General features: G+C 49.2%; 2 protein-coding genes across 3 annotated transcripts in view; both read left to right on the top strand.

The window, feature by feature from the left end:
* PITPNB (phosphatidylinositol transfer protein beta) overlaps positions 1-2,077 on the top strand; it is a gene marked incomplete at both ends in the record, with an annotated part of 17,892 nt that extends 15,815 nt beyond the window's left edge. Inside the window, one exon of one of the 2 annotated variants that reach the window (XM_079543991.1) lies at positions 2,027-2,077. In XM_079543991.1, the coding sequence (XP_079400117.1) occupies positions 2,027-2,077 (51 nt within the window). Of the gene's footprint in view, positions 1-1,133; positions 1,182-2,026 lie in introns of those variants that run through there. The other variant, XM_079543992.1, reaches the window with a different exon arrangement.
* Positions 2,078-10,720: 8,643 nt separating this feature from the next.
* On the top strand, positions 10,721-42,004 carry MN1 (MN1 proto-oncogene, transcriptional regulator; the record flags this gene model as incomplete). The annotated part of the gene is made up of 2 exons (XM_079543627.1): positions 10,721-14,159; positions 41,820-42,004. 2 exons carry the CDS (start codon positions 10,721-10,723, stop codon positions 42,002-42,004), a joined length of 3,624 nt encoding a protein of 1,207 aa, XP_079399753.1.
* Positions 42,005-70,701: the final 28,697 nt, after the last annotated feature.

Here is a 70,701-nt window from a genome sequence, read left to right as displayed (position 1 = left end):
CACTCACTGTTGCAAACATTGCACTCTCATTGGCAGTGGGGTATTTCTGATTATGGAAAGGTGTTTCATGGATCACACAGATTTCTTATCCTTGTTTTTAAATGTCAAACTTACTTATGTTTTCTTGTTTTGCAAAGCAGTGCAGCTAGCATGTTTCAGGTAGCTCACCACATGTGACCTCATCTTCAAGAACTTCAGTGCATTGCTTTTTGCAAAAGGCACATTTTCACACTGCTAACACAGCTCTTCTGTGAGTATGGTGAAATGTGAGAGGAGTGGGCACCTACTGCTGAAATATTTTGGTTTTTTTCCTGTTTAAATAGAGGTTTGTTTAAATAGATGACCTGGACTACTGGGAAGTGCCTACAGTATTGACTAGAGTGTCCTTGTGCTTCCATCCCTGCAGAGAAATAGCTTTGACACTGCTGTGTTAAGTAGTGTGACAAGCACAGGGAACAAGCATGGTGACGTTGGCAGCATTGCATTTCCCCAGGATGCACTGCTTTCTTTTGCTGCTCCCTTTCTCTCCAACACCCTTTCTTCATTCTAGTTTAAGTTATTCTTTCCCCTCAGATTCTGTGGACTTTTCAGTTCTTTTGTTGGTCCCCTTCTTCATCTTAAGCCACTATTTATTGTCAGGCTCCCTGTTTTTGTTACTTTTTTGTTGCTCTGTGACTCCTCACCTGTGTTCTTCCAGAGTTTCTCAATGCCAGCCCATCTTTCTCATTTTTTTTTCTATCACATAGTGGTTTATACATCTGACTCCTGGAGGTGAGGAGCACCTGTGGCTCACTACATACACATCAGCTAATCACTACATAGTAGGAGAGCATCTGCCAAAGCACTGTGGTACACCTTGTGTCCTTGAGCATTTCAAGCAGGGTGGTTCTGAGGCATCATAGGCTGATAAAAATCTAAGGAGCATCATTTACAGCTGCTGTGTGGTTCCCAGGCATCCCTCACCCCAACAAACCTGCTCTGTGTACCCGGCCTCCCAAAGCCTTCAGCTGAGGCTGGTTTTGGTCGTGGCCAGGGTGAGTAGCCTTGGCCATGTCGATTGTGACTTCTCTCTTACTAACCAACAGCATGATAGGTTCTTTACATGGTAGCTCACAGTTTTATTTTACGTTTAGATGCGTAAGAAGGGTTCCGTTCGAGGCACATTGGCTGCTGACGTCTAGAGGAGTTCTCTGTAGGTTCTGAGGCAAATCAAGCTGTGTAAGTCAACTGCTGGATGGAAAAGGAGACTGATATATATGATATGGGAATTGCTGGCAGAACGATAGCACCTAATGCTTCTGGGCCTTGAGCTCCTTCCTGATTGAATACCTTGATGTGATCAACAGCTGGAGGAGACATTTTGTGTCCAGAGGATATGAGAGACCTTCTCTGCACGCAACTACTGTAAAAACAACCACGGGTGCTTGGTCTGTTGGCAGAATGCCTTTACACCCTGGCCATAGAACCTGCTTCCTTCTGCATTGCTAGTGCAGAAACCCAAAGTGCATGACCTGTTGTCATCACTGTGCTGGCTCTGAGCTCTGAGGCCTGCAAATCATTTCCTGGGCACAACCTGCAGGAGTCACTGTCCTGTGATATGTGGACTTAATCCACGTTATTGAGGGAAGCTGTGGACTGTCACCTTTTAAAGCACGTTAACCTCTTAAAATCCAGTTCCACACAGCCATTTTTAAATGTTAAACTGCATAAAAGTAGTTACGCTGCAGAAAGCAGCATTTCCCGAGATTGGCAAAGCTCTGAGTATTTGTGTCTGTTAATGCTGGTATTTCCCACTGTGACTGCTGAAGTGCCACAGGTGGGATCCCAGCAGCAGCAGCTGTAAAGTCTGCTGTGCTGTGTGAGGGCCCTGGGACACCTTGCATTGCTTTGCTCTGAATTGCTCGGTCTCGGTGATGCTGTGACTGCCCTGCCCTGTTTTAATTGGAGGTTAATTAAGCTACCTATTTGGCACTTGATGTTTCAAGGAGCTTTTAATGCTTACCTTGTGTGTTTTCTTTCTCCACAGTTACGTAATCAAGGCCAAGTCAGAGGAACAAGTGCTGCCAACGATGAATGATGATGGATTTAACCGTCACATGCAGTGTCGCATTACCAATGTGTGTGTGGATGCATGATTATTTGTATATAATTATATATACGCACATGCATACTGAAGGGGGTTGTTACAGTGTCTCCAGGGTACTACTATACCTGTCCTCAGCAAAGATGCAAAGGAAACTGCTTTCATTATGTATACCTGAAGCAAATAAAAATCAACTGAGTAGAGTCATTTAAAGGTCGAATTAACGGCAGAATTCTCTTAACTGATATGTTTCATGAATGTCAATACTGGACCAATTTATGCCCTATTTTTTTTTTCCCCCCTGTTCTGAGTCACTCTGCTACACCTCGGCCCCGTCCCGTTGTAAAGAAACGGATTCCAACAAGTTAACTTCAATTTTGTGTCTTCCCTATGTGGATAATTTTTGAAATAGGAACAATGAATGTATTTATAGCTATTTATTTCTGGGTGGTCGTTATCCTCTAGGCAAATCAGAACGAAGTTGCTCACAGTGGAAATTGGAAGACTTTTACTGTTAAATAAGTTTGACCCAACCTTTACCCACCAGTCACAAAGCAAAAAAAAAAGTGTTTTATTGGACTTTTGTACATTGAAATGCGAATGTTTTTTCTTCATTAAAATTGGCAAGATTAAGGAAAAACGGCTTGTGATTTATAAACTGCTTGCAATTTGAAATTTTCCAGAAGCAGCTTTCTAGAGCAAGAAGATGCATCGAGCTCCTCTTCGCCACGCTGTGCCAGCAAAGGCAGAGACCTTCTCTAACGTAATGCTGATAATGAAAGTGCTGTTTTCCAGAGGTTCACTTTGGAAGTTATGCAAATTGTCTTGAGTTCACACACATCACACAGTGGAATATAACGGTGATTTTTTAGCTCTTTTCATGTTGAAAATACACTTTAAAAAGAAATGTATACTTTCAGGTATGATGAAAGTTTAAATTGTAGCATCTAACATGTTTCTCTGATGTTTGTCAGTAGATGCTTGAGAAGCAGTGTAATAAAGACAGCTGTAGATAACTCTCAAATAGGAAAACATCTTCAGCGTTTTTTAAGATATGGAGGTAGAGCATCTCATAGACATGTATTACCAAAATGCTCGCTAGATCAGAAGCCAACTACTTTAGAAACACTAGTTAGGTAAAGTTCTGTTGCTGCCTGATTTCCTCCCAGTGCCCCCAGTAACCTCGGTAGGACAAACCTTGCTTAAGCCTCCATCTTTATAATATCACTTCCATTCTATTTTGAACCATTTTTTTACTTACTCTGCTTACTGAAGGAGCAACCTGATTTCTCCTCTGTGTCAATGACAAAATCTGCCTGAACTTGAAGCCAGGTGAGCGCACCCGCTGCTGCCAGGGTTGGGCAGCTCTCCTGGGTGCTTTCATCCTCTGTGCTGCAGTGGGGGGGGTTCCCTGTTTTCCCTTTCTCGATGAACAGTTTGATGGATATTTGTGACAGCAGGAGGTTGGTTTTGTAAATAGACATGTGGACATATGTGCACACACTTCCATTTAACAGCTCTGCTGCAAGGAGGGCTGTTGCAAGCTTGGAAACTGAAAGGCTCCATCTCAGTGGTAGAATACAAGTCTTGCTGGCATTTATGGGACTCATAACACAGAGGGAAAGGGGCCCTACAAGTTCACAAATACGGAACTAGTTGTGAAAATCTGAGAGAATCTTGTAGTGAATGTAAAACATTTAGTTGACTTTGGCAGACTTTGGTGTGACCTCCAGCGAAACTCAATGACGTTTCAATAAATTTGATGATAAAATGCTCCGTCTCTTGTCTTAGGTATCAGCAGTTGTGGTTTGATCATGAACTGGTGCTTAGCTGCATTGGGCTGTGTAGGAAGGTGGGAGTCCTCTATGGATGCAGTACAGTGTTGTGACTCAAATGTGTGCTTCAATGTTAGCAGCAGTGGGGGAGAGGGGTTGGGTCAGAAGTTTGGTTTGGGATTCGGAGCGAAGTGACTCCTGGCTGGAACCTTGTGGCCATTTGGAATATGGAGCAGGTGCTTTTCTTTGTATGTTATGAGTGTCTGTTTCAATGTGCCAGGCTGAGCATTTTGCAGACACTTCCATGCGATATGCTTGGAACTGAGCAGTGCTGTGGTTGTGGCTGTCTTCTTCTGTTACAGGTGCTGTCCACCCTGTATCCTATCCCTGCAAGGAACGAATGGTCCCACTATGCAGACAGAATGGCCTTCAGTGTAAAAACTTCTTACATCCAATCTCCTTCTCCCCTCTTTGCGTTTGAGGCCGTTTCCCCTTGTCCCATCACAGCAGACACACGCAGTGTGGCCGAGCCCTGCTCACCAGGCAGGCTGTGTGCCAACGGGGAAGCAGCTCTGACTGTGTGTGGATGGGTTTCTGCTGCTGTAAATCGAAACTTGTACAGCTCCTTTTTGTAAATGCAAAACTGAATTCTCTCTCTTTTCTTTTTTCTCAGCTTGTTGAAGTTCCAGATGGCAAACCAACATGAAGCAGTGGAAGTGTAACATGGTTCTGTTATAATGGGTATGTAAACATGATATTTATTCACTGCAGTAGACTGCTGTGAACCATATTCTGCAGTAACCTTTCAAACCCGTCGCTTGGCTGCACGTAGGAGCGCGGTCTGAATGGACTCGCAAGGAGTGCCTGTGTTTCATTGAGAAGAACAGGGAAGCACAGGAGCTTTTTGCTCATACAACATCATGAAAGTGAGATGTATAAAGATAACGTGCTGCTCCGTGAAGGTACTGCCATTTTTCTTGTGATTTAGCCCCGTGTTTTTAACTGATTGGCATTTGTGAAGGCTGTGAGTTCGTGCTGTGACTTTTCCTCTTTGCATGTGTTTGTGTTGGGAGGAGGAGCAGGTGGCGCTTGGACTGCTCTGATTTTAAGACTGTGCCATAAACTTTTAGCACAATAGAAATATAAATAGCATTCAGTCAATTAAAGTGTATTCCTATCTCTTGAGCACTTAAATTGCAGCCAGGAAATGCCAGTTGCAGAAGTTACTCATTGCTAGAAAACACAGTCAAACCCTTTAAGCCATGGATTTTAAAAACAAATATCTCCTGGGGACTTCAGCAGTTCCAAATGGTCAGAGCTGACACAATGAAGCATAGCCCTTATCATAGAACGGCCTGGGTTGAAAAAGACCACAGTGATCATCCAGTTTCAACCCCCTGCTATGTGCAGGGTTGCCAACCAGCAGTCCAGGCTGCCCAGAGCCACATCCAGCCTGGCCTTGAATGCTTGCAGGGCTGGGGCATCCACAGCCTGGGGCAACCTGTTCCAGTGCCTCACCTCCCTCTGTGTGAGAAACTTCCTCCTAATATCTAACCTAAACCTCCTGTCTCAGTTTAAAACCATTCCCCCTTGTCCTATCACTACCCACCCTCGCTAACAGCCATTCCCCCTCCTGTTTATACGCTCCCTTCAAGTACTGGAAGGCCGCAATGAGGTCCTGGCAATTCTGCTGGGTGAGGAAAAGCAGCAGCGCCTTTCCGCAGTCCTTAAATTCAAACCAAGCCTTATCTGTAACGACTTTAATACGCAGTGTTTGTGTTGGGCAATTAGCTACAGCACGTATTTACTCTCGCTTTCCATTAATCGGTAGATAATGGCATCTCCCAAAGTTAATATTAGCTCGAGCCAATGATGATCGATTGTGAAAGTTCAAGGCGTCCTGTTGATTATTCAAGTATTCCTATGCTGGCATCGGCGATGTCCCGGGCTGATCTTTGCCCTGGGATTGTCCCCTGACCTTCAGTGTCCCCAGGGATGGGGCGCCACCGCCCATGGGAGGCAATGCCACGACTGGGAGGTGCAGCCCTCACCGTCTGCAGCGCAACGGGGAGAACCAAACTCTGCCAATAAGTGAAGTCCCTGCAAAAGCCCGGAAGCAAAATGGCTATAATTAAAACCTGACAGCAACGAGTTCATAAAGAAGTAAACGAAGAGGCGGGCTCTCAGTAAATGATGATCTAAAAAGCGTTCTGGGTTCTGAGACCTCATTTGGAATGTATTCATTAAATAATATTTGAATCATTTAACAGTTTGAACTCTGCTGCGCTGTTAATATCTGCGGGGGATTTTTTTTTTCCCGGTAACAAAGAGGTCTTTGTTCCGTCTGTGCTCGGGCTGTGCCTTGGATATGAGTGGGAAACCCGATAGCCTGACATTGCTCGAAGTCTGGGAGCACAATGTGAGTCGTCTGCAGCCGGGATTAAATCGGCCCTTTTGTCCATGTGATCCCGGAGCGGCGCTGCTGTGGGATGGCAGGAGATGTTTAACCCCTTGTGCTGGTGGTGGGCAGCACGCTGTGTGCCACCTGTACCCAGAGGGGCTGTGGGACAGAAAGGGACAAATGCTGTAGCAGGGTTTGTAGTGATGGGATAATGGGAAATGGTTCCAAACTCAAAGAGGGGGGATTTGGGTTGGATGAAAAGATGAAGTTTTGACACTGAGGGCAGTGAGGCACTGCACAGGGTGCCCAGAGAGCTGGTGCTGCCCCATCCCTGCACACAGCCACGCTCAGGGCACGGCGCTGTGAGCACTGCTGGAGCTGTGGGTGTCCCTGTGCACTGCAGGCACTGGGAGCAGACGGCCTTCGGGGTCCTTTCCGACTCCAACCATTCTATGAAGTGGCAGAGAAGAACTTGCAGACACAGCGTAAAACAGCACCTGATGTCTGTATGTAAAGGAAAAGCACCAAGGTGAGCCCTCTGTGAACCGAACGCTCAGGGAAAATTAAGTCATCAAGACTTTACGAAATCGCCTCTGGTTTTCTGCTTTCACAATAGGTCGGTTTATAAGATGATGAAAAATGAATTAACTGCAGTGGTTTTCTGGCATCGCCCACGGTGAGCCCGACTTTCCAGATGCTCAGAGCTCATTCCTGCTTCACCACGCTGCCATAAATCCCACCTGCTTCGGGTTTAAGAAAACAGCAGAACCAAGTGAATCATACAAACTCCACCGTAAAATACCGAGGAGAGTTAAATACTGATTATCCGTATAGAGAGGTGCTATTTTTTATTCATGTCTCACCGACTTACTTTAGGAAATATAAAACCCTTACAGTTCCTGCAGCCTAACTAATCCTTTGGGGTGTTTATGTCAGCTAATTTGTTGGGGTTTGTGTTGTTTTTCTTCAACACAATCAGATGTGTGGAATCACAGACCCAGGTTGGAGTCGGAAGGGACCCCCGAAGGCTGTTCTGGTCCCACTGGGGGGACACCCACAGCTCCATCAGTGCTCACAGCCCCGTTCTGCTGAACACGTGTCATCCGTTTCACTTTTATCCCTCCGTTGTGCCTTTCAGTAGTTACACTGATACACCTGAAGGCTGATCTTAACCTTACAGAGCTGAGGTGTGAGCGGCACAGGAAAGCAAGCCGTGCCTCTGCTTGATGGAACAGCTTAAAAGACCTCTTGCTAACGGCGAGCTGAAGTTTTCCAGCATATGGGCTTGTTTTGTACAGTTATGTGTGGTTTTTCCTTAGATTCTCGGTGGTAATGAGCCCACACAGTTGATTGCTGCAGGGAGGAAAAAAAAAAGAAAAAATCGTCCTGAATAGGTTTGCTGAATAATTATGAACTGAGCTGAACTCTTACATTTGCTTACTAATTGTACGCTCCGTGATGTTTTATGTATGATGCATTCATTTTGTTAAAAAGGGATTTTTTTTCTTTTTTTCTTTTTTTTTTTTTTGCTGAGCAGCGACTTTTCTCAGTGCAAGTCGGCCTGGCACCGTGGAAAGAGCTGAATTCAGGGCTGATGAATTGATGGCGTTTGAATTGTTCTTCTTTTTTTTTTTTTTTCCTTTTCTAAATCAACCCCACTATTTGGTTTGCAGAGCTTGCAATATGAAACCCCAAATCACACCATTGTCTTGAAAGTCGAAATCAATGAATCCTCTCCACTTCGGATTTGGCAGCAGCGACGGCTATTGTTAATTTAGAAAATAATCCCCTGCAGCTACCGCTATTTAAATAACGCCTTTCCCTCCTTCCCCCCACGATGGCCAAAACCCAAAGACCGAAAGTAAAAATACTGTTTGTAGGATAGACTTCTCCCTGTATGGAGAGGTTTCCCCATCCGGGCGCTCCATACCTGAGCTCCGGTGGCAGCGACAGCCCCAGGGCTCTGTTGGTGTGCACAGTGCAGGGCTCTGCTGCTGGGCACAGATGGGAGCTCAGGGTCCTGGAACACTTGGGGTGTTCAGCCAATGGACCGAGGGAGTCTCCATCCCACACGTGTGTGTTCTCCTTTGCAGTTCTTCTGACAGCGCTTCTTCCACCTGAGGAGCAAATGGACGCGGCATCTACCTGCACAGTAATGGGGTGAGCTGTCTTCATAGCTGAAAATCTCTTTGCCAAAAGATTTGGTCTCTTACATGGAAGCTGGTGTGCGTGAATTGTTGCAGGATAAGCCCTTGAGACAACAGCCCTGGAGTTGGAGCAGAGCTGTGATGGCACATCGGCCTGAGGTCACACGGCAGTGGTGGGAGCTCCAGGCAGTGGGAACGCAGCACTGGCAGCAGTGAGTTTCCTCCTTCCACAGCCACGCTGTGCAGCTCTCATCACAGCCGCGGTGCAGAGCCCAGGCTGTCTCCCCAGAGAAGAGGCTGTGTATAAACGTGATGACAAAGCTGTGATAAAAAGGGTCGGCCGCAAATGGAATCCAATGTGATTACAGCAGTAATTAGTGTACAGTGCTGCTCCTGACAGGTACATCGTCCAGCAGGCACATGGCAACCTCAGTGGGAAATACCTTTGTGCAACCCTGGCATGAATACACTCACAGTGCCTTGTGCACTGGTGTTGCTGTCATTTACAGCGCTCTCTATGTTCTGCTGCGTTTCAGGTTCGGACCCACAGAATGGTTTGAGTTGGAAGGACCCCCGAAGGCCAGCCATCTGGTCCCATTCCTTGCAGTGCACAGAGACACCCACAGCTCCATCAGTGCTCGGACCCCCCTCCAGCTCAATCCAGACTTTTCTTCAATTAAAAAGAAAACAAAAACAAATCCCCATTTAAATAGAAACGCCTCTGTGGCCAGAGAAAGATTGGATCAAGAGGACGTCAGTGACCATTTACACAACACACTGTTAACATTACGAATTAGAACAGTGCGCTCCATCTACCCTAAAGGCAGAGCCGGAACTGTTCCCCCTCTACCCGGGAGCCCCGCACCGCGTCCCAGCCGCCCGTGCTGCTGCTGCGGCCCCGCGCCGCGCCCCGACGGCTCCGTTCGGCTCTCCCGGAGTGCTGCGCCGCGCGGCCGCCAGGGGGCGCTGCGCCCGTTCGCAAGACGCGCTCCGACGGCGCGCACGCAGGCGCAGAGGGACGCGGAGGGGTGCGCGGCGGCCGCGGGAGGAGCGCACGCAGAGCCCCGGGGCTGGGGGGAGTGATGGTGGTGGTGGTGGGAAGAGGGGGTCGGGCCCTGCGGGAGCCGCAAAACTGCGGGATCCGAACCGCTCCGCCTGCGGGGCTCCGCCGCTCCGCTTTGTCGGCGCCCTCCCCGCTGCGGTCGGAACTTCGCTTCTCCCCTTTGTGCCGCCGCCGGCCCCGAGCACCCCCGTCCCTCCGTTAAGTAATAATTTCCACGTCCGATTCCATTTCTTCTCCCGTTCTGAAATCTCCAAGCCATCAGCGAGGAGGATAGTTCACATGAAAACTAATTACACAAAATCAATATTTAATCACAGCGCGGCATCCTGATCCTGCAGAAAAAATCCCTTTAAAACTCTGCTGCCATACACAAATACTTCTCGGCCGCTTATTTATAGATCTCTCCCTCTCTCTTTTTTTTTTTTTTCTTTTGGTGCGAGTAATTTCATTTTCTTCCTATTTTTTCTTCACTACGAAACGTGCGAGCTGCGAGCCCCACAGGTGCCGCTTCCCTCCCCATCCTCCCCGGGGTCCAAGCGGTGTTCTCACCCCGAGGGCGCCGCGCTCGGACCGCTCCGTTCCCGCTGCCCGGACCCGGGGCGGGCCGCCTCTCCCCGTCTCAGCCCTTATCGGGAGGGCTCCGACCGCGCGCCGCCGGGAGCGGCACCTCCCGGGCTCGGAGCGCCCGAATCCCGCCGCTCCGCTCCGCACCCCGACGGCCGGGCCGGGCCGGGCGGGCGGGCATCGCTCCGCGCAGCTCCCCCCGCCAACACCGCGGGGCAGCGGCCGGAGGGAGCGGAGCGAAGCGGGAGGGGCGAGGAGCCGGCGCGGCGGAGCCACCTTAACGGCGAGCCCCGCCCCGGGCCGCGCGGCGCTCATTGGCGCAGCCCCGATGGCTGAAATTCATCGCTGAAATGCAAAACTTGTTGCTGCTCCGCCAGCGCCGGCTGAGAGCGGGGGAGAGCGCGCGAGGGGAGCGCCGCGGAGCCCTCCGAGCGCCCGCACGCAGCGCCCGCCCCGGCCCCGCCGCCGCCCCCGGAGCCCCGCGCGTCCGGCGGACGGCGATGCGGCGCGCGGCTCCCGGGCGCCGGAGGAGCCTATGAGCGGCGGCGCGGCGCCCCGTCGGCTCCCGGGCAGCGCAGCGCCGGGCGGCAGCGAGCTGAGAGGCGCGGGGTGAGCGCGGGCGGGCGCGGCGCGATGTGAGCGGGGCGGCGGGGCAGCGGGCGGCCATGCGCTTCTGAGCCGCGCAGGATGTTCGGGCTGGAGCAGTTCGAGCCGCAGATGAGCAGCCGGAGCGGCGGGCAGGGGGAGCGCGGCTTCGGGCAGCCCGGACTGAGCATGAGCGCGCACTTCAAGGCGCCGGCCTTCCCCGGCGGCGGTCCGGCGGCCGCGGTGGACCCGGCCCTGGGCGCGCTGGGCGAGCCGCCCCTCCTCGGCATGAACATGAGCCTGCCCGGCGACGGCTACGGCTTTCCGGGCCGCGGCCCCGCCGAGCTGCACGGCGCCGGCATGCAGCCGCCCGTGCACGGCTTCTTCGGCGGGCAGCAGCCGCACGGCGGCCACGGCGGCGCGCACCACCCGCACCAGCACCAGCACCAACACCAGCACCAGCCGCACTTCGGCGGCAACTTCGGGCCCGACCCCGGCGCTTCTTGCGTGCACGGCGGCCGCCTCCTGGGCTACAACGGCGCGCTGGGCGGGCAGACGGCGTTCGCCGACGGCTACGAGCACATGGCCGAGAGCCAGGGCGCCGAGGGCTTCGGACAGCAGCGCGCCGGGAACCTGCCCGATTTCCAGCAGCACAGCGCCGGCGCCTCCGGACACGCCGTGCCGGCGCCCTGCCTGCCCCTCGACCAGTCCCCCAACCGCGCCGCCTCCTTCCACGGGCTGCCGGCGGCCGGCTCGTCCGAGCCCCACGGCCTGGAGCAGCGGCGGCTCCCCGCGCAGGACTCGCTGGAATACAATTACCCCGGCGACGGCCCCGCCGCGCACTTCGAGCTGCCCGTCTTCTCGCCGTCGGAGCCCGAGGGGCAGCTGCCGCACTACGGCGGCGGGCGGCAGGTGCCGGCGGGCGGCGGCTTCGCGGGGACGGCGCTGCCCCGGGCGCCGGGTATGGCTGTGGCCAAGGCGCAGCCCCCGCCGCCGCCGCCGCCGCCGCAGCAGCAGCAGCACGGCGTTTTCTTCGAGCGCTTCGGGGGAGCGCGGAAGATGCCCGCCAGCCTGGAGCCGGGGGCCAGCACCAGGCACCCGCTGATGCAGCAGCAGCAGCCGCAGCAGCCGCCGGGCTTGCTGGCCAGACAGAACTCCTGCCCGCCGGCCATCCCTAGGCAACAGCAAACAGAAGCCAACGCTCCCAACCCCAACTTGCAGGACAATGGGCCGATAATGCAGAACCAGCACGCACAGTTTGAATACCCTATTCACAGACTGGAGAACAGGAATATGCATCCCTACGCCGACCCCGTGTTTAATATGCAGCACCCTCCTCCGCAACAGCCACCAAATCAAAGACTGCAGCACTTCGATGCCCCCTACGTGAGCGTCGCCAAGCGGCCGCGCTTCGACTTCCCCGGCAACCCCGGCGTCGAGCGCTGCGCCTCCTGGGCCGGCGGCATGCACGGCCCGGCCATGGAGAGCCACCTCTCCCCGACGTCCTACCCGGGGCTGCCGGGCGATTTCACCCCGCCGGCTCCCGACGCCTTCGTAGGGCCGCTGCCGCACGGCGGCCCCGAGCACCCGGCGCTGGCGCAGCGCCAGAACGCGGCCCTGGTGATGAAGCAGATGGCCTCGCGCAGCCAGCAGCGCCTGCGGCCGCCCAGCCTGCAGCAGCTGGGGCACCACGGCGAGGTGGGTCCCGCCGGCTCCCTGCCGCCGCCCGGCTTCGAGCGCGAGGCCGCCGCCGCCCGCGGCTTCGACGCGCCGGCGCCGCACCTGGCGCCCGACGGCACGTGGTTCGCGGGGCCGCCGCCGCCGCCGCCCGGGGAGCTGCTGCCTCGGCGCATGGCGGGGCCGGGGCTGCCGGCCGAGGCGGCCCCCCACGAGCTGGGCCTGCAGCCGGGCGGCGCGGCCGTGCTCTTCCGGCCGGGCGCCGGCGCGCTGGGGCTGCAGGAGCCGCTGCGGATGGCGGGCGAAGGCCCGGCGCAGGCCCTGCCCTCGCCCGGCGTCCACCCGCCCTTCGCGCCCGCCGTGGGCGGCCTCTCGCAGCTGCAGTCCCCCGGCGGCGGCGTGGCCCTTCCCAGCGCTCCGGCCGAGCGTCGCGGCCCCGCCGACTTCGCGGCCCAGCCCGGCTTCCCCTTCGGGGCGGCGGCGCGGCAGCCCCCGGCGCACGGCAGCGCGCCCGCCCTCAGCGCCTCGCCCGGCGCCTACCCGCCGCCCCCGCCCGAGTTCCCCCCGCCGCCGCCGCCGCCGCGGCCCGCGGCCAGCAAGCTGGGCGCGCTGTCGCTGGGCTCCTTCAGCAAGCCGGCCGGCAAGGACAACGTGTTCGGCCAGAGCTGCCTGGCCGCCCTCTCCACCGCCTGCCAGAACATGATCGCCAGTCTGGGCGCCCCCAACCTCAACGTCACCTTCAACAAGAAGAGCCCGGCCGAGGCCAAGCGCAAGCTGAGCCAGGCCGAGCCCGACCCGCCGCCGCCCGCCGCCCCGGACTACTTCCCGGCGGGGCCGACGGCGGGCGGGGGCGCGGGCAAGGCCGCCCCGCTGCTGCCCGCCGAGAGCAGCCTCTCGCCCGGCTTCGCGCTGGAGCCGGCGGCCGGCGGCGAGGGGAAGGCGGGCGGCGGGCGGGGGCGGGGCCGCCGGAAACGGGACAGCGGGCACGTCAGCCCCGGCACCTTCTTCGAGAAGTTCTCGGCCGCGGAGGGCGGCGGGGCGGGCGTCAGCCCGGGGCAACCGGCGCCTCCGGCCGCGGGGGGGCCGCCGGGGGCCGCGGGCGCGGAGCGCGGCGGGGGCACGCCCCACGATAAGCCCCTGACCTCGCCCTCCTGGGGCAAGGGCGGCGAGCTGCTGCTGGGGGAGCAGCCCGACCTCATGTCCTCGCTGGACAGCGGCATCCAGAGCGTGACCAAGTCGGACGGCGGCTCCCCGCACGTGGACTTCGCCGACGAGGTCAGCACCAGCTACGGCAACGAAGACGAGGTGTCCTCCAGCTCCGACAACGCCGGCCCCAAACCCACGCGCAGCCCGCTGCTGGGCGGCTCGCCCAAGCTGCCCCGCGGGGAGCACGCGCTGCTCAACGGACAGAAGCCCCTGGCCCTCGGCCTCCTCAATACATCTACCTCGACCCCCGACAGCTATGGGCTCAGCAGCACGGCGGGCGCGCACCCCGGCACGCCGGGCATGGAGCAGGTGCGGACCCCCACCAGCACCTCGGCCCAGGACGAGATCCACCCTCTGGAGATCCTGCAGGCGCAGATCCAGCTCCAGCGGCAGCAGTTCAGCATCTCGGAAGACCAACCCTTGGGGTTGAAGAGCAAAAAGGGGGAGTGTGCGGGGCAGAATGGGGACAGTGACCTGGGCGGGTGTTGTTCGGAGGGTGTCAAGAACGCTATGAGCACCATCGACCTGGACTCCCTGATGGCGGAGCACAACTCCACCTGGTACCTGCCCGGTGAGAAGGCCCTGATGGAGGGGCAGGAGGAAGACAAGCCCATGGCGCCGTGGGAGAAGCCCAAGCCCCAGAATCCCAGCAAAGAAGGTATCCGCTGTCCCGCGCGCATCCTGGCCCACGGGGGGGGACTGTGGGCTGCCGTTGAGGTTACCAGGCATGCACCAACCTCACCCTGCCTCACAGCTCAGTGGGGCAGCAGTGCTGGGGACAAAGCGCCCACAGCCCGGCGGGGCCCAGGGTCGTGGTTCTGAGCTTAGTGGCCACCTGCAGAGCACTGAGGTGTGGGGGCTCAGCCAGGTGCTGGGGGGGGCGTTGGGGGGCTCCACTGCTGTGCTTTGCATCCGCTTCCTCCGAACTTTTAGAGAGATCTGTCCAAGCCGTGGGAACATGTATTTGTTAGTGATCCCTGTGTAGTTTCAGGTACTTTTCTGCATGTGCCAGGAGCCGGGTAGCAGGGTGATGCTCTTGGTTTTTATTTTTTTAGTGAGAAGGAAATTTAAGTTTAGGTTCTGGGTCCACTGGTGTAAAACTTGCTTAGCTGGCAGATGTTTCATTTTGGCATTCATTGTCATTTTTGATCCTTCTCTGTGCCCACAAGGCATCGTAATTCTCCGAGCTCAGAAAAAAATATTCTAATGAGAACTCCCTATGATAAAGGCTGTTTAAGATAAAGGCGATTATGGATTCAATCGGTTTCTGTTCTGTCGTCTCACGGCTGTATTTTAGAGCTCCCTGCCCACCATGGGGACGTTACAATGGGCACACGTGTCTGAGGGCACACGGGTGGTTGTGTGACGTGCCACAAGTGCACGTGCATGACTTCCGCGCTAGAAATGCATTATTTCAGCCCAGGGAAGTTGCAGTTTTGGCACAACGGCATAGTTTGGAATTGTTTTTGTTAGGCTAGGTCTTACAGACCGACTTTTTACTGCGTTTTGTGCTCGGCAATCTCACTAAGAAAGGCGTTGGGAAATGAGATGGAGCTCAGGTGCTTGGGGCATCGTCAGTTCCCCGCTCCCAGTTCTGGTCGGTGCTCCAGCTTCGGCTTTCTGAAGCGTGAATCCTCGCCCCCACTGTTTGTCTCTTTGTTCATGGTTAATGCCCAGCTCAGGAGACTCTCATTTGAAGCGGGAGTGTTTAGCATGCACAGCAGACTGTAGGAAGCCCATCAGCATTCTCCGTGCTTCACCCAGGCAAGGACATAAATTGGTTTGTTTGGGGCCTTTCTTTTCCATTTTTAAATGGAGTTGCACACAGCATCCTTCCTGGCCCCTTCTCTTTTATTGTTTCTTGTACACAACATCTCGATCTGACTGGATCAATAGCTAGTTAGCACAAATCACAGCTCCTGTCAGTTCCACCTTGGCAGACTCTGCACACAGACACGCTCGCCCTCCCTCCGTCACACATCCCCTTGCACACGCATGCACAGCCGTGAACGCACCGCCTTGTGCTTAAGAACAGATCGCAAAAGGAGAATTTATTCCCTAAACCCTAATTCCATAGATTTAAAAGAAAAAAAAAACAGCTGTGAACAGTCTGCACGTTTATTAAAAGTGCAGTTTGGCTTAGAACTCGGTGTGTTTTGTTTGTGTGTGTGTGGCGTGGAGCGGTGCCTTCTTTCACAGCACTCCTACGTGCACTTGGATCACCGCTATTCTTAGCAACATCTTGAGCAATACGTCCCTGGTCGCGATAAGCGCAGCGCTGCTGTTGGAGCAGCTCATCACTCAGAAGGAAACCATTCCATCGTGGGTCCTATATAAGGACGGGTTTGGGTATTTCGGAGGCACAAAACAGCCGGCTGGTTTTACAGCAGCGGACAGAGGCACTGTTTGGTTTCACCCTTCTGTCGCTGGAAGGGTTCAAATGGCAAAACTCGGGGACACCGGCAGAGAATTTTCCGTGACTGTGGTTCTCTGGCACACAATTCCTTGTGCTGACACACGATGTAGCGGGAGAGAAAATGTTTTTTGCTTGAATCTGATGGTGAAACCTGGCATCTCGTTGGTTCTCCTTGGGTGCAGGGATAGGGGGAGGAGGACACGGCGATGCACGGGGCTGACTGCAGCGCTGGGCTCTGTGCTGCCTTCGTGCTGCTCTCCTCTGCTGCGTGTTGGGGGGGGAGGACGAGGGCTCCAATTCCACCGTGGCTCTCAGAGGGCTCTTTGTGATTGAGGAGCTCCTTAAAACTCAGCAGCACCAGAAGCACATGCGAGTGATGCCCAGATTGCTGGGGGAGACAACTTGTTCGAGTTGTTTTCGTGGCTGTTCGCATTCCTTATGATTCATCTCTTTTTTCATGCTGATGCCGGTAGTGAAATAATTAGCTAATTACCTGGCAGTCTGTGCGAGCTGTGAGATTTAAAGGTAGATGAGGACAGATAATGGTATTTCAGACTGCAGTTCACATGCACTTGTCTTATTTAGTAACAAGCTTTAGTCAGGAATTGTCTCTGACTCATAGTTTCTTGTACCAGCACCTCTTTGGTGACGGCCGATCGCTCCTTCCCCTATCTATAACATCACACTCTGCTCTGCCGTGCAGCTACAGCCGGCAGAGAAACATCACAGTGCTCAGCCTGGAGAGCTCCTGTTGACTTCCAGTAGCGTGGCTCTAGCTGACAAAGAGCAACTCGATCCCATTCACGTGAAAACCAGCTCTAGCTCAGCAGCTTTTTGCTTTGCTTGGTTTCACTGAAGCACAGCGATTTCCCTTCAGCGCGGTGTTGATTGCTGTTCTCCAGAAACCCATTCACTGAGCTCTGCTGGACTGTTGGTTTTCGTTCTTAATTGATGTTTGGGAGGTCCCGTGCTGCATGTGCCAGGTGAGGACATCCACGTGTAACCCAGAACCGTGCAGGCGCTGATGGCAAAAAGCAGAGCGCAGTCCGAGAGCTGCGCGGCCGTCGTGCTGTGCTGGGCGCAGCACTGCTTTGTGCTTCATCCTTCAGTTGGTGTTCATATTCCATCATAACACCCAACCTAGCATTCGTGGGAGCCGGGAGGGCACAGCTCTTGGTGCAGCAGTGGGTGACGTGTGTAAGTTACTACCAAACGTATTCACAAAGGACAAATTTGGTCCTGCTGAGGCGCTGGGAGCCTTTGTTTTCTTTCTTTTCCCAGTGCGTGCTTTTGTTGTCAGCACTGCTAAATTCGGAGAGGTTTTTCTGGGGGATGAGGTTTGTTTGCTGAGGCTGAGTGTGTCGGATATGTCGAGGGGTGTTTCGCACGCTGGAATAGCGTTGGGAGCAGTGCATGGTTTGGTGCCATTGTAAGGATTGCTGGAAGTGAGTTCATTGACTACGCTGGGTGCACTCGGCGGTGATGAATGTGTGTTTCCTGATGCTGCTTTGTTTGCCTGAAAGAGAAGGGGAGAGTTTGCAATATTGCTAGAGCTGCTATAATGCAGCACTTGATGCATAAGTGTGTGAATTTGTTGGCATTTCAGCTCCTCCCGTGGCCGCTCCATTTGCCTTTTCATCCACAGACCTGCGGCTGTGTCAGAACTAACGCACATCACCAGCATGCTCTGCACCTTTGCACTTTCTTTTAACAAAGTGTGCTGTCTTATAATGGCACATTCAGCTGTGGGATAACAGGGATGTGTAAATGGCAAAATATCTGTATGTGACCGTGTGAAATCTTAGTGCTGGGCAAATCACTGTGTGTTTTTAGACTCTCATATCACATATATTTCTAAAGTGGCAGAGCAGCCACAGAAAACATGAAGCCAGCTCTACAGTGAATCTTCAGGTGGCCCAACTTGCATGCTGGTTTTCGTACAAGATTTCCCAAAATGGAGCAGTTTTAATGCCTCATTCATAGAACACACTTAGAAAAAGTGACTGGTCACATCATGCTCTGTGGGATCCTTCCCATTTTGGTTACAGGCACCAGCGGCCCCGCATGGCACTGCCTCTGTCCCTGTGCCTTTTTCTTCCACTTTAAAAATCCTAGCCTCCAAAAGCAGCCAACTTTCATCTGTACATGCACGCCTGTATTTTGGGGGGCACATTTAAGGCTGGGGTGGGTATTCTGAAGCACAGCATTCCTCGTTTCATTTGTTTGAGGGGTGTTTTTAAGAGGGAGCTCCTGTTGAGGTGTGTGCTTTGCTTCTGTACTTTTCCCCATGAGTTTTTGGGTGGAGATACTCGATGGAAATTATAATAAGTGAGGCTGTCCGGTCTTCGAGGAATTCAGGGTCCACCCTGACTTTCCCCATCTGGGATTTTTCAGCTTTTAACACGTAAAGCAGGTTTTTTTCTATTTTGCTGATAGCGCTAAGACAACTGGCTTGTATAAAAATACCATCATTCTTCACTTTTCCTTTGCAAAAACTTTTCTTTTTGGTTGATGCCGTTAAAACATGACTGATTATTAAGGCATTACTAATTACTGGGGGCCCTTTTAACGCAAAGGCTTTTTTGGTACAAGTTTAATACATTTTATGGGTGATGCTTCTGAGCCACATCCCGGGGATCTCGCTCCCCAGGGTGCATGTGTGTGTTGGTCACTTGTAGCTCCCAAAGGTGGATTGCTCCTTGTCTGTGCGCTCAGCTCGTGCTGGGTGTCTGTCGTTGCATAAGTTGTGTGCGTTTGGTTTTAATTTTATCAAATCTATCTGTGCCTGCTTGGTATTTGAGCTTAAAAATGCAGTGCATGACGCTGCACCGTCCAGATTTTTTATTAGTTTTTGAGGTTTGTCTGAAGGAGCTTTTTCGGTTTGGGAAGCTGCAATCTGGTTGTGTTTAAGTGCTGCCTCGATAGATTTCTGCATTAAAATAAATACAGTTCAGTTGAGAGCAAACACAGAAATAACACACGTATGAGCTGTGAGGAGCTCTGCTGGTCCTTTGCAGAACGTTGTACTGGAGGTTGCGTGCAGCCTCTCCCTGTCAGCCACCCTGCCCAACCTCTTGGATCTCTCTTTTTGGAGCCTTTAAAAGCGAGATGTGAACAGTGAGGCGCTGCCTTTTCTTCTCTTAACTCTCTTAGCTTCAGTTCTGGCTGCTGGGCCTTCAGCACTTGGTATTTTCCATCACAGAGAAGCTTTTAATCAGAGAGCGGTTGTGAGAGCGTGGTTTTTTGGTGTGACAAAATATATATTTTTAGAGTTAAGTCTGCATCTCATTAATTTGGCAAATTAGTATTCGCCAAATATTAGAGAGCATTTGTATTGCTAATAGAAAGATCATCCCGAGGCTGAGGAAGCGCAGCTAATTGAAAAAGCGGCCATTTGTAAAGGTAGGAAAAATCTAAAACATTTCATACCCTCATTAAGTTGGTTTAAGATCGAGGATTTTAATTTGTGGTGTGAAGCATCCGTGGTGCAAAAGCTGGGGATGGCCACATCCTTCCTCCCCTCAACGCTCCCCCAAAATGCAGTTTAAAAAGAATGGCACGACCTTTTTTTTTTTTTCTTTCTTTCTTTCTTTTTTTTTTTCTTTGAAATACCCTGAAACCATTTTGCTATGAAGATGTAAATGGATCCATTCACATAGGAAATGGAGGCAGGGCCGGGGTTATTAGCTGGTCAGAATTTGAGCATCTCTTTCCTAGAGAAAAACCTTCCCGTTTTTCTTTCTCTTTCCGATCGCCTTCCTCCGCTGTGACATTTTGAAGCCTTTTGCTGAGCGCGGTCACAGAGGCACGGGGTGGCACTGGATGGAAGATAGCACACAACCAGGGATGCAAACGCAGCCCGGCCAGGGTCCGTCCCCAGGGAGCGCCTCTCTGCCACCCAGTGCTGGAGGTGATGCTCCGATTGTCTGCGGGGTTACAGCAGGCTGTGAGTGCTGTGAGTGCTGCCGGCTCCTGGCTAGATGGCACAGTTGGTCAAGTCATTCTGCTTATGGATGCTTGGGCTTGCGTTTCATTTAGATCGTGGGGGAGTCTGTATTAAGGTCCCACTCTCTATTCTCTCCTCTCCTGGAAAAAAAGACAGCAGTTGCGGCGCTTTGACGGAGCGTGTGAGTGCAGCAAGCTGAATGCATTCCTCTATCCGAGCAACAGAAAGAGAAAGTGAAGCGATGGGGAAGTATTTATCACCACCTCCAGATATCCAGGGGTAGAAGAATCGTGGCTGTGTTCCTTTGCTTCTCTCTTCTTGGACCGGGGAAGGAGCAGACCCTCCCCAGGCAGTGCGTGCACACGATGGCTTCAGCTGTTGCTTTAACAGTGGCACGGCGCCTCTGTTGTGATGTGAGCTCCGGTCCTGATGCGATGCTGCCACAAGCAGGGCATCCCTCACGTCTCCAGGACACCTGGATAACTTCTTGCATTTATTGTTAGAGGTGTTTTTGGTCCGACTCATCTGCTCTGCTAGTTTTTATTCACTCCACGATGTTACACTGCAAAACTTTTTTTATTTTTTGCCCAGTTAGAAGAGCAGCCCAAATTCGAGGCCAATAACTGTTTTAAAAGCATGAAAATAATAGAAACGTGCCTATTGTTTGTATTCCACCCCCACCCCAACAGGGAATTCCACTGTAATCACAATGAAAATTACCACAATCCATGAGACAATAATTCTGATACACTTCAAAAATAGTATTATCATATAAAGTGCACAACAGCTGTTATTTTATGATGGAACAGATTTTATTGTTGCTGGATATTGGGTCAAACACTTGTAACACATCCTTGATTTAAACAAATCAGAAGCATGAGTGTGTTTTTGAAGATAAAATCGGTATGATTTTTCTTTTCTGCTTTTTCTTGTTGGATGCTGTAGTTCCCTTCCCTACCTCTAAATATAAGCACATGCTTTTCTTTGTATGCTGGGAGAAAGCATCCCAATCCCAGCTGCTCTCTGTACAAGGCCTTAATTTTAGAGGCAGAACCAAAATGAGGACTGTTTCAATCGCAATTAAAATGTCACGTTGTCTAGTTTGAGATAGGGGGGCTACCAAAGAGAAGAGAGGCTATCGAGTGACTTCCTTCCTCCTCGTTCTTTTTTATTGCTTTTAGTCAGTAGGATGATTTGTGCCATCTTTTTATCATTATTTGTGGTAGCTGTCTGCAAAATGGGTTTGAATTCAGATGGCTCTGAAGTGGTGCAGGGATGCTGGGACAGCTGTCGGAGGGAAAGCTACAGCAGTAAGCTCAGCTTTTTGCTTTAAACTCCGTGCGTGCAAAATAGGACTCTGTCTGATATAAAGCAGTCTGTTGTGCGGATGTATCACATCTCTGAATTCACTTGAACTGTGGTACATATGAGAAATGAAGAAATCAATTTGTGTTTGGGTACAGCGCTGCTCTGGGCTGCAGGGCAGGTGTGGGCTCTGACCAGGGCTCACGGAGCGCAGCCTCACCGTCCTGCTGCTGCTGTAGCTCTGTGAATCTTCTTTGTATGAGCTGACATATTTTTTTTTCCTTTAACAAAGCACTGAAGTTTTACTCCAATAATTACCCAAATCCTTTTGTATTTTTGATTCTTTTTTTTTCTAGGCCACTTCGTGCACGATTCTCAAATATTTTGTTATGGAACAGAACAGATTAAAAATCTCTTCCTTGAATCAGACAAGTATGAACTCCAGGAGCTGGTAAAACATACAGTCGGAGAGACTGTGATATAATTAAGTTTTTATGTCTACCTATTAAGCGTAATGAAGGGTTGGTTGCTGGCCTTAAATTTGGAAAGAGCTTACTGTAAAGCTTAAAACAGGAGCAGATTCCTGTAATTACTGCATTGTAGTGAGAAGTATGGCGAGGTGAAGGGAACAAAAACTATTCATTGTCCAATTGTCTTTACATGTCTGCTGCACTTACGTCTATATATTCGGAAGAATAAAATGATTTGTTGTACTGATTTTCAGAAATAAGCTAAAAAAGTCAACACAGGAAAAGAAAAGAAGAGGTGAAGAATATCTAATAACGCTTAGAAAATGCACTGCTTTAACTTCCTTCGTGGGCCCTGGTGCATGATTTGGAGAATGGTTATTTGTGCATTAAGCACCAAGCCAGCATGCTGTGCTGTTTGGTGTTTGAGTTTCAGACGTTTGATTCGAAAATCTAACATTTTAAAAACTTTGCATCTTCTATTTTCCCTTAATTGTATCAGATGGAGCAAACCTCACCAAGTGTGGTCCGGGCAATTCTGAGTCTGCTTTCACTTTGCCTTGAGCTTCATTGCCTTCAGCTGATGGCAGTGCAGCAGGAAAACCTGGATCCTCATGCTGACGGTTGAGAATGATTGCTTAGATTATATCTAGTTTCAAGTGGTGTGGAACTCTTAGAAGTGAGTGTTTGTTGATGATGATGAAATGTTTTTTTAATTGTATGTACTGGTAACTATTATTTTAGTTCTGAATATTCCTGTGCATTCAGTGATAACGCAAAACCATTTTGTATATGTCTGGGATGGACTGCATTGAAGAGGAGCTGGTTTTGCTTCATACGCAGATGAGGAAAAAGACCAAACCTTTTCTTCTCCATTAGAAAAAATCTAACCCACATCCTTTTTCCTCTCCTTGGCAAAAACTTGCCTTACGTCATTAAGACAGGAGGTTTTTCCCCTCTGCTCTTGCTCCCATCCCGTAAGACGTACTTTATTTGCCTTTTGCCCTCTTTTTGTGGAGCTTCTCTCATAACCTGCTCAGGGGGGGGTGCTGTGCTTTAATCATTTCTAAAGATGGCTCCTGCTTTTCACAGTGGTGCGGCCCAAATAGAAATGTGAAAAGTTCCCATTACTGAGCTGTAAAAGAATACTGTAAATGGATTATGCAGAGAAAACCATTTAGATAAAAATGCAATTTTCCCTTTCACACACACTGCTAAGAATTAATAGCACATTCTTTCTAAATGGGTACTTCTGTATTATATTTTCACCTTAATGAAATTCTTTCCAAAACAGGAGCGTTTCATTTAAAATTTTAGAACCAAATTGATCTGTCTTTAATCCTCAGTACTTCTCCCATCCCTTTCTCCCCCCTTGGAACCTTCGGGAAAATACCTGGTGGGTTTGAGGTGTGTGCTTCAGGCAGTGCCGCAGTTTGGCTCGCTGTCCCTCCTGCAGGATGTGTGCTTTGGGGCATCTCTTTGGGGCATCTCTTTGGGGCATCTCTTGCCCACACCACCGTTGCACATTCCCAACGTGCTGCTCACTGAAATGTTCGCAAGGAGCGGAGCTGCCCCGCTGTGCTGAGCCTCAGCAATCCAGGCTGGAGATCCTGCGGCGTGGGGGTGTACACCCAGAGCTAATTTTGGGAGACAGGAGTCTCTTTCCATCTGCGGTGTCGGTATTTCTGTGCTGCTTTCTTTTTTAGAGCAATTATATCACAAGCAGGACCCAATGCGTTGCTGTCACCAACTTTGGCTTCGTGTAGCCATGGGTCATTAGCTTGTACGTGTGAAAGCCAAGGTATTTTTTCTTCCTTCTGGCAGCTTTTCCTTGGATTAGAAGGAATAGCTCTGTGATGTGAGTAATGGTGATTCTCCCATTGATAAGGTGTGTATGCAACACGCGTGAGTGTTTGGGTTACAGCAGTCTTTCCAGCCAACATACGATAATATTATAAGCAGCAAGTTGCAAGCAATGGCAAATCAAGGCATACAATCAAGTTTTTTAATTGTTTCCTTTTAATAAAAGGGTTCTACTGGTGAGAACAAAACTTGTGTGTTAGGCATAGGGCTAACAGAAGGACGCCTGCTTGGAGCAGCTTCTTGCTGCTGAGCTGCCATGAGGAAAATGCTTTTGTTAAACAAACTGGTAGGTGTTCTCATAGTACTAATAAAATAGTTCCCGGGTGCAAACAGACCTTGGAACGATGAAGATATGGATAGGAGTGAATGCACCTGAAAGCTTCCATGTTCAAAGTGGAAATGCAGTTTGGCAATAGCACCGAGCAGCCATTTCCATGGCTTTTCGGACAATCTACTCTTTGAAGACTTTTCACTTGGGACACTCTCCAAAATGTGAAATGCAGAAGAAACATAAGGCCTTATGTTATCAGATCGATTCTGATTACTTGTAAAAGCTCTCTGGAGCTCTTTTTCTGCTTGAAGATGTTTTGTTGGACACCTTGGTTGAAATCAAAATCTAGCTGGGCCATTGCAGGCTTCCCGTGCTGAGGTTTTAATGGCTTTTTTTCTCCCAAATTTTGCTTCCCTGCTTGTGTGTAAGGGGCCTGCTCCTGTGTAACTGCAGGCAGTGAGAATGCTGCTGTTGACCTAAACCATACAGGAACACAATCGGAGGAGGAATCTGTGAGTCTGTATTTGTTTATTTAGAAAGCCAGGCAGGAATTACAACGCAGACACTCTTGAAGACGATCTTAAGCATGTCACTCAGGTGAGCCTGCTGTCCACGCAGCCAAAGTATGCATGTCCTGTCACCACGTGCATGCATTTGGGAAGTTTTTGTCTTTTTGGTGCTTTATTCCTATAAAAGTTTGTGTTTGCTGCGGGGGCAAAGGAGGTCCTCACTCCTCCTTTGCATTCATTGAAACTTGTTCTTTGCCATCCAAAGATGCACCTTGGGTTGCTCTTTCACTAGTTACTCTTTCATGCATCGTGTTCACACAGAAACAAACTGCATCAATCGGTTCTTCCTGCTCCCAGCGATGTGTGCAAACTTCTGGGAGATGATCACAAAATTCTTCAGTTCGTCATTCAAAATGTGTTCTCAAATAGTGACCAGTTTGCACACTCCGAGTTGGAAGCCTTTGTGATTTTCAGTGCATGTCGGTGTGTTACCGATGTGATTTAGCACTGTTCTGTGGCACTGTTTTTCTGGCTTTCTCCTAACTAACACTGTGCTCAGTATAAATTCTGGTTTGGAAGGCGTATTTTTAGTCTCACCAAAGTCTTCTGATAATCTTCCCATCAAAGAACAGAAAAATACTACAGTCCTTATTTCGGGGCTTACATAACGGCTCTCTCTTCAGTCACAAAATTTCCCTTTTTGTGATTCACTTTCTGTGATTCACTGTTTGTCAATCACAGTCGTTCAGCCAGTATTGCAAATCGTGGCTCTTACAGCCAAATGTGCCATTCCCTGGAAGCAAAACTTTTGAACATTGAAATATTTCGGTGTAGCTGTTTGTAACGTGTGAGTTTTGTGCTGGTGGAGCATTGGCTCTATAAGTTTTCGTATAAAGGGAGGCACTACAAAAGCCACAAACGCGATTGCACAAAGTGGCTCTTGGTGACAAATGCTGTTGAATGGTCGGTGTGCTTTCTCATTTCTGGTAGTTGAACATATGGAGTGTATAGTGTTACATCCAGCACTATTTTTTGTTATTGCGCTGTGCTCTGGATTCCTGACGGATTCTGAGGCCCTGTTTTGCTGCAGGGCAGAACCACATGCAAATACAGAGGTCCTGATTATCTGCCGTGCACCAAACAGCACTGCAGCACTGCCTCTGCCCCTGCTTAATAGTGTTAAACCTGAGAGGCTGGGTGTTGTGCAGCCATCTTATTGTTAGCAACTTGGTGTCTTACAAGGAAAATGAAATGGAACTGGCCAAGCCGTGGGCTGCGCTGAGGCTTCTCTTGTCTGGACGTGATGCCCTAGGAGTAACTGGTCTGTCATCAGAAGGGTTTGCTGCCCTTTGGTGAATGATTAACCATTTACAGAATGGCGCCCCGCTGTAAGTATGAATTTCTTACGCATCACTTTTTTCTTGCTTTTTTTTTTTTTTTGGTACTAATTATACCTGGCAGGCACGCTGCGTACTAAGTTATGCATTTAAGCGTTGGTTGTTACAGGAAAAATCTTGATGGCCATTGTTTCTATTAAAAAAAAAAACAAAACCCTTGTCATTTTCAAAGTCACTGCTGTTACCGTCATTTTCTCTTTGAACGTCGGGATTCTGTCTTTGATTACATACCGAATTGTCTCTTGTCATTGCATAACCATTTTTTGGTGTGTGGATACATGGAGACGTTGTGCAGTTCATCGCAGTTCCTTCCCAATCCTGGTGCTTCTCTAAGAAAGAAACGTATTTAAAATACAGATAGTCAAAAAAAAACAGGTTTTGATTTTATATTTTCCTGGGATTTTTTTTTTTCTTTAAATCCTACAGAATATATAACTTCCTTCCAAAATTGAAAATAACCCTTTCTCCCACTTCTCACTTTTGATTGCATCAGAAATCATTACTTCAAAATTTTCTCCTTCTTTCCCTTTGCTGCTTTGGCAATTTACGCTACATGCAAAAAGAATAAATATGTGTAATTCCACCACCAGTTTATTCAGCTTCTGGAAAGTTTTGGGGAAAAAAAGAGAAGGAAAAAATGGGTTTAGAAAAGCAGATCGTGCTTACTGCGTTACTTAAATGAATGTGGAACACAACAGTTTTCCATTTTCTGAACTGCTTTTCTCTGAAGCCGGGCAAGCCTCAGAAAAGTCGTGTTGGAGAATTAAATGGGGGGAGAATAGGAGGTTAAAAAGGCGCTAACACTCGTCTCGATGGTTATTGAGAAGCAGGAAAAAGAGGAAAGGATGAATGCTGACGGCCAGCTTGTAAAGAATACGTGTGAAAGTGACAACCCGTTCAGAAGCAGGAGGAGCTCGGTGCTGTGCTGGGAGCGCCGCGCCGCTCCGCGTTCAGCATCGCTGCCCGCTGTGTGCCGGGCTGGGAGGATGCAGCGCGGGAGTGCTGGAGGCACGGCTCCAACCGCAACGCTCCAGCGAGCTAAGAGTGGGTTGGTTGCTTTGCTTGCTTGGTTTCAAGGTGTCTGTCTGGCCTCGGGGCTGAGCGCGCTGCTGCTAGACGCTGCCTGCCCTGCTCCCCGCGGATAGAATCAAAGGGCAGGGGCTTGCTGAGGCGGTGGCTTCCAGAAGGGCCTCCCAGAGCAAAATGAAGGCACGCAGACGGGAGATGGGGTCCGGTGTTTTGGCTGTGCATGGGTAAAATTGTGGTCTGGGTGCATGTGAATGCTCTTCCACTGCGGAGTGATGTTGATGCCACTGCGGTGATGGGAAAACTGGACGACGACGGGGTGGTGGGGCTGCACCAACCACCGAGCAGATCCCGTCCTTGGAAGGTGGTTCTGCTCTAACAGTGACGGCTGTGGACCTGTCTGCTATCCTTCCGTGCACGCTCGCAGCAGGGTGCTGTAAAAACGCATTGCTTCATGTGTGTATTGCTTCAGAGGGTTAAATACAACTAATTCAAAAGCTAACCTCTCCGTTAAGGTTTGCCAATTTCGTTTCATCTGATAGAATTCTTTGCAGTAGAGTTTGTAAATCCTAGCTGTGTTTTTGAACGGGCGCTTTGTTCCCTTGTGTTTTGTAAGAAAAAGCCCAAAAAGGACTCACTGTATCTTTAAACGTGTGGATCCTCAAACCTCTCTAGGAAGGGGAAGGGGGAAGGGACCCTTTCAGGATTAATTAAACAGAGATGTCTTGCTGTAGACTTGAGGGTTTTACTGATAAATGCCAGCCCCTCACCCAAGTCTGGTGGTGGCTGTTATTATTTAATCACAGCTATTAAAAGAAATCCGAGAAATCTTTCCTTTCTCCTCCTCCTGCGTTCCATTTATCTGTCCTCCCAACCTGTTTGTTTGTGTATAGTTAAGTTTTCTGTGCCAGTGAGAAGCAGAGTGGAAATGTCAGGGGTCAGGCTGCAGGCAGGCAGGGGAGCAGTCAGCCCGGCTTCAGCTGCAGTCTTTGACTTTCTGAGAAATCTGAGATATGTTCCAGGCAAGATTAACTCTTTCCAGCACAGCTGCCTTGCTGCTGCTGGCCTGAGGAATATGGATCAAGATGGGCACATTAAGAAATTGGGTTCGGTTTCTGTCATGCATATGTCCTCGTGGTTTAATTGGTGATGGGTGCTACTGCTTCCATTTCATTCACCCTCTTATCTAAGACGAGCAGGCTTAAAATTTCATCTGTCTTGGCAGCTGTGCATCTGGAAGATGAGGCTGCATGGATACAACCTCTGGGAAGGATGGAGGATGGAATAATTTATTGCAATGCTGCTATGGGTACCTATTTCTCAGTGCATTTTCCAGGAAACAAAGCATTCATCCAGGAGGGCACGATGCTTCTGTTTGAAGACACATTCTTGGTTAGCGGCGTGGCTTGGAGCTTGCCACTCAAAAGATGTCTAAAACACAATCTGAATGCTCTTACCTTCAGAATAACCAGTTCTGACGTTGGCCATTTAACCTAGTGTCTCACATGCTTTGAGGTGCATGTAGTGCAGTGTGTTAAACACACAGCAACCCTGGCTAGTGGCGAAGCTGGGTGAGGGTTTTGGTGGTGTGACTCAAGTGGCACCACCTGCATCTCACCCTGCCTGTGCAAATGGAATGTGTGAGTCAGCTGTGGGGTGGAGATTATTTGTTGCCTTATGGCAGTAAACTAAGGTGCTTAAAATCTTGCCCAGTTTGACAGAGCGACGAAGTACAAGCAGTGCCCTTCTTAAGATAGTTATAAAGACTAGAGGTGGTTCTTACGCTGTTGCACAGCAATGTCTTCATTTTTGGCTTCATTTCTGTAGCAGTGTGTTTCTTTGGAGCTTGCATGTTGAGGCAGTGGGCCTCCCTAGAGCGAGCAGGATGTGCAGGGTGTGCAGTGGAGGAGCACGCAGCCCAGTGAGTGCTGGAGTTGTGAGCAAAATCCTCTCGCAAAGGGATCTTGGTCGCTTATGACGGTGTAAGCTTTACATTCGTAAGCTTTACATTTCCTGCAGACCATGTGCATAGGAAGGTTGTTTGCTGTTATCCAATTAGCATGCACCCAGAAGATGATTCTATGCTACTTAATTACTTTTTATAGGGGTAAAGAGTTGTCCACAGCAAATTCCCCTGTTTTAGCTTGCGTGAGTTAAGTAATGCTGTCATTTGTGTCTGGAAGAATGAGGCCATTTGTGCTAGCATTCATCTCTGGCTGGCTCCTGCCATGCCTGGAGCACACCAGGCTGAGGGATGTGTCTGTTGTCTCCTTTGCTGCTTGTTCTGCAGGTCCGCAGCTCAGCAAGCACGGGTGAAACAGTCACTGCTTTCTCTACATGTGCTTGTATCACTTCATGCTATTTGCATACTGTATCTGCTTTAAACTTATCTTCCTCTACCACTCCTTTGTTAACTCAGTTGAAAAGTGCTGCTTGGCTGAGCCTTGGGGAGAGTGGCTGAGTCTAGAGGGTTTTCTTCTGGGCACTGGGGTAAGCAAGGGAAACCTGGGGCCTCCCTTCTCCGGGGTGGCCGTGGTTCTGTAATGAATGTATAAGGAAGAGCTGTGCAGTTAGTGTAGTCTTCCTAACGTCAGGATATCTGGTTATCTCTGTGATAATAGGTCCCAGATTAGCCCGTTAGAGGTCTTGAAATAAATTTCAGGGATTGTGTATACTGTATGGTAACTGCTGAGTCCTGGCCTGAAGCACTGATTGAGCACTTGGAGAAAGGACCCTGTCAGCCCTGGGAGCACAGGGGAAGGCAGTTCATGTGTGTGATCAGACCTCATTTAAGGGCTGACTGCCACTGGGGAAGGGTCTCTTTCTGGAGGTCCCTCCTTGGTGGAGCTTTTTCCTGTGAACCTGGAGTCTTCTGACACAGGCGAGCAATCTTCTTCCCTCCCTTTATAGTGCCTTTCTATGGCGCTGGTCCTTCTGTCATCACGCTCAGATTAACAGCAGTTTTAACAAATAGGTGCAGATGCATATGGGACAGAAGTGAACTGTAATTTGTCATCTGCTAATCCTATACAGATTACCCATCACCATGAGGTATGCATCTTGATTTAGTGTGTCAGCACTTGTGTGGTTTGGTGCTGCTCCGTCCTGTCCCTTGTCCCTGCTCTTCCTGCACAGTCACTAAGTGGAAGTTGGCACTTCTGGAGTTCTTGTCCCTGATCGCTCCAAACAGAACCTACACAGCTGCTAACATGGAGTGGAAAGTTAATTGTCTGTCATCGTTTCATTTTCCAGTGATACTGAAATTGTTGTGGTTCATAAATCACACGAGCACGCAGCTAGGAAGGAAATATGGGCCCATACTTCTAGCTTTAGGTTTGGAGATGAGACCACGTCACCATTGAGTTGTATTGGCCCATTCCATTCTGTTACAGGTCTTTGAAACTTTAGAGTTAATGTTCAGTTGAAAAGCAGTGCAAGTCTGTCTGTACATGACTTTGTTCCTCCAACAGCTATTTGCTCCTGATTTGCTGCTATTCTGAGAATTTCATGAAGACTCTTCATGGTGATGTGACAACTGGAAGAAAAAGATGAGCTCATCCTAATAGTAGCACTTAGAGACTTACCTAAGTAACCCAGGTTTCGTTGTGTTGTGCTGTGTTGGTTTTTTTTAAGGCATATTTCCTTCACTGCCATTCTTCCTTCATGTGGCTGTGTGTTTCTTCTATCTGATGATGTATTTTTTGTTTTTCCTCCAGATAAATTTAACTTTAAAACATGCTGTGCAACCAGGCCCTGATGCTCAGTCAGCTGTGTGACCTCCAGCTGAATCAACATACCTTTTTGCTATTTTGTGGGATATTTCTGGATGCACCAAATCTATTATTTGGCAACAACATTTCCATCTCTTCTTGCAGCCAAAATCAAATTTGGGGTATACCAGAATTTGAGATTTTTCTATTGTAGACAGGACCCAGCAATTTTGCAACTACAGCATCAGGTATCAGTCTGATTTACAAACGCCTATATGTTTTCCTGCAGAGATTTTGGCCCTTGTTGAACAAATTCAAGCTTTCTGATGTCTGCTTCTTTTTTTTTTTGTTACTTTTCTTAAACTTTTTAGAAATTGTTCACAAATTACTAGGAATTAGCAAATCACAATTGGAAAACCATTGGATTTAGAGTGGTACTTCCATGCCTTATGCGTTCCCTGGGGTAGACCAGGCAGCCTTCATCTCTAGCATGTCCCTCTGCAGGTTCTTAGGATGAGACCCAGACTTTGTTCTTAGGTTTCTGATCTCTTTTTTTTTTCCTTGAAATTCCTTTAACTCCTTTTGATTTTAGTGAAGCCATTTCCTAGGGTCTTCTCATATAAGCCACTACTTCCAGGACCAACAAACTGCGATTGGAGGTATCCTGAAGGGCAGTGAGGTGTGTTTCAAGGTAATGCTCTAAACAAATTGGATGAAATAGCTAAAGATCCTGGATGCTGTTTGTTCTACCTTCCTGTAAGCTTTTGGTAAACTGCAGCTGTATTTTCACAAATATTCTTGAGCTCATGTAGCTTAACCCAGAGTGTTAATGTACGTTATCACCACTTCTTGGTGTGCAAGAGCCTCAGATGAGTGAGACCCCTGGGAGTGATTGACTTTGCCTGTGGCAGTTTTGTATTATGGGCTCGTAATTGTGAATTATAGATACAGCAGAAGCACTTGCATGAGATGCAGGCACAACTGGGAAGAAGATGGGAGGAACTGATGGATGAACTTTCAGCAGCCAGAGGGCTTGAGGTCCTCCTGCCCTGGCAGCTAAGCTGGATAAAGATGTGACTTTGGGATATGAGGATGCTGCTTCTGTTGATGTCTTTGGGAACAAGATGACTACATACGTAACAGGCTTCAACCAACTGTATCCAAACCTTCTGCTCATGAGGAGATTGATAATATTTCAGAGACAAATTCTTTTTCTTTTTTTTTCCACTAGGCTAACAAGTCCTCATTTAATTTGCATCCTGAAACTAAACGACCACAAACAAAGTTCTTTGAAGGGAATCTTTTCTTTCATTCTGTTTTCATTTAAGGAAAACAGAGATTTCCATGTATAATTTGCAGGGCTTAAATATCCTACTTAGTGTTGTTGTTTCTATTTTTTTTCTCAGCAATTATGTAGGCTCTTGCACAAATCTGATGAGGGAAAGCTGGAATTTACATGTTTCCTCCTCTGTTTCACTCTGTGCATAATCACCATCCATTCATTGCCTTTACAAACTCCATTAATACACCCACTTTCCACGCTAGTGCCAGTGGCATTTTAATGCTATTTTTGCAGGCCTCTTCTGTGTACTGAAATTCACATTGGTCTGAAAGTGATGTTACCACTTTCAACCTCCGTGTCCTCAAGAAGAAACGAGCTGCAGCAAAGCTTGCTACAACAGAAGGACTGGTTTAAAATGAGTTGGCTGTTAAATATTGCTCATTCTGGTTGAGATTCAAGTCAGTGATGATGGTGGAGCCAGTAGACCCAACTCTGAGCTATTTCTTGTCAATTAATGTGCTTTGAGAAGCCCCTTTGTAATTGGGGAAGAAGCAACTTGCAGGTCAGTAAAACCTGATTTCAGGGCATAGGCTGAGTCAGCACCTGGTGAGAGTTTCAGAGCGTTTCTCCCCAGAGCTTTGGCTGCTGGTGGCCAGTTGTGCTGTGCGGGGCCAAGGCCGTTAGCCACCATTCATCCCCTCACTTCCTTGTTAAATGCTAAGGTGGCCATTTAAGGCAGAACATTTAGGTAGAGTTTATTTCAGTTTGGGTCTGTCCTGAAATAATACTAACCAACATCCAGGAGTTGGGTTTAGTTACGAGTGCACATTGAACAATTCCATCTGACTGCAGTGTGGGCAGAAAATTCCACTTTGAAATTTATATTTTAAGAAAACCCTTTTATTAGCTCCTGTGTTCTGACTCTCAAGAGGTGGATTTCGTGTGGTCTGGAGCCGCACGTAAAGCTGCCATGTGGTAATTTGCGTGCATGTGAAATATATTTGAAAGTAGTGGATGCAAGATCCAGTGTTTCCTTGCTCGTCATGGACGTGTGGGTTGTTATCTTTGGTGAAAATAGGCTCAGAGCATTTAGTTAGTGCAAGCGAGTGATATACGCCAACAGCAGAGAAAACATGGGATCAGTCAGCCAATATTCACTCCTACTGTGGCGTTCTCCTCTTCGTGTTGCATATGGGCTGCAGAGGTGGAGAGAGACATGGCTGAAAAAGCTGCCGTCCTTTGGAGTGAGCATTCAGAGAAGCTGTTCATAATCTGTTTTCTTAATACTGGGTCTGAATGTAAGTGTGATGGGCAGGAAGGAGGATTCAAACCGTTGGGTCCTTTCTGAGCTGAACAGAAGTGCAAGGTGTGGTTGCCTTTTCTGACAGCTATCGTTGAGAAGCATGTACAGAATTCTGTTTTATTGCTGAGCCTTTCTGGTCCCAGTGCCAGGTGTGGAGCCATGTAACCGATAGTTGCTGGGCACTTGGGAAAGCACGACTTTACTGAAAGTTTGCTTGCCAAAAGGGGTGCAGGATGCACTGGTTCCTGCCAGGTATTCACCCGGATGAGCCTTGGAGCTCATAGAAGTCTCTTCCGAATGGCAGTCTTCCCTGACCAGCAAGTGTTTTATTGGCTTAAAGAACAGAATCTGCTTTCTCACAGGTGCACTACGTTATGCGTACCTCCTCAAAACGAATCACAAAGAAAGCCTCTACTGGCATTATGAACTGGAAGGGAAAGACAGGGTGACTTTCTGCTTTGTCATCAGTTCAGGCCACAGTAAACAATCCAGAACTCCCAGTGGATTCACTGGCCTCCAAATGGTAGCATAGAAACATCAGGAGAGCTGAATCAGCTGCGATGGGCCGCGTTGCAATTTCATGACTTCCACTTGTTTTCTCTTGGAACTGCCCAGGAAAGGTTTGACTGCTGGTGGCAGTTGGTTTGCTTTGCTTTTTTTAGCTTCTCATACCATGCAGGGCTGAGGGGAGCACGGCATTGGCGGCGGTGCTGGGAGACAGACCAGTTGTTCAGAAGCCGTGCAGTTGGATTAGTGTGGGCCACAGGTGAAAGTTTGGCTGTCACAGCTCAGCTTTCACTCGCTGCTCCATATCAGCGGTTTGTCTGCTCTGGGGAAGGCAGGATGAGCCTTGCAGAAAGCAGTACTGCAACACCACAGCTCCTGATGGGGTCTGGTTTGCAAGAATGGGCTTTTATTACACATGAGCTAAAATCCTCTGCAGCAACCTCTTCAAAATGGGGGGGCGGTCAGAACATAACTTCCCTGTGTGGTTTGCTTGTTTTGCAGTAAAGCCAGCATGAGCATGAATGTGTTAAACTGAAAACAGGAACTGGTGACAGCCAAAATAGAGGAAGGATATGAGTTAAAAACAGTGAGCTGTACTCCTGTCCCTCCTTCCCACCCATGCCATGCAATAGGGAACAGAAGCTGGTATTATCCCAAGGTGTTTTATGTATTTTCTCCAGAACGTCTGGCTTCCCCACGCTTGATACAGAGCTTGTATTTCTTCTCAGAGAGCTATACAGTTGGAAATAACTAATTTAGTAATAGCTTCCAGATAAATAAATAGGTGTAGACAGTTTCACACTTGCCTGCAAAACCATGGACAGCAGGTTGCTCTCCTACAAGGAAATTCTGTTTTTCTCCCTTCCTCCTCTTCTTCCAGCTGCGTAGACAGAGCACATGTTTTTTGAACTGTGATGTCTTTCTCCTCATCCATACGTCATTTGTTCTCTGTCTTCAGGGTCATGCTGTGCATAAAATGAGTACTTCCAGTTCCACTGATTGGGTTGTTTTTTTTTCTGCTTGGTGATGTTTTTACCAGTTTTTCCGGACACTGGCATGTGTCTACAGTCAGAGTATCTTTAAGTGGTATCCATCCCTAGCTAGGTGTTGGAGCTTCAGGGGAGAAATCTGCAGTTTGTTTGGATCCTTACAGCCATCAGGGAGGGGAGTAACAGCAAACCCTTCCTTAATGCAGGATTTGGGTTGCCGCCATGTTGTGGTATGCTCATCCTTCCACTGGTGAAAATCTGTGTGAAAGGCGGCTAGGGCAGAAAAAAGCCCAATATGTATTCACAGCAGGTACTCTATGTCTCCTGTTATCTAAATTCTGTGCAAGCAGTGAGCGCTGATACAGCTCCATGCCAGCTCTGAGACCACTTAAAGCAAAATAAACATCTTCGCAGCATGGTCTGATACATGCTCCCTTTAGAATTGCAGGCACCTCCAATTAATCATGCTGCCTATGCAGGAAGAGGATTTAAGAATCAGAGGACATTGCTAGACTTGATGGTCTGATGGAGAGGTGGGCAGCACTCAACATTAAGGGTAAGTGGGCTGTGCTCCCAACCGAGTGAGCAGTGGCAGCCACTCCTTGCCTTGCCTCTCCTGCTCAGTGAGCAATGTCTCGTCTATATGCTGCAAAATCACAGGCTTTAATGAGCAGAGTTCTTGGTTCTGGCTTGCAGGATGTATTGGTGCTGTGGGGCAGTGCTCAGAGCTGTGCACGCGTTTTTGACTAAACAGCCTTCCCTCCTTTGTGAGAAAAGGCTTTTATATTGTAGCTCAGCTGGCAGATCGCTGCCATAAATCTACGGGTTGACCAAGCCAAATGACTTCTTGAAATGTTAATGAATGAGATGTGACCGGTACTCTGGAGTTGGAGTGTCTGTGCGTAGCATTCTGGGTCAGCAGAGGGGAATCACCTGCTCTGTTTCGAGTGTGGTCCTCATTAAGTGCCATTGGCCCCAGCTGTGCATCTTAATAACCGTGTACGCTTTTGGTTTTTGCTTTAATTCCGGTTATCTTGAGGAGCGTTGTGTCTTTAAGCGTTTTATGGGCTTCAAAAATGGCACCAATTACACAAAATAAGTGAAGGGCTAAAAACAGAGTAAGAAGGTTTCAGTCATGGAGCAGGTCAGGCTTCTCACTGAGTGCCAGCAGAGTGCTTGGTGCTGCGCAGAGCCCAGAGCCAAAGCCAGTCACTGCCCCAAGAAATGGGAGGTTAGAAGAGACAGATCTGACCCAGCACAGGGCTGCAGGGTGCCAGAGGGGGAGGGAGCCGAGCTGTGCAGCTTTTATGGAGACGTGTTTGTGTTGGTGAACAAATGCACTGTGAGCTCAAGAAAATACCTTTGTCTGAGGTTTGGTCCGTTCTGCGTTGGTTTGTTTGTAAACAGAAAGGAAACGGTTGTGTTTAAAAACATCATTTTAGGAGTGAATTAATCTGTGGAGACTCGGTCCGCTGTGCAGAGACATGAAATGTTTTCAGACCTTATTTTTCTTGAAAACTGAAAAAGATGATTCTGTGGTGTGTACAGATGCAGAGCTATGTGCCTGAACCAATATGTCAAACTGTCATGTGGGAGATTTGGTGAAAAACATCTTGTCCTAGGGGAATAATTTTAAACACTATATGTAGGTTTGCTGCCTCATAAGAGATCATTACTCAAATCTATTCCCTCTTATGCTAGCTTGGCCTCTGCTTAACGGGCTCAGAGTGAACAGGAGCCCATTAATGCATCCTTTAAGAGCGGTTATCGGGTGGTAGAGGGGAAGCTGATCTCCGATCAGGGAATATAGTGTTTTTGGCCAAACCGTCTGATTTAGCCTTAACAAGATGAGTGGCAATCCAGGAGCTTTACGCCTGGCTGCTCATTGAGGGCGGCGGCGGCCGGGCCCACGCTGCGCTGGGCGCATGGGACTGTGGGCAGCGCCGAGCCGCGGCTGAGGCTTTGTCAGAGCGGTGAGGATGTGTAAGGGACGAGCCCTGCGGCACGTGGCTGTTCCAGGGATCTTCACCTCCTGTTTGTCACTTCAATCTCGCAGCGATGCTGAAATGTAGAGTGGAACCCATTGCAAACCAGACCTTTACCAGACTGTAATTGCACACTCTTGCTCCCTGCTTGTCAGTGTCTCCTGTTTCTTTTGTTGTTGTTGGCTTTGGCAAAAATTAGAGAAATGACAGGAGCAGCACCTGAAGAGTAGCATAACTCCTGTTGCCTGTGTAGCATCTGCAGTTGCCTTGGCTACTGGCCATACCTTCCTCGAGTAATCTCATCTCTCACAAGATGATGCGTGTAATGCATTCTAGCACTGCAGGTGAACTCGCTCTTAATGGGATTAGCTTACCTAAAAGTCAGGACACATCTGCGATTGTAGAGTTTGGTGGGGTTGTCACAGTTAAGAGGATGTTGATGTTTAAAAAAATGCAGATGAAGATGCTACCTGGTGGAAGAGATATTAGGAGCAGCTTAACATGGGCTAAGGAGGGAGTGAGAAGGAATGGAACTATGTATACGTGGTGTCTTCAAGACTGAGGAGTGTGTCAGGATCTAATCTCAGTAAAGGGAAGCATGTTATTCCCGTGCTGATATAAAAAACCTGTCTGCAGTGTTTGCATTTTTTGTGTGTGGTTTGTTTTTTTTTCTTTTTTCTTAAGGACTGCTCGTCTTCCTCCCTGAATCTTTACTAACGGTGCATGTGACAGCAGCAGTGCTCCGTCATGTGTCTGTTACCATTCCTTCATTAATACTTAGCAAACAAACAAACAAACCTTTTATTTTCTGAATGCATGCATGCCTTTGCAAAATAGAGCAGAATGAAAGAGCAGCTTCCTAAATGTGTAAGGTCACAGTGAGAGGGTAGAGGGGCACAGGGGAAGGCTGGGGGAGAGTCTCCTTACAGTGCTATGTTTCTGTTTGTTTGTTTTAGGACTTGGAGATTGAAATGTGTTTGTGTGGGCAAAGCCTGTTTGAAAGCTTGTATAGTTTCTGCCCAAAAGCGAGCTTTAATATTAAAGTAAAAACTTTTAAAGGCACTTAGGAATGTGAAACTGTCTGTGCATGCATATGCCTCTGTAAATATAGGAGCATGGCATTTTTGTCGTAGCTGGTTGATGCAATTCTTATATTTGATTTTGTGTGTTCTAACAGATGAATCCCACAAAACTATTCAGAGAATACTTTGGAATATTTACCTTGATCCTACAGTTTGAACTGCAGTAAACTAATTTGTGACAGTGCTGGCAGAAAGCAGTCGTGTCAGGGGTGTGAAAGTGACCACACTTAACTTCAGCGTTCAAATGAATGTTCGCAAATGTTTCTTGCCATAGTCACCCAACTCTTCCAGATGTTGTAGCTGGCTTTTAGAAATGCCTGTGAGCAAGCTGAGTTAGTAATATTAATCAAACCTCGTTTACTTTCAGGGCATTCAGTGATTATTGCAGGAGTTTTCTCTGCTGTGAGCAGTTTTGCACGGTGGGCTGGGATACACGGCTGTGGTGGTTTTTTTTTTCCTCATTTTTATCTTCCTCTGAAATACAGAGCATGGGTTGTTGCTACGCACAGGGTAATGGGGAGGATGGAATATTATAATCAAGATAAAAGGAAGCAATTGTTTCCAGTGCTAGAAATTTCAGCTCGATACTTGCAGTGACTGGATGTAGAACTGCTGTAGCTTTCTTCCATTGCTCTGGGTGACAGTGAGTGCCATCCCAGGGTGGTGAATGGGTGCAGCTGGGTGGGTTTTGCTCCTCTCTGGACTGAGGGAATTACCAACCAAAAGAACATGCAGGGAAATGCTCTAGAAGAGTATTGCTGTGGACAGAGGAGTTGAAATAAATACAAAATGGAACAAGGAGGTAATTTATGGTGGCAGATTTAACAGACATCATTGCATAAAGGAATCATGGAGGTTGCTGCTACCAGGACTTGCGCTCATCAGAGCTTTTTCTAGGAGGGTACAGTGATGATTGAGCTGTTTCCAGATGCCTTTCAGTCTTTGGACGCTTTGTTGCTTTTGTACTTGTCCGTTCCATGTGAATATGGTGTGCACTGTTTTAACTTTTATATCTACTTCAACATTTGCCAGCAAAATGAGCCATTTTCAAGTGTCACACACTGTCCTGTGATGATAGAATCTCAAAGTGGCTTAAAAAGGGGACCTTAGAGATCATCCAGTTCCACCCCTGCCATGGGCTGGCTGCCCTCATCAGCTCAGGCTGCTCAGGGTCTGATCCAACCTGGCCCTGAGTGCTTCTGGGCGGTTGTAACAGCACCTCTCCTGCCTTTGGCCATGTCATATCCTTCAGCTTGGATAAGAAGTCTCCATCCAGACCATCTCTAGGGCTTTAGCACGTAGGGTGGCTCTCACTAGAAGAGTATTGCTTTTAATAATAACGCTTCCAGCTTTCTAGTGGCATTTGCTAATAGAGGTAGTTGTGCAAATTGTTTAAACATCATTTGTTTAAAAATTCCTTGCTTTCAATTAGGTGTACTTCATGACTGACAGTGATTTATCTGAAACTTGGCAACTGCGAGGCAATGAAGTGATGACACCATCTTGCTTTATCCAACTAATTTTAACCTGCTGGGTCCCATTGGTCTCAGCTAACAGCAGCCCTCAGGAGTGTGTGCACTGCATAAAGCAGGTGCTGGGACATTGCTGGCTTGGATGAGGCAGAGAAGCAGTAAGGGAAGCTAGTGAAACAGATCTGCTGGGAGAACGTACTGTTTTGAATGAGCATCAGGCAGTTCTCGTGTTTAAGAACATGATTCTCATCAAGTGGATCAGAGCAACTTTTGTTTCTTAATGCAGAGGGTTTCTTCAGAAAAGCGTCGTAGCTTTGCCAACACAGAAATGTTGGGAAAAAATAATCTGGTGGGAATGTTTTATACCGTGTTGTCTATGAGCCTTCCTGCAAGCCCCCATTGTCTTCCTTTTTATTTTGAATTTGTGTGCATCATTTTCTGCACTCTTAGCAATAGACCAAGACAATGTGAGCCCTTACATAGTGATGCTGAGCTGTGTGCCGTGTGTGGACCACGGCAATATAATTGACTGATTTACAAGTAAACAAGCGTATCTTTTACTGCCTTGTTTGGTTGTTGGTCGAGGAGCTGGTGCTCTCTGGGTGCTCTTGGTATCCGGGTGAGGCACGGTGCCTGCTTTAGGGATGTGCTTTCTCTGCCATTGCAGTCAGTGTACCTGTGCTCCCAGCTGAAGGGCTGGTCTCTTGCATCCTACAATAAATGCTCGTTGCTAAACCACTGCAGATATCCTTGGGCCTCTTGTGACAGCAGTTTGCAAGCAGCGCTCTTTCCTCTTTTTCTGCAGCAGAGGAAGAAAGCTGCTGTCACGAAGACTAATCTCAAGGCGCTGGCTTTTCCTGTACTGAGACCAGCATGTCCTGTATGTTCACAGAGACCTAAGAATGAAAAAAAAAAATACTGAGTACTGTGCATTGCAAGGGATCTGAACAACTACAAATGAGAAGAACGTTTCCCTTTCTCAATTCCCCGCAGTATTTATTTAGGGGTTTGTTTTGTTTTGTTTCTCTTTGCTCTGCATTTTCCCTCAAGTGGCATCACAATCACAGCCAGGGATTCGCTCATCTCTGTTAACAACGTACCGGGGAGTCCTTGCCCTGCACAGGGCTGCTGTGCCCGCAGGATGTGAGCACACCAGCTCTGCAGCCGTGTGTCAGCGGTGTGTGAAGGGCCACGGCTGGAGCACAGCCCCGGGGAGGTGGGGATGTTGTTTTTCTGCAGAGAGGCAGCAGCAGGCGGTGCAGGGAGCAGGGGGAGGCCTGGGGTGTGAGGAGAATGTGGGGAGCAGGAAAGAAGAGCAGAAGTCAGTGTGTGAGCAAAGGATGCGCTGAGGCAGCCTTTGGAAGTGTGTGTTTGGTTATTGCACGGGGAGCTGCTCGTGCTCCAGCTGTGCTGGTTGGTACAGTGCATTTATCAAAACTGACGAGGAAGTCCAAAGCCAACTCCAGGACATAGAGCTTAGAAAACACCTTTGAGCTGCTGGTTTTTGTTACAGCAGTAATTGAGAATGTTGTACAGAAATGTGAACCCTGAATGCTGCTGTGCTGAGCTGAGGTGTGTAACACAGCTTTACAGTTCGTTTCTCTGCATGGTGCTATGATACCATTTTGAATAAGAACATTTCTGACATCCTATAATTGAGTACTTAAAGCAATTTCCAGTTGAAATCAGGGACTTCCAGACTCGTTCAAGAGTATCTTCTGAGATGCTCTAACATGGAGCACCAGAGCTGTGGGGTTCCTATCCAGTATCTGGTGCAGCAGTAGGTGAAGTGGAACAGCTGTGGTCACCCCATATGTGCACTAAAGCCACATTGCTTGAGTTTGGGGAGCTCTGCAAGGGTGACGTGAAGAAAAGTCTTCGAGGTAATGAGGTTAAACATTTGTTGGCATGTGTGCTGTGTTCCAGCATCGTCTCCATCCCGGCCAGATTCTCTGGGTCTATCGGAGCAGAACTGTGGGGCCTGTTTGTGCCACTCGTAACTCTTCATCCCCTGGGTGAACATGAATGCAGTGGTGAAATAGAGAAAATGCAGACTGCGTGTCAGGATGCTGTCTCTGGCCCCGACTCGGGCTGTTGCTCCGTTTACTGGCAGTGTTTGGTCCCACAGAAGCCCTCCTGGCAGAGGCTGCTGGCGTGGCTCGGATACCACAGCAACTGAGGTGCTCCTGGGACCGTTATTTTCAAGAGCATTTTCTTTTGCCATCATGCTGGCATTGCCTGGAAGAAGGGAACAGGCCACCAGCAGTCATGGTGTGTCCCGCCTGGAGGGCTGTGGAATGGACCCCATGGAAGGATGCACAGGGAAATGTGCAGATTTTACAAGGCGAGGGCTGAAATTTGGAGTTTTTTGTTTTGTGTGTAACGATGTGACTAAGAGCAGTGGAGGAGAGATCAAGAATAGATGGATTTCAGAGAGGAAGAGCGTGCCGTCGTGGTATTCCACTAAAAGAGCTGAATAGGGAATCCTGTTCCATAGGAGATGGTGAATGAACAACTCGGGTGCTGGGAGCTGGTGGGTGACACTGAGGTGTGCAATAGCACCTGCATAGCTAGCTGTGCAAATCCAGGACATTTGGACACGCTGAAAGCTTGCTTTAAACGGTGCATGCAGAGGAGAGAGCAAGGAATTCCACGGGGACGCGGTGCGGGGAGGGGGCAGTGAGCGGGGCCATCCCGCTTGCTTTGGGACGCTGTCACTGTGTGCTGTGAGCGCTGGCGTGTTGCACTGCACGGTTCTCATAACGCTCTCTCTGTGAACCCTTTCTAGCCCACGACCTTCCCCCGAGCAAGACGTCGGCCGCGGCGCAGACTGGCAGCCACTTGCAGTGCCTCTCGGTGCACTGCACGGACGACGTGGGCGAGGCGAAGGGCCGGACTGCGGTGCCGACATGGAGGTCCCTGCACTCGGACATCTCCAACAGATTTGGGACTTTTGTGGCCGCCCTGACTTGAACAAAAGAAATTATTTTTTTTCTCTTTTTAATTTCAAAGGGCCGCTACTGCTAGGTGGACTATTTTTCTAGGTTGGTACCTGCTTAGTGGCATATGGACTGGAAAGGGTTAATTTAAAGTAAACCTCAACTTTTTTTTAATCTTCTGCCACAGTATGTTACCAGTGTTAACCCTTCTGCAGTTAGCACACTTTTGCTTAAGATTTTCCTGCTAGACCACGTTTTCCCATTATTCTGTAATCTTGGCATACATTTATAGATGAAGCCTTTTCCTTTTTCATCTCAGCGTATGTCCAAGTCACGTATGTCATAATAAGACAAAGATGCTACTTCTCCTCCTCCTCCTTTTCTTCATTGCTTTTTTTTTTTTTTTTCTTTTGTTTTGCTTTGCTCAATGCTTATTACGATGGTTAATCCTGAAGAACAGCAGTTCAGGAATAAATGCCGGTTAAATGAAATTGTCATCATTATGTTATGTATTGACACCCAGCTTTTGCCAGTCATATCCAAACCAAACGATTAATGCTCTTTTGAACATTCAGGCAGCGATCCTTTCCTCAGAAAATGAAGGTTTGTTATGAATAATGCTCAGCCTGCGCCTCCCTCCCTCATTTGCTCCCCATCTCTCTGTGAGGTGAGGACAGGGGTTTGTTTGTTTGCCTTTGTGAAACACAGATACGGAGCTCTGTCATGACTGGGCTGGTTCAGGCATGGCCTGGGAAGGTACACAGATGATTCCCTAAATAGCTCTAACAGGAAGTTTACCTAATAACGAATAATTGTTATCTCCTCCACCAAACAGCCAGGTTGCAGCAGCATTTTCTTCCTCTGCCTCTCACTTTGAGGAGCAAGGGGTGCACATGTTCCCAGGCATGTTGTGTTCCTGGTGGTGTTCCCAGAGCTGTCATTTTATTTTATAACTGCTGGAGAAAAAAACAATCCCCAAAGGCACTGAGCCCCTTCTGCATTGCTCGTAGCCTGCAAAGCAGTGTCCTGGCCCAACAACTGTGCTCTACTATGGGGCTGGGTTACTGCAGTGCCCTCTGCTAGGTTGGGTCTGGGCCCAGCATCCAGCTGGAGTTCCCAAAGCCACTGTGAAGCTGCACGGCAGCACAGCTCCCATTTTTCCCTATTATAGCTGAAGGAAGATGCTGTTGATCAGAGGTGTGATGCTCTTGTCTGTAGGAACCACCCTAGCTCCGGTGGCAGCTATCCCAGTGTGGTCACAGTAAGTGGATGATTGGAGACAGCCTGCACCAAGGGCCGTGTGCCCAAGGTCAGCACTTCCTGATCGGCCAGGACCGGGACACCCCAGGTTAGACCCTTCCAAACTTAGGCTGGGCTCCATTTTTGCCATGCATGTGAAGAACGCTGTTATTAGATGAACACAATAAAAGGAAAACCACGCTTTCCTGGTCTCGGTAGATAATGCTCATTGGAGAAGAAAGCTGGAAGCAAACCAGATAAAAACACAAATGACACGATGATCTGACACTCCTGTGGCTTTACGTAATGCTGTCTATTATTTGCATATCCTCTGTTTACAGGGAGTGTGAGCAGTCCCACCCTTGCTCAGGCCAGCCTGGCTTCCTCTGCTCCCCAAAGCTCGGTAGCATCGCTGGGGAGTTACGTTTTTGCTATGAAATAAGAGTCAGCCTCTCTAGAGTTATTCATTACTTCTCTCATGAATTCACAAAACGTGTCCCTTCTCGAGGGATGGAATTTGAAGACTGCTTTGTATTTTTAGATGATTGTGCCGGGCCTTTAATTATTTTGAAGTCTGGCTCTCAGTAGACATCAGTGGGGAGGGAATTCTGCCTACAATGCTAATGGCCACAGCACTGTCTGAAATTCTCACTCTTGATCATTTATGGCTTCAGAATGATTCACAGTGTTTTGGAAGGCAGGATTTCTTGTTATTTGAATGTGCTCTTATTAACCATGCATGGATTGATTTCCCATTATGGTTGTGGTCAGTGACTTGACTTTGGGAAAAATGGAGGGTTTGGGGCCTTGATTTTTAATATTACTTTACTTTTCATTGAAGCTGGAGCTGTCACTAGGGTGGGAATTTTTGCCTATGCTGAAGCAATTCACTGGAACCAGCTCACACACTTGGTTTGGAAACAAAACATGCCACGTTTTGTACCTTTTTAGGTGTGTGCTACTGAAAGTTTGGAGATTTTCCCTGGACCTGCAATAAAATGTCTCCAGGTTGAATAACAATTATCGTTGGCCACTCTGGAAGACGTTTCTTTGCCTGTGATTTGTTAAGTCCCAGTTCACTGAAATACGTGTTCAACTTTAAATGCAGTCTAGCAAATCACTTAAGGATATGCTGAACTGAGTGGGACTTCTGTATCCAGTGAAGCGTGGAAGAGTGTTTCGGTGGATTAGGGCCTCAGTTCTCATCTTTTCATTTCAGCTTATACTTGTTCAAGCTAGGTGTGTCTTGGAGTAAACCCAGCAAAGCACATGCCTGGACATATGATACTGTCTTTCAGCACTTACAGCTAAAAATTTAGGAAGAGTTCATGGTCTGATGGCATTCCTGTACCATCGCTCAGGCCTGATGGCTTGCTTCTTTGTTTTTAGTTTTTCCTGCTGCATTCAGGAGAACAGGTTTTTCAGGCTTCCTCAGGTCAGGGATGCACACCCTGTGCTACCAGGAAGAGACCTTTCGATGAATGCTGGATCAAACGCTTCAAATCTCTTTTAAAGAGAAATCCTCCTGTAAGTAGAAATGCATTGATTCCATTGGTCTTCAGCATCCTTCCTTTCTGGTTTGCTCTCTGCAGCTCTACTTCTATCCTGGAGTTGTTCTCATTCCTTGAGGACTTATTTTTCCACTTGGTTATAGGAGTAGAAAATGGAAAAAAGCCCATAGAAACAGCAGAATTCTGAGGGTTTTAAATCATAAGAGATGAGGAGAGGATGGGGTCTCTGCACTGGGGCCGTTCTGTCAGCTGTGCAGTGGGAGCAGTGGGCAGATAGGATTTACAGGTAGTGAGGCTCTAGAAAGAGTGGTCAGCCTTCCTGTGGGCCTTACTGTCCGTATTGCTTTACTAAAGAATACAGTTAAGTGCAGTCCTGCTGCTGACCTTCTGTACATTCAATCTCGCTAAACTCGAGTGACATTGCCGACTGAGCAAAAGGACGAGGTGGCAGCTCTATACTGGGGCAGATGTCAGCAGTGCCAGTGCTGGTGTGCATTTCTATGGTTTTCTTTTTGCCAGAGATCAGAACAGAATCGGTATACATATGCTGACCAGGACAAGGACAATTTCATGCCCACAGCCTGGTGTGTTTGGTACAGACAGCACATGCCAGAGCTTTGACACAAAGCTTGCTTTGCCTGTGGTAATTTCACTGTTCTCATTTTCTCCATTAATTTAACACTGAATGCACTCTTTTTTTAAAACATATAGAAAATATCACCATAGCTAAAATAATGGCCTCTTATTTAAGAGGGCTGCTCTGAAAGTAATGCCTCCAGTGTTAGGATGTTGGCCTGTGCCATCAGAGGTGGAAGTTGGTACGGCGGCAGAGGTTGGACCTTCCACAAATATCCCGTTAATTCTGCTGCTGTGTGACAGATGGCAGCAGAGGGGCAGGCTGACAAATGACGTCTGACATGGAAGTGCATATGAAGAAAAGCTGTGGAATGGAATTCCTCCATGTGGAAAAAATGGCCCCCACTGACACTCATTGACGCTTGCTGAACGTTTATGGAGACCCAGCAGTGGATATGAGCACAGTGGGTGGTGAGTTTTGGCACAGCAGCAATGGGTCACTCCTGCTGGCAATGAGATGTTGATGAGCGTGGCATGCAGATTCTTGTTCGTCACTGGCAAATATGCACTGCTAATGGTGGTACCCATGTCGAAAAAATAGTATCTTGAAGTTGAGAACTTGCTCCATCAGATAGTGCATCTATCTCTTTGTATCTGTTGTAGTTTCCATGGGAATAAGTAGGAGGCATTACTTTCAGAGCAGCCTTTGTATTCTGAAAACCCTTTTCTGCCTTGCCCAGCATCTTCACTTCTCACACAGCCCCATGCTGTAGGAGCTGCTTGAGCTGGGAGGTTGGCAGCTGCCCATCATCTGGTTCTTGGCCTTGGAGGCTCCATTTCCTCCTGGCCCCGTCTGCTGGTCCTTCTTGGTGTATGTTAAAAGAAAATCTGTACTTTAACTTAAAGCGTGGTAGCAAACTAAGAAATAGATGTTTTGCATTTTAACTGGGAGGAGCGATGTCTTTTGGCCAAGAAAAAAAGGATGGAATAGGCCCTATTTATGAAATACTCCCAAGAATTTTCTCCGGGGTTTTTTTTCATGGGGTTCATAAGTTCTCTGCTGTTCTGGTTCAGCTGTTAGAGCCTCAGTGAGAGAGGGCCTCGGCTCATTTTTATTTAGTTACAGGGAACTTCATCAAAAAGGTAAGGTGTGTTTGGGTGGGAAGAAATGAGCACTGAAGCCACCAGGTCCGTTTTGAGGGCCCTTTCTTGGATACTGCTTTCAGGCGTCGTCAACCTGAGCCTGGTTGGCCCTTCCAGTGCAGGAGATCAGTCCCACAGCTTCCAGGCACCGCCAGCAAGGCCAAATGTTGGCATGTCCCTTAAAGAAGGACATGCCACCCTACAGGTCACATAGGACAGGGCTCCTACAGGTCATGGGAGGCTGAAACGTGGTGCGTTGGCTCTGCTGTTGGGAAGGAGAAAGGAGGTGGGAGGCAGGTGGGGAAAGCAGACAAAAAGCCCCAGAATGGGTACATCTGGAGTATTTTTTTGAAGCTGCAGTGTGAGGTTGTCTCAAATGCTGGATTCACAGCTGTTCGATGGATGGTGTATAAGAGCATAACCCATTTTTATAGGATTGTTTCTCCTTTATTGCTTAAGGCTAATGGAGGAAATAGTCTAATTTTGTCTTAGAAATTCTCTATTAAAATTGTTGGTTTGAGTCCATCCCACTCATAGATTCTGACTGATGAAACTGCAGGCTGTGATTTCCGGCAGTTATAACTTTATCACTATTCACTACCCAAGAATATTACAGCTTTAAAACAGCCTTAAGCAAAAGGATGTGATTTCTTTAAACCGAATTTGGTTCATGGAAAAGAAAAAAATAAATAAATAAAAATCAAAACACTGGTAATCCGTACTGCATAGCAAACTCTTCTGAAAGATGTTATTGCACATGTAAAATATGGAAACTTGACTCTGCTGTGTGTTAGGCAATCCTGTACTCTTTTTTTTCTTCTTCTTTTTTTTTTTGTTTTTGTTTTTTGTTTTGGGATTCTTGTTAAATTCATTTCTTAAATGCTTGGTTGGAAGACTGTGACAATAGCTCATGAAACTGAGTGTTATTTTTTCCTTTTTTTTAAATATGTAAAGTGCAGTCTTCTGTATTCATGCATATTGTACATATCTGTATATGTTTTACTGAGCAACTAAATAACAATAAATATGATGTTAATGGTGGCTATTGTATATGTCATGCCATGTTCTTTGATTTTTGCAGTAACTCCTGTTTTCCCCTAGAATGTGAGGAATGGAAATGATGCTGTTCACATGTAGGTAAAGCCTGGGCCTTGTGATGGTCAGAACAAATCTCAGCAGAATGTGGGAGGTCGTCTCTAACAGTTGGCTTCCCTCAGTGGTACGGCTTCACCCAGAGCCAGGTTACTGCAACAAGGTGTAGTTTTCGTAGAGTCATGGAATGGTTTGGGTTGGAAGGGAACATTAACATCATCCGGTTCCAACCCTGTGCTGTAGGCAGGGACATCTCCCACTGGACCAGGTTGGTCACAGCCTGGCCTTGTACCTCCAGGGAGGGAGCATCCCTTCTGCTAGTGTTTGCTAGGCTTTGCTGACTGTTTCTGCGTGTATTGAAGCTTCTTCCTTCCCTGCGTCAGCCGGGATCTGAATCCGTAACAAAACTTCTTCAGGCAAGATTTTGAGCTAAATTCTGTGAGTAAAAAGTAAACAGGCTACAGCTCTTACTGAGTCTAAAAATCCCTCCATCTCTGTTATTCAAATTTCATACTCTTAATCCTTTCACATTCCTGTGAATTTGTCAAAGAATCCTTTCCGTCAGGAAAAATGTCTTATGAGAAAGCAGTAACCTGGGCAGCCAGGCAATGTCAGAATGCATTTCTGAACCGAGGGAACAGCCTAACTTGTCTTTCACACTCAGAGGAAGCAGAAGAGCTGTTCAGCTTCATGTGGTTGTTTTTTCCGTTCTAACGTCGCATTCTCTGTGACTGAGATGCAGAAAGCTGTGCGGTGCTGCATTTTGGTGTGTGATGGAATGATTCAGCCCATGTGCAGATCCCGTGCCTTCGCAGCAGCGCTTTATGCTGATGAGGATCTGCTAACTCACATGTAATGCATCAAAATGCAAACAGTGCACCAGCTGTATTCCATACGATCCCTCTGTGTTCTTTTGCAATGCTGAGAACACAAATGGAAAAACAGAAGAAACTTTTGAGACCCTTTTCAAGACAGTTAGGGGAGGAACTTCACTTAACGTTCAAACCGTGCTCTTCACCTTCTTGAAGGGGCAGAGCAACACATGAAAGAGGTGTAAGCTGTTTCACAGCTTTTTGCTTCTTGCCATGCAAGAAGTGTGCATGATTTTGCTAACTTTTCAGCTCAAAACCAACACCTGTAAGTTTTTATTGGATTTTTTTTGGGGGGGGGGGGGGGGAGGGGGGAGGGAGAAGGTGTACTTATTAGTGGTTTGTAAGTTTGGGCTTCCCTTAATCCTGAGAGAGAAACCAGAGAGGGGAGCCAGCCTTCCTGGTGTCCTTTGGTGTGATTAGAGTCCCTGTGGGACCAGGTGCATGGCTTTGGTCACAGGGAGCATCCACTCCTCACCCCTGGCTTCTTCCCAGTCCTTCCCTTCTGGAATAGACATTGCCATGATGGTTACTTCACTCTGCTCAGATGGCTGCACTTATCTCTTGAGTTCTGTTACTGCTGGGTTCACATGGCCCCTTGGCCACACAGTGGCTGTTCCTGGTGCTGGGGTCTGGAGGAGCTCGCTGCTCGCTGTGTGCTAATGGATGGCACAAAGTGGCCGCTCCCCTGTTCCTGCACTCTCTGCTGGCCATGCACACTGGCAGCTTGTGCTGTGACCTCTGTGGATGCTGTTGAGGTGCTTGCCTTGGTGCTGAGGTGAAGTCCACCTCTGTGCCAGCATTAAGCAGCGATTTCTGCTTATTCAGTACAGAGAGGCAAGTGTTTGGTTGGAGGGTGTTCACAGTCCGTGCTCTCCAAGTTGTTCCTTGTGCTGAGAGCTGAAGTCTGGCTGCAGTGTGTCTCCTTTTCCCAAGACATTTAACTGATTTAATTATGTCCTTCGAGTTATTTTCTGCATGAGGCTTTGGGATTCTTGTCACGGAGGAGACCCCATAAATATGCATTGTATGTTCTGCAGTCAGGATCTGTCCAGAGCGCAGCTGGATCCAGTGTGCCGTGATCCCCCACCCCCCTGTCACCTGCAGGTAGGGGCTGGGAGGGGGCTGCTGTGGCCATGAGGAACTGAAAGGCATCAGCTGAAGGAGCTCTCGTGTGTAAATGTTGGTGGCTTTGAGCACACACGTCTGACCTGGAGTGGATGTAATGTGGTGATGTGCACTTCGGTCCTATTTGGTGAACCGGTGCAGGATTGTGCCACGTTCCCTAATTCTCAAAGCTCTGGCCAACACTGAAAACTGAGAAATTGCTGGGGGTGCCTCAGCATTTCAGTTCAGCACCAAAACCCACACTGCTAGTCACCAACCCCAGCCTCTCTCTCTGCTGGGAGTGGGACCGCAGGCATCACTGGACTGCGTTGTGTGCAGCTGTGGCTCATGGATGTCACCACCTGTGAAACCAGCCCAGAGAAACACGTGCTCTGGCCAGCAGCATTCTATCAGCAGCAAATGTTACCGGTTCACAAATATACATCCCTGGAGGTGCCCGAGGCCATGGATGGGCCCTGGGCACCCTGAGCAGGTGGGGGGCACCCAGCCAATGGCAGGGGTTGGAGCTGGGTGGGCTCCAACCTCAGCCTCTCTGTGATTCTACAAAGTTGTTGAATTGGCAGTCTGTATTTAATGTTGATATAGGCTGGATTTCGGATGGCAGTATTAACACATTAATTTCAGCCTCCCTGAAGGATACTGAAAATGGTTTTCGAGGGCCCCTGTCCTGCTGGAGCCCTGGAGGGTTTGTAGCCCATTGGAGTTAACTGGCAGCAGTGCTGAGCTTCGGAGGTGGGAACTTCTCTCGATTTCTTTTTATTCTCTGTGAAATGCCCCTCTCTCCCTTCCCCCTTTCTTCCCCTCACCCCTTTTCTCTTTATAAAGCTGGAATTCTTCCAGACTCTGCTCTGGGCTCGCAAGAAAACTTTACTGTGTAAATTTGCTCTTTGTGTTGGGAGCCCTTTGTTTAAACAGCATTGTGAGCTTGCTGGGGAGGGATGGAAAGAGGGGGAGCCGGGAGGAAGAATTTGAAAAGCCCTGACCCCTGATGAATAAAATCCAGCACATTAACACATTCTTCAATAAATTCATGATTGCAGATAAGGTGGGAGTCCCCAGGGCCGGGCTTTTCATTAACCCCCTGCTGGCTAACCCAAACAGACCGCGGGTTTTGTTAGCCACCAGGACAAGCAGAGCCCTTTTGTGGTGGAGGGGCCGAGCGTGCGTGGGGAGATCTCCTATAGGAAGCCAGGTTACAAAATGGGACTCTATTTCAGAACAAACTCCTTTTGGTTAGTTTGATGAGATTACAGAAGGGAAAAGGCTTTAACAAGGGGCTTATTGAAGCTAAGTAACTGTTCTGAATACAGTGAGGACCAGGGCAGAAAACATATGATTCTTGGTAAATAGGAGCTCCTACAGTACGGCTGGGCACGCTGCGGGTGTGGGGGACCTGGGGGGACCTGGGGGTGGCTGCATGCACTGTGCAGTGCTGACCGCATCCCCTGTGTGCATTGGGATTGAACACTGGCTCTGCTGCATGAGGGGAAGGTCTGCTCAGAAATGCTTCGCTTTGAGGTGTCTCCCACAGGCCTCCCTCTGCCATGGAGAAGGTCCTCTGGATCCTTTATTGGAATGTTTGTGCTTTGAAAGGGTCAGAGTTTGGTGTTGCTCCCACAGTTCTGTGCCATGCAACTCAGATGCCAACAGCTCTTGAGCACACGCAGCAGGGGCTGCCTTCAGCCTGCTTTAAACTATTTAAACATTCACAGTTAATAGAGAGGCACGTACCATAATTGTAATTAAACCAGATGATTTCAGTGCAGGAGCTCCCAGGTCCCTCTAGCACTGCAGTGGGATCAGCCCTGCCTGGCAGCATGGTGCCCTGGTGTGGGCCCAGTGCTGGGCCTGCAGTGACCCTGCAGTGTGCCAGCAGCCTCCGAAATGTGTTTGCTTTGTGCACCTGATGCACCTTATTGGCACTGTGCTCACAAGGAAGGGCAGCCTGCTGTGCTGAGAGGTGACTGCTGGTCCCCTTACATCATTGTGACGTTTTACCATCACTCCATATCGCTGGAAGAGGAAGCAGTCTAAAATCCTGCTTGTGTCCTTTGGGTGGGTGAGGGCAATGGGCTCAGGCTTGTGCCAGGAGCACGATGTGACCCAGAGGCAGCACAGGTAACCTCTGGCCCGACAGCTTGGTCATCTCATCTCAATCCAAGCTGCACAGTGATGTCCTTTTTCTCTGTGATTTACACAGAAAGGACCAGGCTGGGGGCCACAAGGGGCCGGCTTGTGTCTGCAGTGCTTTGAAGAATGTTTGTGTTCGATGGGCTGATGCGTATCGAATGCAAACCAGCTCCCACTGCCAGCTCTGCCAGCCCTGTGGTGCTGCCCTTTGACTGATAGAACCTCCCCTCCCCGAATTTCTGATTTCACACTGATGCACAAACATTCTTTGGCAACTTGAGCCCATTGTATTACAGCGGTTAAATTCCTTAAGCATGTGCCCCTGAGAACGCAGTGGTGATATTTATTACAGAAGTATCAATGTGGTAGCAACAGTGTGGGTATATGGCTGTGGCTGCACAATCCCACAAGACGTTGAGATGGCAACAAAGCACCTTCAGGCTGCAGATTGGCCTCGCCACAAGCAGCACAGGGCCAAGGAAGTGCTGCAGGTCCCTGAGTGCTCCGATGGCCGTCTGTGCCTGCAGCACCACTCCTAGCTACACAGCCCTATGTGCCAGTGAGGAGTCCTTGTGCCCTGCGTGTGCAACAAAGCAACACTCACATGGCCCAGAGGCACTCTGATGTCCTGCTTGCAGCGTGCTGTAAGGCTTGGCTTCTGGACCCAAGAATGCCCACTGGGTCTGGCAGCAGCCTGGGGAAGAAAGGTCCCAGGAAGGGAAGCAGCTTTGGCAAATACAGGGATTTAATTGTTCTTTGCTAAGTGGGAGAGCTGGAGCAAGGCAGCATTGCTGGGATCTGTAACAATTCTGCGTCTGATCCTCAAGCCTTTGCTTCAGAAACTGCGTGATGTAGTCACTTGTGAGTTAAGATCTAGTTTCAAATGTCTGAAGTTATTATTGATGCTTGAAAAGGTTACATCTGCAACTCATTTTCTATGTCATTGACGTTCTTTTCTGACAAATAATTTCAGAAATATGCAGCAAAATGTTTTGGCCTACAAACGCTGCAGCTCACCAAGTGTGCAGACCACATCTTTACACATTTTCTAAGAAGAAACTTAACTCCTCATGTGCTCTCGCTGCTCTGCGTGCCTCGGCACAAAGCGCAGGCTGCCAGCAGCCCTCCTGCTGAGCCCATCCTCACTGATGGTGGGAGGCACAGGGGTCCCAGCTCCACTGATGGCCAGAGCCCAACATCCTATAGCCTGTGGCAACGGTGCACTGAGCTGGCACATCCCTCACAGCATGATGAAAACCCAAGGGAATAAAACAGGTAGGTGACTTGTCCCCTCTTTTGTTCTAAAGCAACTTGTTTTGGGAAAGGGGTACTCTTGGGTGGCAGTTCTCAATAGCTGTGTTAGTACCCAGGCTTCACAGTGGAGGTGTTGCCTTGAATAGTTCTGGGAAGCAATCATGGAAGCAATGCTGCCTCACTGCAGAGCCTAAAGGAGATGTGGGGTGCATGGTTGCTCCACAGGGCCAGTCTGCTGCTGAGGAGTCCTGGCTGAGGAGCAGAACTCACCCATGCTCTGTGCATGGTTCCAGCACCCACTTGTGCTCCATGCATGGTGCTACCACGCTGCTCGTGGCTGTGGCTGCCTGCCCTGCTGCAGAGATCACCGGAGTGAGTGCTCCTGGCAGCCCTACAGCTGTAGAGGGAAGTGCTTTCCCTGGGCTTTGCAGCTGCTGTCACAACGTGGTAATGATTTCAGGGAGACATAATCCAGATTGTTTGAATGAGAAAGCAGCAAGTGACCTTGGCTTTCTGGTTAATGCCCAGGTGTATGAAGGGGAAATAATAGAGAGTTGACTCCTAGGAATCATCATCAAAGCCAAGCATCATTCAAGTAATTTGCTTTGGAAAGTGGAACTTGTCTTTTTATTTACCAAGTGCTGCTGATGTCCGAGATAACATTTATATCAGATGGAAGCTTTTAAAGTGCCGCTCTGACAGGGCTGCTGACCTCCTTCTGGTCTTATTAAATGCTAGACGTTTGGCACACTCTCTTCTGTGATCTAAATTACCAGCCTGGCTGAGAAAGGTGCTGCCGTGTGCACTGCTGAGGTTAGATGTCATCCGAGCATCCCTGCTTGATGTGCGTGTGCAGGCAGCGCTCAGCGGGAACGTGGCTATTGGGATGAAAGCTGTAGCTTAACCTATGGGCGGTTTGAAATCAGCGCATTGTAGAGCGGTATCCAGAGTGAAGATGGGACTCGGCAGGAACGCTTCCCTTTCCCCAGCTTGCCTTTGTTGTCGCTGCTTTGGTGAATATTAAGAGGGGTTGCTGACCCTTGCAAGCCTGCGACCTCTGTATCTGAAAGGCTGGTGGAGCAGAGCTTCTTCTCAACCTCACTGAGCCACTCTTTCACCGCCGCTCGCCTTTCTTTGCCAGCATGATGCTATGGAAATGCGAGCGATGGAAATGCTCCTGAGAGCCGCCACCCTCGGAGCAGATTTGGTGCCCCCTCCCACGTGTGGCCGGGGGTCGGCGGGCAGTCTGCCTTGCATCCTGCATACGACCCGCTGGGGCTGATAAGGAGGGCCAAAGAGTGCAGAGGGAGCTTATCTGGGAGGAATGTGGGAGGCACAGCTGAAAGCTGCTCGTTGATGTAAGGAAATTGCGTGTGTGAGCCTGCAGTGACTCACCTAAATGCCTTGCCTGCACAGTGTTACTGTGTGCCATTGCACTCTGCAGGCGCAGCTGCCTGTCCATCATTTGCCATCTCGCTGCCTGGCTCTTGCATCATGAGGACAGTACTTAGAATACCATTGTTAATTTCGGAGAAGGAAAGCGGGGGATCGTATTTTCATTTTACCACGTCTTCCTGGGGAGCAAGAGCAGGAACTCTGGTTCCTTTATGAAGCCAATTACTGGGGCTAAAACTTAACTTAGTGTTTTACACCAACCTCTTAGAAGGAGCAGAAGAATAAATTGTAATGCCACAGCGCTGTCTCTGCTGGTCTAAGCTTATGGGATGGATCTGGGGCAAAACAAATATTGAAACTGAGCTTTGAACCTTGACTTGCTTGGATGTTAGGAACAATTTTTTTTCCCAAAGAGCAGCCAGGCACTGGGGCAGGCTGCCCAGGGAGCTGTTAGGGTCACTGTCCCAGGAGATGTTAAAGGAATGTGGAGATGTAGCACTGAGGGATGTGGTTACTGGGTATGGTGGGGTTGGACTTAAAGTGATTTTAGAGGTTTTTTCCAACCTTAACGATTCTATGATTCTCTGACTTTCTTTTCCCTCATATTTTGTGCCCGCCATCTGTGCCACCTTGCAGTGCTTAAGGAAGGAGAAGAGAGAGCAGGATTTTAACTCAAGTGACAGTATTTTGCTCTCATATATGGTACAGTGATGGCTTGTTCCAGACTTTCAAACTGCAGAGATGTAGCAGCCTTCTAGGTGATTGCCCATGACTCATTCCTGTAAAGGCAGCTCTGCTCTGCACAGTAAATAACTGCTCTGGTTCAGTCTTCTGAAATGAACCAGGAATTTCCCATTTGTAAAGCAGGACAGTGCAGCTATGAAGAGGTGGACTGAGTCTGTGTTGCTCCAAACTACACCCGGTATCTTGTGTCAGAGCCAGCCTGTCCAGCTCTGCCCCTCCACCTCCACCACTGTCTCCATAAATGAAGCAGCAATGTGTGGGTCTGGCTCACCTCCTCCTCAACAGCCACTGAAATCTTAGATGTTACTGATACGCCTCTGCAGAACCATGGGAGCTGGGTGCCCTGGCTGCAACTCTATGCTTTAACACTTAATTGTTTCTTTTAATGTTTTATGAGAGGATTTATGAGAAGGTGCTCAGCAATGCAAGACAACAATTTTAAGAACTGGGCATCTTTTGGTTAACACAGCCGATGTGAGCCCCTGAAGTCCTTTTTCATGGTTCTGAGAGCACAATGCAAAGGTAGATTGAAATGTAAGGAGGGTACTCTGTCTCTCTCGTATGTATCATAACATCATAGAATGCCTTAAGTTGGAGTGGACCTTAAAGATCACCTAGATCCAACTCCCTGCCATGGCTGCTCCTCCCTCTGCATTCCCACAGCATGCCTGTCCTGTAGTTTCCATGAGGCTTTTCTTTCCCAGTTGTTGTCTCTGCTTGTCAGCGAAGCATCCAGGCACTGAATGCTGGGCTGGGCAGTGCTGCTGTCTCTCCTGGGGCTGGTTGCATTGCTCTGCTGATTCCAGCTGCATTGCCCCATTCTGGCTGGGCTCACTTTCCCATGTCTGGGTAAGCACTCAACTGGTGCTCCATCAGCCTCTCATACAATGCAGTGTTTGGGATGCTTGTGAATGGGTGAGCTGCTCATCCTTGGCACTGCTGGCCTCACTCTGTGAATGTCACTGGGCTCAGCAGGGCCGGGACGTTTGCTCTGGTGCTGTGCCATGGGGACATCCTGTGCCCATCACTGGTGTACCCATAGCCCAGTGGTTTCCAGCATCCTTAGCGGATGAGCAGACAGCACTTCCTTGCAGGAGGGTGTGACCTTTCCAATTTGCAGGCATGTGTGTTGGAGGAGGGGAATTAATTAAAGTGACTTGATAGATTTCTAGCTTGGATGTAATATGAACTGTATCCTCGCAGTGAGAGGATTCGTGATCTGCTGGTGGGCTGTGCTCGGAATCACAGTTCATTTCCCTCTGTTGTCGAAGGTCTAAATGAGCTTTCTGGCTGTAATGAGATCGATGTGCACAAGGCTCTGATGGAGCTAATCACAAAGAGCCTTCTCCCACCAGAGCAAATGGTGTGAAACTGAGCACTGAGTTTGGGGCCATCACAGCTTGCAGCCCACAGCCTCTGCCCCTGTGGGTGCTGCTGAGCCCCAGAGGGCCATGGGGCGGGGGGTGCATGGTGAGGAATGCAGATACCTTTGCCCTTGATTTCAAACTGAACTTTCCTGGAACAGGTTGCCCAGAACTGTGGGTGCCCCATCCCTGGAGGTGCCCGAGGCCATGGATCAGCCCTGGGCAGCCTGAGCTGGGGGCAGCCAGCACATGGCAGGGGTAGGGCTGGGGGGGCTTTAATGTCCTCTCCAAGCTCAGCCATCGTATGATTTGCTTCTCAGAACTGATTGGAGTGTTTTCCTGGTATTCTCAGGATACCTGCGCTCTGTGCTTGAAAGTGAGGTTTTCTGTTATATTTTTCTCAATCAGATAATGGAAAATGCTGCTTCTATGTCAGGCCAGCTCAGCACTCGTGGGAAGATCATTAATTCCAAGCTATAACCACAGCTAAAAAATATATTGCTCCTTAGACCTCCGCTTCATTGCCCAAATAACAAATGGCAACGCAGAGGCGTGCAGCAGGGTGACTGTGCCGAGGTGGGATGCAAACCTGCTTGCTCAGCCAGGTTCCAGTGGCAGCAGAGCTGTGGGAACGCAGCCTGTGGTCTAACAGAACCGACATAGCCTTACCACCTCTTCCTTAATCAGATGCTTTATTTGAAGTTGTTTCCTTGGCTGCTTTCACGCTGTCCCCTTCTCGGCTCTGCTGCAGCAACACGGGGTGTGGGGGCACAGCCCTCTGCGTGTGTGGGTTTGGATTCTGGTCAGCGTGATTTGCATTTGTAGGGGCAAGATCGATACAGCCTTTTTGTAAATTGGCGATGGGAAGCATAATGAACAGTGTTAGGGATTTAGTTAACGGTGTTGGTTAAGAATCCTAAATAACCTCATTTGCGATGTGGCTTTGAACTGCAGTTTTGGCTCGTTCAGCAAACGAGACGGCGTCATTTGGTTAGAGATGGAAATATGGATTAACTTGGAGAAAGCAAATGTGTGTGATGTGTGTGCGATGCTGCCTCCACGGAGGGTATGGAGACTAGTGACCCCAGACCTAGTGCTGAGCGTGTCCAGAGAAGGGCCACAAAACTGACCCAAGGGATGGAACAGCTCCCCTATCAGGAGAGGCTGAGAGCTGGGGCTGTGCAGCATGGAGAGGAGAAGGCTCCGGGGACAGAGGAAAGCGATCTTCCAGTATCTGAAGGGGCTGTAAGAAAGAAGGGAGGGAGTCTTCAGCGGGATCTGTTGTGATAGGACAAGGGGAAATGGTTTCAAACTCAAAGAAGGGAGATTTAGATTGGATGTAAGGAAGTTTTGACACTGAGGGCAGTGAGGCACTGCACAGGGTGCCCAGAGAGCTGGTGCTGCCCCATCCCTGCACACAGCCACGCTCAGGGCACGGGGCTGTGAGCACTGCTGGAGCTGTGGGTGTCCCTGTGCGCTGCAGGCAGTGGGAACAGATGGCCTTTGGGGGTCCCTTCCAACTCCAACCATTCTGTGATTCAGAGCCTTCAAGCAACGAACAGAAAACTTTCATTTATGTTGTGCATGCTGTAAACAGTGCTTCTGGTTGATGTTGTCACTGTAGCAAGCGATGTTCGCAGGAGGCCTTGGGGTGCTTGTACAGTGCTGAGCACAGTCCAGGCTGCATGCACTGCTTCTGCAAGTGAGCAGGGAGCAGTGAGCCTGGCCAGTGGGCGGAAGGACTTTGTGTGGCAAGCTGCCTACGGACCATGCGTGCAGCCCACAGTTGTTGAAAATTAGCTTCCTAGCATTGCTGGATTTAGGAAATACTTGTGGTTTACTTCAATGATTATGCAGTAAGACACTTGAACTGAACTTTAACATATGTAAAAGCAGAGCTAAGAAAGACCCGGCGGGTGCTTGTGGACTCATGAAGTGTCTCCATGCTGGGACTGTTCCCGAGTCCCCATTGCTGCCCATGGAGCTCATGCCCCAAGGGGGTCCCCTCCTCCTCTCGCTCTCTGCAGTGCCTGGCTTGGGGTTTTCAAGGTGTCAAACTGGGACTTGTGGGAAGCAGGGTCTGTGCCCTCCCTTTGAGCAGCCTGAGGTTCCTTCCATGTGTGCACTGCGCTGTTGTGGATGCGGGAAGGAAAGCCAGAGTGCACTGCTCCTCTTGCTGGGTTGCAGCAGTGCCTTTTGCCCTGCTCTGCAGGGAGACACCTGCCTGCCTGAGCTGTGGGTTGAGCAGCATTGGTGCCAGTACAGCAGCCCCGTGCTTCTGCCCACTTGGTGCCTCTGTGTTCAGCTCAGGAGGCGGCTCAGCTGCTGGGCTCACGGCCCCCTGTCTCCTGCTGTGCTCCACAGTTTATTGGTGCCACAGCTCAGCTCTGCTTCCCCATAGAGGGAGGGCAGCGTGGTGGTGGGCCTTTGCCCATCTCTCACCCATTCTTTTGAAGCACGGTGGGGGGCAGCCCTCGTTGCCTCCATGCAGGCGCCTGCTGGGGCTGGATGTGACATCTGGCTGGTTCTATGAGGCCACCAGGACTGCCGAGCTCTTTCTCTGCAGCTCGTTCTCCTGGGGCACAAATTCCAACTCTTAAAGCGTTTAATAAACTGTGTAACAATGGCTTAAAGGAAGTCAGTGAACACAGTGGCATCCCAGAGAGGTGGAGGAGGAGAACCTGCGAGATGAGAGGGCACAGGAGCTGCCTGCAAGAAAGGGAGCTGGCTTCAGGGTCTCAGTGCCACCACCCTATTATCTGCTTATTGCAAACTGATCACGTTTAGCAGAGCTCTTGGTGCCAGCAGTTCATAATCCTGGAGTAGGCTGGGAAGCAGAACCTGGGGTTTTGATTTATTTGCATGCTGCAAACCAAAGGGAAGAAATGTATTTGTGTGTGCTTTCTGGCTGAAGCAGGATAGGGACGTTGGGGAATAAATAATGTGATGACACCGGGACTTATACGCTTGTTCAGCTGCATTGATTGCATTCAAAGGGTCTCACAGTTCCATCGATCTGGGCCTTTCTTCTACCTGCAGAGCTGGGGGAGCAGGAGGGCCAGTCCCCAATGCGCGAGTGCCTGTGTGACGTTACAGCCCAGCATCGTGCTGCTTTACAAACAGCTGTTCAGCAGCTCAAGGGTATTTGCTCAGGTGCCAGTGTAGGGGAAGAGTATCCCCAAAGGGCCATGCCGTTAATCCTTGCTAGCTGCCCGTTATGGATGGGAGAGCAAGAACCTCCGTATCTGTTTATATACTTTAATTACTCCATTGTAAACAAGCCAGTGCACAGGCTGAACTAGCAATAAATAATAAAAAACACCCACACCCCCAGCCTGGCCTTTTCCATCAGCTCCTCTCCTGCTGCAGCACCATGCCCCTATAACGAGGCAGGCTGTGATCCCAGCACTCCCCGACCCTCCTGGCTGACCGTGGGCTCTGCGGGCCAACCTTGTTAAAATGAATCACATTTGGCATATCTCCCCGTGGTGCCTCTCCAGATGAAAGTGGTCCCAGCTCGCACGCTCTATTTTTTGTTTTGTTTCTGTATGTGACAATTTTCTCTATACAAAACCCTCTTTTGTCATTTTGGAGAAGAGATTATGGGGGAAACAAGAGCCCGCCTTTTTTATTTCCATCTTGTGCTTTCTCATGGCTCCACAAACGGCATTGTTCGTGGCCAAGGAACAATGAAATTTCTCTGTTCCCATATCTGATGTGATTAAAGGAGCTGCGGAGCAGAAGTTGCACTGAAGATTATAATGAACAGAGGAGACTTTGCTATACTGAACGTGAAACACAAGGGAAGATTCTGGCCCTGGACTTGCTTCCTGTAAAGCAAATCCCCCTTTTTTTCTGATCTGCAAAGGAGTCTGAGGTTGTTCCCCTGAAGAAAGCTGTAAGTGGGCTAAGTGCCTTCCTCCTGCTCAGGAGTGCTCTGTGTCAGCCTGGGAGCAGTTCCACCATGATGGGCTGCGATGGGAAGAGAGCATGGAGATCAAATTTTGTGCTTTAGAAAAAAAAGAAGGAAAAAATAATAATAATAAAAAAAAAAAAAAAACACATGGGGAGCTGTGGCCCCTTGAGAAAGATGAGGAAGTTGCATTTAAAGATTTAATAATGGGACACAGAGCCTGGGCTGCATGCAGGGAATCCTGCCCCAGGGGTGCTGCCATGGGGTCTGCCAGGCTACTGGGTGCCTGCAGTTGCTCTGCAGGGGATGGCTCCACTTCCCTCCCTGCCTGAGCTCCAGCTGCAGCCTCCCCTGTCTGCTCAGGGACATGGGCCCTCACATCCTCTCTCTCCATTTTCCTGCAGTTTGCTTTATCATGTCTTTTGTTCTTGATATGTAAAATGGCACTTTGAAGACCTCCCCAGGGCGTTTGGGGCACAGGCTGGCTAGTCAGACTTGCTTTTGCTTCAGTGCTTAAAGCTGTGAAAGAAGAGCTGCTCAGGTCTTCCTACAGTGACTGGTGTCCTCCCATGGAATTAGTCATCCTGGTGCTGGCAGGACATGCTTGGTATTGTGGTTGTGTTCTGCAGGGAGCAGCACAGTGTTTGCTCTGTGCATTTGCTTTCCCTCCTTACAACTGCTCTGTGGGCTGTTGCACCAAAACCAGAAGGTTCATAAATCATCAGCTGGCTGTGCAATCATCATCTAGTGCTGTGCAACCAGAACAGGAGGGGTTCCATCCCGAGGGCCGTGAGCTCGATGTAGGTGAAGAGGAACATGCTGGGCTGCAGCACATGAAGGCATCACTGCAATGATGAGACACAGCTGTGCTGAGCTCTGCCTGGTCCTCACATGGTAAAAGGCTGCATCAGCTGCAGCACTGGGGCAGTGTGTTCACCCTGGAAGGAGAAAGAAAACTATCCTAAAAAAAATAATAATAATTAAAAAACGTGGCAAGGTCTTACTGCAACACGTTGGGCCCTGCAGTGTCATGGGAGGGGTTAATCCTGGCTGGAGATGAGGAGGGCTGGCGCTGCCAAGCAGCACTGTGAGCTGTGATGCAGCCGGGAGTTGTACGAGGAGGGAGAATAGCTTTGCTACCCACAAGGTGAGGTAGGAAAACAATGAATCAAAGACATAGGTATTTCATAAAGCATTTGGCAGGAGGCAGCCCTTGGATTACTAGAAATAATGTGATATATTAGCCCTTGATTTGGCAGACTCTGCCTTATACTAAAGAGGAGGAGAGTGTAAATTGTGATGATTTGTGTAGAGTTTCTGACATTATCTTGGCAAAAAAAGGGCCATCTCTACAGATAAATGCACATGATCGAAATTGTGCATGTGAATTTTTATGTGCACTCTTCTTCCATCATCAGAGGGGTCCTGGATGGACATAAGAGACCTATACTGAAGAAAGCTTTGCAATGAATTCCACTCATGCTCTCAGGGGGAAGATCCCTGCATGGTCGTACCCTCAGTTCCCATTACCAAACTCCTTGTGTCTGATCCTTAAGGAAATCATTCTGCCAGGACCAATCCCTTAGGGTCTGAACGGCCCCAGCGCAGGAGTGGGAGGGGAGTGTGGGAGCTCTGCCCCACCAACACAAAGATTGCAAACCTGGGGAGGCTGAGGTGTGCAGAGCGGCACTGGGGCTGCCAGGTTCGTGCTGGCACTGCAGGGAGTGTGAGCTGTGGGGCAGCATCACCCTGCTGGGTGCCTGGCTCAGGTACTGGGCTGCCCGCTGCAATGAGAGAAAACAGATCCTCAGCCTCCACCGTTCTGACTTAGAGCTTCAGCTGGCTGAGTGAAAATGAGTGAGAACATTTGTGCTCCCTTTCCCCCCCTCCCCGCTGATAAACGTGGTTTTTTTTTCCCTACTGTTGTTGCTTAATGCTTGCTCTGCATACAAATGCACGCCACTCCTTTCACCCGCCCATCAGAAATCCTGACAGGCTCCTGCACAGGGACTGGGATGTACTGTTACAACCACTGCTCTGAAATCAGCCTGCCTCATATTTGGGCCTCTGAGTCAAAGGGTTTCAATTTATATGTCTGATGTTAAATTTCAGTTTGTGGTGCCACAGGTCTCTACATCTTGTGTTCTATCTGCTCAACTCAGGCTCCACTTCGGGTGCTTCCAGCTTCATATAATCCAGCAAAATCAACAGCTGAATATCAGAGGAGTGAGTAATTTCTGTGGCACAGGTACTGACAGTGGGAATTCAGCCTTTAAATTATGATCATAAATTTTCACTGCATGCCACTGCTCAGTGTGTATGTGTATGTGTGTGTGGGGGGGGGGGGGAGGTGATGATTTTATTGGGCAGAGTAGAGTTGCTCAGCTAATTAATCAGGGAAAGAAACCTGCTGTCAGGTGCAGCACAGCATCCACACACCTGGCAGTGCTGGTAATCCCTGGTCCTGGTGCATGTCTCTGGTGCCTGGGTAGAGAGAATGGATGCAGTAAGGTAAGAGATCTGAATTCCTATGTCCAGAGGTGAGTCAGTTCTCTAGTGCTGCTCTGAGTAATAACAAAGTCTTCAAACAGTTTATAATTTGGAATTATTGAAGGGCAAACGCATGCCTATTGCTTCCTGTTCCTGTACTAGAAAAGAACAGCTTTGTCCATTGTGTTCTCTGCTGAGCTCATGCGTGCCTTTGTGTAAATGAGGAAATACAGTGAGTAGGCTGAGGGTCAGGTGGGGAAGTGTGATGCCTTGGACCTGATCTTCTCAGCCTAGGGCTGCTGAGGGAGTGCTCAGCACCTCACCTCTAGGAGTGGCCCCAGTGCTGCTATTTTGGGCTGGTTTTGGTGTGACCTGAGATGAGGAACAAAGAGAGTTGTGTTAAGTGTGGGCTTTATGGGGTACCTCATCCCTGCCAAGCAAGCAGTGATTCAAATCTGCAGGAAAAAAGCAGCAGCTGGGGAGTAGGAGGTCCTCTTGTGTCCAGCCAGGCCGTGCTTAGCTGGGGAACTGCACACACCAGGTGTGGATGGCATCAGTGCCATTGTCCTGTTTGCAGGAGCGTCACACCAGGGTTCCTTCTGGGCTGAAAAACACAGGTAGGCCATAAGCTGCTGAACCATGGGAGGGGTTTATGAGGCAGACATGCAAGAATAGTTGAAAGTTAGAGAAAATGTATTTATTACAACACTTTTCATGGGCAAGTTATCATTTTGTCAAACTTTATTAGAGAAAGTAATTAATGGGCTGTAAAAGGTGCTAGTGCGTAGCCAGTAAAAGACCTAGTCCTGTGCAAATTGGCAGTTCATAGATTTATGGTTCCTTCTTTCCCCATTTATTAATATGGAGAATGCACATGAAGCGTGTTATATGGATGGGCTGGAGAGCCATTGTGTCTGCGGGCAGGAGCCGTGCTCCTGGGGCCCAGCACTGAGGGCAGGGCAGGGGTCCCTCCTATCCTGTGTCTCCAGCTGCCCCGGGGGCAGGGGAAGTTGTGTGCCCCAACTGCAGCACCAAGCACTGCATCACGTGTGGGGTGCACAAGCAGAGAGCTCACTGTTGTGTGCAGGTGTTCGGAATGCTGGGCTGCACACAGCTTGTTACAGGATTGTATGTCTGTGCTCCCCGTTTTGAGAGTGTAGGCTTACTTGGCAGCTTATTCCGTTTAATTATGCTGGAGGAAGAGGAATCGATCGTTCAAAGTGAAGTTCTGGTAAAGCAGCTTCAGGGACTTCACAATCACTTATGAGCATCAGAAGAAACCAGGAGATCTATGCCTGTTCCTGCCATGTGCTCATTGGCATTGCATCCCGGCTGTACCTGATGCTGCTGTCTGAGTGCTGCCCTCCCAGCAGCGCACTTCTCATTTCTTTGGAACCTCTCAGGTAACCAGACTCAAAGCCCCGAATGCTTGCAAAGTTCACTTATGGTTTGGAAGCACTGGTGCCTGATAAACCCCATAGATGCAGAGGGTGCACGTATGGGAGCTCCCCTGCAGAAGACAGATAGGGCAGAGCCTGGTGTCAGTGATTCCTGGGACAGAGGGCAGCAGCTGCCAGCCCTGCTCCCTGCTGCCATATGTGGGACCACACTGTGCATGGCCGTTTCTATTCTGTGCTTTTGGCCATGGTGCAGCTCCGTCTGTCCCTTCAGCATGGGGACCTTTCCTTCCAGGATGGCTGAGTGCTGCCGTGGCCAGAGGTCCCTCTCTCCTTGGCCTGGTCTGCTCCTGTCCCAGCACAGCATGTGGTGTCTTGTTTTCTCCCGGGGATTATGTTAATACCATTGATTGGTTTGTTTTAAATAGTGCTGGCTGCTAGGTCACTATTAGTGGATGCTGATGCATAATTTATTGATAGCAATATTGGCTGCCTGGTAGAGGGGCATTGACTTCCACCTGTTAACCCTTCACCTGCCCACATGACCTCTTGTCATTTCTGCAGCTTCACAATGCCCAGCTTTTTCCAGGCTGCAGAGGGTGATTTATTTTCCACAAGCTCCTTTTTTACCTCCTTTGGAAGAGGAGACAGGCAGGTCTGTGTTACTGACTGCCTTAACAGCCAGGAAAAGAGTGTGTGGTTAAGGGGCTGGGATGGAAGCAGAGCACATGTTAGTACCCGTGGCTGGCAATGGTTGCCTCTGCCCTCGTGTCCCCCCTTTGTGCAGAGTGCTCCCCATGTTCCATCTGACCTGCTTTGACACTTGTGGGTTTGCTTACAGAGACGCATTTGGAAAAGTAGCTTTGTCTGTTGTGAGACTTGGCTGGGGGAGCGAGCTTTTGCTGCTTCCCTCCAGGGAGCTGAGCCCAGCTGTTCTGCTACTGAGGGATGCTGCCAGTCAGCGTGCAGCGGGGTTAGAGCCTCCGCTCCAGCCTGGAGCTGGCAGTTTGCAGGAAACCTATTGGCACAGGTCAAGCTGCTGGCAGAGAGCAGTGCTGCATCAGGGAGCTGTTGGCCAGGGCCGGGGAGTGCCTGATGTTTAAAAGATCAGAAACATGAAACCAGAACTAGCCAGTGAAAACAAGGGATTTTGCTCAGGCTCCACAATTGCTGCCTGCTGCTCTGCTTCTGCTATTATCACACTTCCTACAGTGCCAGGAGCTAATCCAGGCTTCCCTCTGTGCTGGACTTTCAGCTGCGTGGAGCTGCAGAGCCTGCAACCAGCGTGCCGCTTGCTGGCCGGTCCCTCGCTCTGCGGACTGGGCCTGGTGTCACTGGTGACCTGGTGTGTGCCGTGGCAGTGCCTTTCATTGCCCTGGAGATCTCTGCTCCAGTGTGGCACAGCAGGCCTGGGTGTTTGCCTGCTGACCCCGAGTCACAATGGCTCTGTGGTCATGGGAGAGCTGCGCCCCTGCAGATGTGGCACGCAAGAAGCAGTGCGGGAGGGGAGGCAGGCACACAGCTGAAGTCCCAACCTTTCTGGAACTTGCTGTCTCCCAAGAATCCATAGTCCTGAAACCTTACTTTGAATTCTGCTCCGGCTTTCAAATCAGACAAACTGCCTATATGGAATTAAATGGATTAATGGATGGTGGGAGAACCATCGGGGATGAAGCTCCTTCATTTCCTGGGTTAGGGTAAGGTTAGGGTTAGTGTGTGCCCTGTTGCTGTCTTCATCTATGCCAGGGAGCACCTACCCAACTCCCAAAGAGGAGGAATGAGCCTGCAGCACCAGCCCACTGGAATTAGGAGCTGCTGGTGACGCAGTGCTCTGGGTGCAAGAGGGGATCCTTATCTACTTTGGTGATGTGGGTTTTACCTAGTTAGTGTCCCTTGCAAACTGGCCAGGTCTGTCTGCTGTAGGCAAGCAGGGTATTTATTTGTGAAACTGTTGTGGAAAAGAGTGCTTGAGCCTTTCTAAGACCAAGCACAGACTGTGGAGTGCTGGGCTGCTGCTTTATGGCCGTGCCTTCCCATTCAAATCAGTTTCTTGCCTTCTTGCAGCTGACCCTCTGTACTGTGCTTAAAGCTCGACTGAATGGGTGCTTATGTCCTGGCAGAGCCCAGGAGGTGTCTTACAGCCAAATGCCATGGTTCCTCACTTGTCTGCAGAGGCGAGGAAACAGTTGACTACTTTCCCTGCGAGCTATGGTCAAATGTCTTTTATCTGCCATTATACTGGTTTTCTTTGCAATGCTTATATTCATGCAGCTCCTAATTTCTATGTCCCTTGCTTCTGCTGCCAGCATGGCAAAACTCTTGCAGGCACCTCTCCAAGCACGTCCTTGTCTTGTGTTGATCAATAGGCTGCTGGGTGTGCTGTTAGCTGTAGCTGTGCTGCTGTCAGTGGGACCCACCCATGCCCACCCTCTGCAATGGAAGGAAGGCAACCAGATGTTCCTTGTGGGCTCAGGAGACAGGAACAGGGAAACAAAGCTTGGCCAGCATTCATGTTTCATACTGCTGGTGTGCTTTACTGGGCCAAGGAATGCTGCTCAAGCACAGTGTAATTAAGGGCCTTACAGCACTATTGTGCTAGGACTTTGCTAAACAGGCCCAGAGTAATCCTCTTGTGAGTTCAGCAGGAACTGTACACATGTCTCCTACACCAGACTTTGGCTTTAGGTGGGGATTTGCGTGTTGATGAGATGTTGGGGTATTGCTGCCTGGATGTGAGCTTTCTCAGAAGACCCCTGGTAGCCTGGTAGGCCAGGCAAAATACTCCAAGGAAGGCTGTTCTCATGGTGTCTGGTGCTCCAAGACAGGAGGAGGAAAGGAGGACATGAAAACGAGTGACCTTTAAAATCATCCAGATCTGAGCTGTCAAAAAACACTTGCAGCTCTTCGTGCCATGGACCCAAACTGGTTTCTGTCGTCTTTTCTGTAGGTTCTCAAAATTTTGGCTTTTCAGAGAGGTAGGGAGGGGGAAATCAATGAAGTCCAGTTGCTAATTTTACAACTGGAAAGATGTGAAATAAGTCTCATTCGATGGCAGAGCAGCAGGCGGCCGTTGCTGGAGGTGTGCATCTCGGTGAGGCAAGGAAGCTCTGCGGAGCAGCAGTGGAGGGAGCATCGCGCAGAGGGCTGGGCAGGGCATTAACCCCTCGCCCGGCTGGTTTTCTTGGCTCCATTCCCAGCTTTTGAATGGAAGATTTACGTTTATTTTGTTTTTCAAATTGTTCCCATTCTTTGGGAGAGTTCATTTCAAGCCCTTCCAAGGTTTTGATGGGGGGGTTTGTCCTTCGTGCTGGTTCAGGCTCCCCTCTGTGTCCAGCTGGGAGCGTGCCTGGGGCAGCACCGCCGTTCTGTGCGGGGCTGCAGGGTGGGCGCTTCCATCTGTAGGGCTTCAGTGCATGGGGTTTGTGCGGCTGGTCTTGGGACGTGCAAACTGCAAAGGACTGCGCTGGGCCGGGTTTGCTGTGAGCTGCCACAGGCCCCCTCTTTGTGTCCACACAGGGCTTCCTTCGGAGGCACTCAGAAGGCAGCGTGCTTTGGGTTTCGTCTGTCCCCACTTAAACCTCCGGGCTGGAGTTCAGGGTGTCAGGCCGGGGACTCCTTTAGCACACTGTGTTTGTTCTCAGCAGAGCCTCGAGCAGCTGTTTTCCTTGGACGTGTTCCCCAGATCAAGAGTTAGCACATGCTTGCCATGAGATCTATTTGGTAAGTGGGCTGAGAACGGAGATGATCTTGAACTAGTTTGGCTTGCATCTGAGAACCAGAACAGGCTCAGGTTAGAATTTGTATGATATTTTGGAGCTGGAGACTGCTGTTAGGCTCAGCTGTACAACTCCAGGCAGTGGTGACGTGAGCACAGACGTGCGTGTGTCCAGTTGCTGCTGTCCGTGTGTGGGTGACCTTTGTACAGTGGATGGGGAAGAGAAACCAAAGAAATTCAGTCGTTCATTAAAATGGGAAAATGAGTCAGTGTCTAATGTGTACTCGGATCCTTATACACAGAGCTTGCTTACATGTCCTGGAGGAACAAACTGCTATGCCCAGCTCTTCTGCAAGCTCTTGCCTTTCTCCCAGAGCTCATCATTACGAAGGTCTTTGAATCTCCTGAACGGAATGGAAGCTCTGGGAGAACAGTTTGTTCACATCACAGCGTGGATGAGATGTTTTACCTCTCTCAAAACATCCCATGGGATGATTTAACCTGATATTCTGGGTTAAGCAGGAAGAGTAGCCTTTGTCAAAACGCAAAGTCATGTGTCATCACTGATCCATCACCAGCGCTGGTTCCTGGGCTTGGGATGGAGCAGCCATGCTGACTGCCAGGCTCCGCTTGCTCCATGTCTTTGTCCCCTGGAAGCACAGCTGCAGGTTGCTGGGCATGCTCCTCATCTGCCTGCAGGAGTTGCACAGGGAAAATTCAGCTGCAGGAGTGATGAGAAGAGATTTGTGCCCACACGGCACTTGGCAGCAGGGATTGGGCATCCCATGCAGCACTTATGGCCTGAGATCCATGGGTGTGTGCAGCAGTCAGTGCTCCAGCAGGGAGATAATGTGGGGATGGATACGTGCTGTCCTTACCGTGTGCTACTCGTATGGAAGAATAATCCATAAATCAAGATATTACAAGGTTATTTAGCGATTCTTCAACTGCTATACATGTGTCAACAACAAATAAAAGAAGCATTTGATAGCATTAGTCCATGTGCCAGGAAATCCTCCTGGTTTCTTCCCTTACCTAGGGAAGGGGAGACCTCGGGCTATTTGGATTAGCACGCTGTGCTGCGATGCTCCTGCACAGGCAGCGCGTTCCTGCGAAGCATTGCCAAGAATTTGCTTGTCACAGAGATGTGTAATGTGATTGCAGTGGAAAATACATGCAAATATTTTGCCTCCGCTTTTTTTTTTCTTTTTTTTTTCTTCTTCTAGAGGGGAAGAGATCTTGATTAAACAGTAATTAAGAGTGTTTTGGACAACACAAGGCAGCTTCTCTCCCAGGTGCTTAATAAGTGCCAAGACTGTTGAGTGAATTGTTTATTTAGCATAGTGATAGGAGGCAGTTATTGCCATGCCTAGCAGAACCACAGCTTTGTGTATGGGCAACACTGGGCAGCTTGATGGCAGAGGAGCTCTGTGCCACTGCTGTTCTGTGTCCTAAGCCTCATCAGGGAGCAGAGAAGTGGGCAGAGCCTCCGTGTGGCCCTAGGGCACAGCAGTGGTGGCCCAGCCCTGGGTGGCCAGCGCTGCTGGGGTAGGCACTGGGCAAAGGGTTTTCTGCAGCACTGGGGCTAAAGGATGGAGGAAGCAGCTTGTCTTAGAGTGCTGGTGTTTTATTTATTTATTTATTTCAAAGATGCATTGATAGATTTTTGGATGATGCTCTAGCAAAAAAGGAAAAAAAAAAAAAAAAAAAAAAAAAGAAAAAGAAAAAAAAAATCAATGTCCCAGTGATTGTACCAGGAAGGGCAGTCGATTGGTGAAAAAGCTGCAGCAGGCGTATTGGGAAATGGATTTTTTTCTGCCCTCCAGACATTAGCTTGAAATTCTTTGAAACGAGGAGAAAACAATCTGTGTCAGAAATGAAAAATTAAGGAGGTTAATGTGATGCCTTTTCCACTTTTTAATTTCTCTGAATTCCAGGATGTCCTTGGATGCTGGTGGGAGCGGAGCGAGTGAGCTTCGCCAGTCCTGCCCTGCCCTGCCCTGCTGTCTGCAGGCTGTCGCACGTCCCCATCACTGGTGGGACAGACACATGGACACAGGGATGGACATGCAGACACATGTGAATGGGCACACGGATACAGGGAAGGGCTGACAGGTGTGGGCTGGGGAGGCAGTGCCCGGGGAGGTGTCTCACCCGTTGTTGTGCAAGACCGTCTCTATCAGTGTTTGTTAGGGGCAGGCTGGGGTGAGGGACGTGTTTCTGGTGAGCTGGCTCCGGAGCATTGCAATCAGTGGATGTCTTTTGAGATGGGCTGCTTGATCGAGGTTGTTTGCTCAACAGTGTTAACGAGCAATGATTTCTAAGGGGGGAATCAGTGTGAAGTATTTGGGCAGGGGACTGCTTGCCATGCCTGGAACGCTCCCTGCCTTTCCATAAGGGCATATACCAGCGTGCACATCTGCACACGCACATTCTCTATGCATCCTCCCATGGTGGCTTCTCAGCTGCGGGAGCTGCTGGGAACGGTGCTCTGAGAGCACAGGGTGGGAGATTTTGTGCCGTTGTTTTTCTGCCTCGGGTAATTGTCTGTGCTTCAGCCTTTCTAAACAAAATGCCTCTGTGGGGACCGCTTTTCCCAGTCCCTTGGGTGGTCTTTTTATGCAGGTTTTTATCCACTCTGTGGTAGGCTATAGGCAGCTCTCCAGAGAGCTGGAAAAACCTTTGCCTGCTTTACCCTGTTGCAGAGGGGAGAAATGAACACCCTGAGCTTTGGCTGTAGGAAATTTGTACATTGACTGTAAGCAGGCCCT

The sequence above is a fragment of the Tetrao urogallus genome, assembly GCF_951394365.1.
Source record: "Tetrao urogallus genome assembly, chromosome: 17".
NCBI lineage: Eukaryota > Metazoa > Chordata > Aves > Galliformes > Phasianidae > Tetrao > Tetrao urogallus.
Note: the sequence above shows the minus strand (reverse complement) of the source record. Positions and strands in the feature narration are given on the sequence as shown.